Source organism: Lutra lutra, chromosome 8 (assembly GCF_902655055.1).
Source record: "Lutra lutra chromosome 8, mLutLut1.2, whole genome shotgun sequence".
Taxonomy (NCBI): Eukaryota; Metazoa; Chordata; class Mammalia; order Carnivora; family Mustelidae; genus Lutra; species Lutra lutra.
In genome coordinates, this window is record NC_062285.1 from 5,223,606 (window position 1) to 5,293,160 (window position 69,555).

At 45.2% G+C, this 69,555-nt stretch overlaps 1 protein-coding gene, 1 long non-coding RNA gene and 1 pseudogene across 2 annotated transcripts; 2 read left to right on the top strand and 1 right to left on the bottom strand.

Moving 5' to 3' along the window:
- The first annotated feature begins 16,115 nt into the window (after window positions 1-16,115).
- On the top strand, window positions 16,116-21,053 carry LOC125106636 (uncharacterized). Its single transcript, XR_007129382.1, has 3 exons — window positions 16,116-17,333; window positions 17,573-17,623; window positions 18,923-21,053. It is a non-coding gene; the product is annotated as an uncharacterized LOC125106636 (long non-coding RNA).
- A 1,140-nt stretch (window positions 21,054-22,193) lies between these two features.
- On the bottom strand, window positions 22,194-23,594 carry LOC125106371 (serine/arginine repetitive matrix protein 1-like; annotated as a pseudogene).
- On the top strand, window positions 22,331-49,701 carry RBM17 (RNA binding motif protein 17). The gene is made up of 12 exons (XM_047741261.1): window positions 22,331-22,487; window positions 28,812-28,949; window positions 33,130-33,246; window positions 36,164-36,330; window positions 38,249-38,346; window positions 41,196-41,252; window positions 42,638-42,779; window positions 44,828-44,979; window positions 46,045-46,118; window positions 46,922-47,020; window positions 48,096-48,168; window positions 48,294-49,701. The coding sequence occupies exons 2-12, from the start codon at window positions 28,827-28,829 to the stop codon at window positions 48,395-48,397; spliced, it is 1,206 nt and encodes a 401-aa protein (XP_047597217.1). The 5' UTR covers window positions 22,331-22,487; window positions 28,812-28,826; the 3' UTR covers window positions 48,398-49,701.
- The last annotated feature ends 19,854 nt before the right edge of the window (window positions 49,702-69,555 follow it).

Genomic DNA, 69,555 nt, shown 5'->3' on the forward strand with positions numbered 1-69,555 from the left:
AGAAACAGTTAAGAAAACGGTAAAAAAAAAATACCATATTGGAAAGAGAAATAAATCTCATTTTAAAGAGAAGAATTACTTGTTAATTTATCTGTTGTTTTTTTTAAGTAATGTTTCTAGATCTGATTTTCTTAGAGTAGACATCACTGGCAGATCAAGTTCATGGTGAGCATGAACTTCACTAGCTCCATTATCCGAATGGGTGGTTATTGGCATATTCTAGTGGTCTGCAGTCTTGGCTGGTTCTTAGAATTTTCTGAGGGAACCTTAATATTATTTTTAACATCAAGGGCCTGCACCTGGACTTTCAGACTCAATCAGTGTGGGATGTGGGCTGGGGCACTAATAGGTTTTATGGAATTTCCAAGTCATTTTCAACTGTAGCCTGTATTGAGAAGTATGGTTTACATGGTTACTAAAATTTGAGATTACAAGTTTATGAGTTGGCGGGGGCTAGGGGGAGTCGGGGCTGGGAGGAGCGGCGGTGAGCACCTGGGTGATTCAATCAGTTAAGTAGCTGACTCCTGGTTTCTGCTTAGGTGATGAGCTCAGGCTCCACGTCCAGTGGGGAGACTGCTTGTGAATCCTCTTTCCCTCTTCCTCTCCTACTGCCCCTCCCCTACTCATGCATGCTCTCTCTTTCTCCCTCTCTCTCTAAAATAAATAAATCTAAAATAAGAGAGTTTAGGAGTAGAGAAGGCATATGGTTTCATGTTTCAGAGTAACAGTAGGAGCTAATAAATAAACTTTGTCAAAGATAGAGTGTCTTAAGGAATAATTAGTTGCATTTAACAGAAAGCCACTTGAAGTAAGCAGAAAGAGGAGAGAGAGAGAACAGACAGTGGATATTTATGGAAGAATATGGGATATATCACAGAATCCAAGGAAAGCTGAACTAGGTCTCAAGAATTCATTGGTGGCTTTGTAGGAAAGTATGGACTGTCAGTCTAATGGGCCAGCATTAGAGGACTACCCATGAGCACTCAATCTTCCTCATGTTTTTTTTTTTTTAATCTCTGTAGACATAGATACAGAAAGAGCACAAGCAGGAGAGGCAGAGGGAGAGGAAGAAGCAGACTCCCCACTGAGTTGGGAACCTGAAATGGGGCTTGATCCCAGGACCTGGAGATCATGACCTGCGCCGAAGGCAGATGCTTAACCCTCTGAGCCACATAGGCACCCTGAACCCTCAGTCTTCTTGTCCATCAATTCACATCCTCAAAGAACATCTGACTGGCCATACACAACCAATTAATTGAATTTCCTTAAGGCAGAGGTCCATTCCTGGTCCAAACAACTGTGCCCAAATGGCCATGGCCACATAATATGGTTATGGCTATAGGAACCCATTCGTGTGTGTGTGTGTGTGTGTGTGTTGAGGGGCACAGTTCTTAAAGACAGTGAGTCTGGGCTGAGTAGGCATGCAAAAGAGAATAAGGATAACCCAGAAATATAAAAGGAAGAATATGGATGAAAAGAATGAAATAATTAGAATATGTGGTGTCATCAACAACTCTTGAGTCTCTGTTTGGTGAATTTTTATCACAATTTTACAATTTCAATTTGGCTTCTTTCTGTCTTAAAGCATACTTCTCTAAGACTATGTTTCTTGCAGTCAATTATTTTGAGCAAAGAAAACTTAAAACTAACTGAATAAGCATGAAAAAGCATACAGGAGAATTCAAACTGCTGCAAAATAGTATATTTATGCATACATCAAAAACCCACTGTGATGATTTGTTTCCTGTTTTGTATTACTTGTTCCCCTGTTCGTCTATGCACACGTCTTCCTCACTCCAGCCCAACAGTATGAAATGTAAGACCTTCTACTTCTGTTGCATAAAAGAGGCATTCAGACATGTAGCCTGCTTCTAGGCTCTGACACTGTTGCGCTGGGAAGTTTGAAGAAGAGAATGGACACGGTGTGCATCATGTGCATGGAGAGAAAAGCAAAGTCTGGAGCCCTTTTCTCAAGTTGCAGGGAATGGGATTAACTTGAGAGCAGTGGTCACTGTTCAACAAATGCTTATTGATGTAAATACATTTTGGAATAAATGTTTATCAGAATAATTAACTCCTCCGGCTGATGGAGTGGGATTAGAGGACCAAGAATGAGTGTAATAACAGCCATTTTGCTCTGCAGTTCTCCGTATGTGGCTATAGGTCAAGAATGGTGATGAGATTGCCTTCTGATTGATAATGATGATAATGACGAGACAGGTGTTGCTTCACACATTAGGCATCTGCCCCATCTCTGGACTCCACCTACACGTTTCTAGGTAGACACGTATTCTACTTACTTAACCCAGTCACTATCAAATATTTTTTTGAAAACATGAAAACTTTTCTTTCTTTTTAGAACAAATTTATTAAATGTGTAAATCCCATGTTAGAAGTGACCAAAGCAGAGGCACTCCGGTTGAAGTGGGGGTGGGAGACCCCAAAGCTCCCACTAATTCTTTCCTTAGTACCCCTTCCCCACCCTGGTGGGCCAAGGGCCCAAGATGCTGTCACAGAACACTGGACGCTGCAGGACCATTTGGAAACCGAGCATGGCTGGTTCGCTCAGTGGAGAATGCAGAAGCAGCTGCAGAAGATCAACTGATAGGTACTTAGATTAGAAAATAACATTGAAAGAGCACACGTGATTCAAAGGAGCAGGCTTCTGGCGATGAGATGAGAATGACTACTGTGGCATGTCAAGAGGATAGAGATCTGCATGAACATTTATCACTCTGAAAACCGAAGCAGCCCAGATATACTCAAAAGAAGTCTTAAGAAAACCCCATTCCCTCACATAAATTGCAGAACACAGAGGTTAGACACATTCTCATAAGGGAATATCTTTTAGAGTTTTCACAACTCAAAAATATGTTCGGGGCGCCTGGGTGGCTCAGTGGGTTAAGCCTCTGCCTTCAGCTCAGGTCATGGTCCCAGGGTCCTGGGATCGAGCCCCGCATCGGGCTCTCTGCTCAGCGGGGAGCCTGCTTCTCCATCTCTCTCTGCCTGCCTCTCTGCCTATTTGTGATCTCTCTCTCTATCAAATAATAAATAAAATCTTTAAAAAAATGTTCAAGGAGATAAATGACATAATTATTGTCTTTTATGTCAGCAATTTGCAAACTTTAGAATGCATCAGAATCCCGTGGAGGGCTTGTTACCACACAGACTGATGGACCCCATCTCTAGAACTTCTAGTTCCCTAGGTGTGGACTAGAAGAACCTGAAGACCTTGGACTGGAGAATTTGCACTGGCTTCGGAACTACACTTAGAGAATCTTAGCTCTACAGTATTCTAAAAGAGAAGGAAAAAAGTGGGTAATGGTAAAAGTAGCAGGAATTTAGGGTGGGAAGGATAGCGATATTTCTATTTATTTTCTTAGAATTTGTGATAACCGTAAAAGGACACCCATTTACCTTTAGGAAGGAATGTTGCAGAAGTTCATAAAAAGACAGGCAGGTTTAGGTAGCACAAGACTTGGAGAGGAAAGATGGACTGAGAAAGTTGGAAAGCTGGAACATCTAGTTTCTGATGGTATCATTGCAAATAATGACGCCAGTGAGAGAGGAAGTTAAATAATTTAAATGGGATTCTCAAAAGCTAGGATTTCAAAAGTGCATGATAGAAAGGTAAAACCATGGTGATTGTAAGATGAGCCACAGGTCTGTTTGCTAGTGTAATAGAGCTAAAATCCAAATTGAGCTGAAGTTTGAAAGAAAAGAGAAAGTACAGCCCAAACAGCTTTGCAATGAACAGTTAATAGTACAGAAAAAGCAGCAAGCCAAATTATTCTTGTTTTCATTGTTGTCGTTTTTGCCTTGAACATAGCTTTTTGTATTTTTGAGAGGAAGCGATTATTAGATAGCACCTAACATCTCTTAATGCCGTAACATTTCCTGGCTTCCAGCAAGAGCTAATAAAGAAAATTTCAAAACAGTATCACAGATCTTTAAGAAGCCATGGCCGTTTTGCTAGCAATATGATGATGTCGTGAGTAGATTAAAACTATTGTGTCTTATTTCCAAGATTCATACCCTTTATTTCATTTTCCCCTCTTACTGCTGAGTCAGTGCTTTCCAAAACAGCACTTAACCACAGTGATAAGAGTGGGCATACCTGGCCAATTCCTAGATTTTGATGAGAGATTTTTATTATCTCATCATTCATTGTAATAGTTTATTATTTTTAATAAGGTTTCTTTACGTATTTAGCTATTTTTCCCCATTTGGTCTATTTTTGTCCATTGTCAATGAATGTGACTTTTTAAATCTTGCTACCATAAAGTTATCTAATATACAGACTTAGATGGTGAGTGAGCCGACCAAAGGTTTTTCATTTGAACACATCCAGATGCTTAACTGAGAGAAGATGAGCTATGATACCGTCTAAACATATGTCTCAAAGCTTTTTAAGGGCTGTTACGTGGAAGAGGAATCAGTCTTATTCTAAAAAGCCCCCGAATGGAATGGGAGCTGTAGAGCAGAAGCTTCAACAATATGGATTTTAGTTGCACATAGGAATTTTTCTAGAAGTCACTACTGTCCAGGATGGACAGTTTCTGGAGACTGACTTTCTGGCTATCAGAAGTATTGGGTAGAAATTGCTATCTTTCTCCCCACATCACTGTCCTCCCCAAGAGAGGGGCGTAATTCCCCGATTGGAGAAAAGTCAGGAGTCTAGTAGGCATTTATGTTCTATATTTCTGTGTGCAACAGGTAACATGTCCAGGGTTGCCTTCAACGGTACAAGGCAGGCCTCTCCCTCAGAGGGCTGGGCAAGTGTCCGTTTTACACACCCAATCCTCCCCATGTATATCACAAGGCCTATGCCTGGGTCTATCCCCCACTACCACCTAGCTTTGCCTCTGTAAAGCTAATATTTTGATCCCTGTATTCCTTCTTATGTGTGTTCTGATCATTAATTCCAATGTAGAGGGGGTGGGGACAGGTGGTTCTCCCCATCAACATGCAATTCTCAGACACCTGATGGGTGTCCTACAACTCAATTCTGATACTGCCTATCCAGAGAGAGTGTCAGATCCTGCAGGCTAAGTGCTCAGTCCTACAAGAATGCCCCCTCCCTTAGACCCCGGCTGTAGGCCCAGGCTTCTCCCTGTTCTTCTGACCAACCGGCTACGGATTGGAGGTTCTAGCAACCACCTCCAACTCAGGATGCCAACTGCAAGTCTAGGCTGTTACCTACACTTACTGGCTATCGATCACAGGTTCCAAAGACCCCTTTCTTGGGTTTGTTTAATTTGCTAGAGTGGCTCACAGAACGCAGAGAAATATTTTACTATGGATCACTGATTTGTTCTAAAAGGATATACATTTAGAAACAGGCAGATGGAAGAGATGCACAGAGACAGGTATGGGGAATGCTCTCGGAGCGCGCCACTGTCCCTGAATCTCCACCTGTTCACAGCCTGGGAGCTCTCTTGACCTGGTCCTTCCCGGTTTTAATGAAAGTTTCATTACATAAGCATAGTTACTAAATCATTGGTCATTGGTGATTGAATTCAACCTGCAGCCCCTCTCCAGTCTTCAGAGGTCACGGGGAGAGGTAGGACTGAAAGTTCCAACCCTTAAATGGATGGTTGGTTCCCCAGTTGCCAGTCTCCATCAATAGGGGTTTTCCAAAAATCACCTCATTACCATAACAAAACATACAGATCGCTCTCATCACTTAGAAGAGTCCAAGGGTTTTAGGAGCTCTATGCCAGGAACAGGGATGAAGGCCAAATATCTATTTCTTATCCTAAGTCACCCAGTCACACTCCTTTTATTTCCCAACAGGTTCAGAACTCAGAGGGAAGAGAGAGTAAATTAATTAGCACCGTGAAGTCCCAACGTTGTGAGTACAATAGAAAAGAGTTAAGCCTTGAATATGGTGATGTAACCTACAGTTAATTTCAGCCCTACAGTTGTATGACTCAGTAACGACTGTTCAATCTCATCCCCTTCTCTCAAGCAAGAAAGCCCAGAGGTGTGCAGGAGTCACTGTATGGCCTTTCCCAGAAGGATGACCCAAATCAGCTTTAAAAAACACGTTTCAGATTTGCTTTTTTTCCCTCTAAGATGATATTCAGGTCCAGCAAACAAAAGGTCTCTTCTTAGAGCAGGAAAGACCAACCATCGCAGAAGAGAGAAACCTGTGGATGGACTGAATTAAATTCTGTTTTTCAAGTTTTCTTTGTAATAGAATCTATGTTTTTACTACAGGAAGAAGTCTTAGATATAAAAGAAATGAAAGGAAGGGAGGAAAGATACCCATGAAAAAAAAAACACAAAAAATTCACTAGTACTTCTTGTTCTGTTTCTCTGAAGGTCACAATTACAGATACTTTGATAAAGACATCCTCTTTAATGCTTGTGGTCTTTTCACATTATGGGGAAGAGACAGTTGGCACTGTTGAGTCAGAGTTGTCACCTTACCTTGAAATGTAGCAGAAGGTAGGATGTTGGGGAAACAGAAGAAAAGGGTTTTCATTTTCCCCAAGGCCAACGTCACCGTTTTTTTTTTCTTTTTCTTTTTTTTTTTTTTTATCACTTTTCCAACCACACCTGTGTGTGTCCTCCATACTTTGCATCTTGATTTTCATGCTTGCTGTTAGGAAGCAATCCTCTGGTTTAAAAATGTGTGTTTTAAAATGTGAGAGTATGGGGCACCTGGGTGGCTCAGTGGGTTAAAGCCTCTGCCTTCAGCTCAGGTCATGATCCCAGGGTCCTGGGATCGAGCCCTGTATCGGGCTTTCTGCTCAGCGGGGAGCCTGCTTTCCTCCTCTCTCTCTCTGCCTGCCTTTCTGCCTACTTGTGATCTCTGTCTGTCAAATAAATAAATAAAATCTTTAAAATATAAAATAAAATAAGCAAATAAAATAAAATGTGAAAGTATACTGTGGGGAAATCATTATTGGAGTTATTAGACTAGAAAAAGAACTTGATATGCATCCGGCACTCAAGTAGGATCATAAATAAACCACTGAAAATAATAATCTGTCATTGGGTTTGTAGTTAAATATATAAGATATGACAAGAGATAATTTCTTGAAATCTTTATTGCAAGAGACATGTTTATATAAGATACTAAATAGTATGTGTATGGCTAGTACACAAATCCCTAGAGCTTAGAAATAAATTACCTTTGGAAATGAAAATTACCAAGGGACTTCAAGCCCGCATAGAGGTCAAACCGACAATGATTGCCATAAACCTTTGGGAGAATCTGGCAATACATGTCTAGCGAGGATAATGTGTGTAAGAAGTGAGCAGAGCTCCCTTGAATGTAATTTTAAAAAATTAAGTCTGATAAATTTTTGGTTGCCTGTTGAAAGAATGTGCTAACAGGAGGAAGATTGTCTCCAGGATTTCCTAAAGGGAGCCCACAGAACAAGACTTGCTTATCCAAGGAGAGGGTCCTTCATCTGCCCCACCTGCGTGCTTCCTTTGTGGGTGAGGATGGTTACAGATGATACTGTAGGAACCATCTCCAGGTAACTTGGCCACTGGTTGGCCTTGCCTTTCTCCTCCTGGGTTCCAAATGTCTCTCTTCTAGATGCTTCTCTCATTATCTGTCCCTTAAAAGGGAATGAGAAGTAGGTCCTCAGAAGTAGAAGAGGTCATAAGGGCATCTAGGTCGTGATCTGAAACGGTGGTGTCCCGACACATTGGTAGGTCTTTACCCATGTTAAGGAAAGTACCAAATAATGAGTACAAAGATCCCAGCACTCACCAGTTCCCTAAATTAGACCAAAGCTATCCTTAGAACTTCCCTTTGATGGACCTGTATGTGGCTATTCTTCTGACAGAAAAGTAAGTGAAAGCTCAGCTAGTTCCCATTTCTGGAAGTCTGTCTGGGGTGTATTTCGGTGGATTGCGTGTGTGTCATGATAGATGCATCTGTAACCATGAGCTGCACCTGGGCTTCCTTCTTCCCATTGTCCCCTTTGTGTACCTCATACCCACTTGCAAGTCCCCTCTCTATATTCAGCCCAGAGCTGAATCATATACACAGTGCAAGTAAGTTACTACTCATGATGATGAAATCCCGGATAGTTGGAATGTGTGCACATTGTCTTAAAATAGCAATAGCAGTAGGGGCCATTTTAATAACGTCAGAAGCAATTCAAAGACTCACAGCCTGCCCACCTGGAGCACTGAAAAGTAGAGTACTCAGCTCTCTTCTCTTACTTCCTAAATGTTTCCACCACTTCTGTCTTTGAAGTTTTAAACATTAGATCAAAAGGCTTCCAACTCTATATTGTCTATAAGAAGCCCACTTTAAATGCAAGGACACGTACAGACGAGCAGTACATGGGTGGAGAAGAGTATACCATGCCGACATTAACTGAAAGAAACCAGGAGTAGCTGTCTTAATTTCAGACGGAGTGGACTCCAAAGCAAGGAAAGTTATCAGGACAAAGAAGGAATGATGAAGAGGTCAGTTCTCCAAGATGTAACAATTCTTTTTTTTTAATATTTTATTTATTTATTTGACAGACAGAGATCACAAGTAGGCAGAGAGGCAGGCAGAGAGAGAGGAGGAAGCAGGCTCCCCGCTGAGCAGAGAGCCCGATACAGGGCTCGATCCCAGGACCCTGGGATCATGACCTGAGCCGAAGGCAGAGGCTTTAACCCACTGAGCCACCCAGGCACCCCAAGATGTAACAATTCTTAATGTGCATGCCCCAATAGTAGCATCAAAACTATGTGAGCCACAGTGGGTTAAGGCCTCTGCCCTTTCTCAGAAGTGGACAGAAGGGAAGTGCAGGCAGAAAACCAGCAAGGACCTGGCTGAACTTAATGACACCTTCGGTCAGTTGGGTGTACTGGATGTGTAGACCACTTCATTCGACGAGAGCAGAATACACATTTTTCTCAAGCTCACATGAAGTATTTACCAAGATAGATCCTGTTATAGGCCATAAAACACATCTTTACACATTAAAAAGAATAGAAATCATACAATGCTGATCTTACACCATAATGGAATCAAGCTAGAAATCAGTAACAGAAAGATAACTGGAAATCCCCCCAAAATATGTGAAGATTAAGCCACACACTTCTAAATGGCACAGAGTTGAAAGGAGAAATTTCAAAATATTCTGAACCAAGTAAAAATGGAAACACAACCTATCAAAATTTGTGGGATGCAAAGAACACAGTGTTTTGAGAGAAGTTTACAATACTGAGTGAATATATTAGAAAAGAAGAAAGATCTAAAATCAGCCATGTAAGTTTCTGCCTTAGGGATGTCAATAAAGGAGAGCAACTTAAAGCTAACATAAGCAGAAGGGGGAAAAATGGTAAGAATTAGAGCAGATGCCGATGAAGTTTGAACCAGGAAATCAGTGAACACAAAAGCTCGTTCTTTGAAAAGATCAATAAAATCAATAAGCTTCTAGCCAGGCTAAGAAAAAAAAGAGAGCAGACAAAAATTCAATATCAGAAATGGAAGGGGACATCACTACCAACATGAACAGTAAGAGGATAATAAAGGAATGCTAAGAACAACTCAATGTCCACAAATTTTATGCCCACTTCCTTGAAAGACATAACCCGTCAAGACTCACACTTAAGGGACGCCTGGGTGGCTCAGTTGGTTAAGCGGCTGCCTTCGGCTCAGGTCATGATCCCAGTGTCCTGGGATTGAGTCCCACATCGGGCTCCTTGCTCGGCAGGGAGCCTGCTTCTCCCTCTGACTCTGCCTGCCTCTCTGTCTGCCTGTGCTCGCTCACTCTCTCTCCCTCTGTCTCTGACAAATAAATAAATAAATAAATAAATCTTAAAAAAAAAAAAAGACTCACACTTAAAAAAGTATATTTACTTTACATACAAACCAGCAATCACACTTGTTGGTATTGACACAAAAGTGTTTATGTGCACACAAAAACACGCACAAAAAATATTTTGTAGCAGCTTGATTTATAATCGCCAAAACTTAGAAGCAACCAAAATGTCCACCAGTAGGTGGTCCATCCAGATAATGGAATATTATTCAGTACTAAAAAGAAATGAGCTAACAAGCCATGAAAAGATGTGGAAGAACCTTCAAAGGAATATTACTAAATGAAAGAGGCCAATCTGAGAAGGCTCATACTGTATGATTCCAGCTATATGACATTCTGGAAAAGGCAAAACTATGGAGACAGTAGAAACATCAGTGGTTTCCCGGGGTTGGGGTAGGAACAGGATGAAATGGGCAGAGCACAGAAGACCCCTAGGACAGTGAAACTACTCTGTATGGTACTATAGTGGTAGCTACATGTCTTTATTCATTTGTCCGAATCTATTGAATGCTCCAGTATATTTTTAGGGTTTATCTCCCGCTCTCTGTGGCTCACGTGTCTTATGAGGTCTTCCCGCAGACCTGCCATTTCTTGCTTATCTGGCCTGATCAGCAAAATATGTTGGCTAACTGACAATCACCATCACCATCACTGTCATCTAACTGACCATCATCACCATCACCATCACCATCATTGTCATAAGCATGGGAGGTTCTGCAGAATGTCTCAGCCACTCAGATCTCTTCATGAATTATAACAGGTAGCAGGAGAGTTAACACGGCCCTGGGGCAAAACAGTAAATGTGGATCGTTGTCTCATAACTAGTCCTGATTGAATTGGAAACAACTCACTGGCCACTTGCTAAGCCCCCGAGGCCGCCTTAATCTGCTCAGGCAAAAATACCGTATTTATTATGGCAGCTGCAACTGGGGCTTCTATGTGGTTGACTTAACGGAAGTCTCCTATCATTTCTCAGGATCTGCATGATGTTTTCCAAGGTCAGACTAGTGAATTTAAAAGAAATACGATGTGCACACCCACCCTGCATCATTTACATCAGTGGTCCACAAATTTTGGCCCGTGGGCCAGATCTGACCTACTGCCCTTTTCATATAGCCAGCGAGCTAAAGATGGTTTTTACATTTTTAAATGGCTGGGACAAAATCAAAAGAATATTTTAGGACACATGGAAATTATATGAAACTCACATTTCAGTGTCTATAAGTAAAGTTTTATTCGAACTCAGAAATGTTATTTCATTGACATATTTTCCATAGCTGCTTTTTGCTGTTATAGCAAAGACAAGCGTTGTGCTAGATAGAGACCGAATGGCCTACAAAACCTAAAATATTTACCAACTCCTGCTTTAGATCCTTAAGCAGGACATTTTTCTTTGCTGTCCTTCCCATTCCCTGGGCCGTGGTATTGTTTTCTACCTTAATCCGGGAAGAGAGAGCTTCACAAACTTTTTTCCACCTTTCCCACAATAATAGCCCTCATGTATATAGGCCAAGGAACCAAGGTGGGGACTATGCCAGTTCCCAAGTACATCAATTTCAAGTGCACATTCAGCTGGGAAAATGGGTCGCTGGGTGGGTCCATGAAGGTGGACTTTGGTCAGGACTCCATTTATTATCTGTTCTCTTATACCCCAACTTGCACAAGGGGGCATGGTCACTCTTCAGGGCTCCAGGTGTCCATGTCAACAAGAATCCTCAAATTTTTTTGGTATTTCTCTTTCCCTAGTGCAGTTGCCTAAGTAAAGGGCCATAGGTCCCTTGGGTAAAGGACTGGGGAATTATTATTATGTGTACTTGCGGAGGTGTTGCCTTTTTCCTGGGGAATAAGCCTCCTCATCTGTTGATGGGTCCTGGGTGTGATAACTGGCTCATGTCTGGAAATTGGGCAAAGAATGATGAATTTTTATGAGGATGACCTCCCTCAGCCACCCGGTCAATCATCCTTCAGTTCTTCCAATGTTTACAAACTGAGTAGTACCCTTGCTGGCTGCCCAGCTGGGCTTTTTCATAGCAATGGGGGGCTCTGTAATAGAAGCCAGGTGCCAGCCCTTACTCACCAGAAGGCAAGGGGAAAGGGTTTGGGATGAGGAGGCACAATGGTCACAATAAGGAGCAGGGTGGACGGACAGGCAGCCATGCAAGTGAAGGCTGCGAGTGAAGGCTGACCTGAAGACTCATAGAGAGGGTTCCTGGAATATGACATCCCTAGGGGGAAAAGCCCTGGCAGGATTATGCTGCTTCTCAACCCTAGGTAGAGAGTAATGGCTGGGGGGTAAGGGGGGGACATAGGGAAATGATTCTGTGCTGTGGAGAAAAGGTGTTTGTATTGTCTTAAAACAAGGGGAGATGCTAGCTGGGCAGAGTTTTCAGTGTTCTCCTCCCTTTTATTGACTCAGGAGAGCCCTTTTGTAAGTTACTAGGGAATTTCTCTGGCTTTCAGTTCCCTATTAAATGCCCACAGGCTTTTATTTGTTCTTTGTAAAAAAATCAGTGGAACCTAAGAATAGCCATTTGTTATGGTCTGGGTGTTTATCTGCCATACCCCCAAATTCATATGTTGGAATCCTCACCCCAAAGGGGATGATATTAGGAGGTGGAGCCTTTGGGAGGTGACTGGGTCATGAGGGAGTGCTCATGAATGGGGTTAGTGTCTGTATAAAGACCCCAGAGAGCTCCCCTGCCCTTCTGTCATGTGAGAACCCAGCGAGAAGATGGCTGTTGAGGAGCCAGGAAGTGGGTTCTCATCAGAACCCAATCCTTCCAGCACCTTGATCTTGGACTTACCAACCTCCAGAACTGTGAGAAAGCAATTCCTATTCTTTATAAGGCACGCAGCCAGTGGCATTTTGTGCTAGTAGCTCGAATGGACTTAGACACCATCTCATTGTCCTTACAGCTCTTACTTCCTTGAACTTCTCAAACACTGGCCGCCTCATGGCCAGTGAGGCCATTCACCCGGACAGCACTCTAAAGTTACAGCTCTCCTCAAGTCCGTTTAGGTTTGCTGACTTTTCTCAGCCTTGCCGTGTTTTCAGCTGGCTGTGTTATCAGATGTCCCATTTCCACTGAAACCCCTGCACTAATTTCCTGAGCACAAGCAGCCTAGGTTTTACCTCTTGTTCCCGCATCCTATCTTCCCTGGTATCTCTGCTTTGAGTTTCTATTTACAGAGGCCAAAGCTTCATTACATTTTAAAAATTCATGGCAATATGTTTGGTCCCAGGACTTATTCGTGACGGTGCAATATTTTTCTTGGATAATTTTATTTTCTTCCCTTTTTTCTTGGTATGACTTGGTATGGATCTGTGTTGGAAACATTTTTCATTTTTTGTCAAAATTTCAGTGAGTCAAGTCCTTTTTAAACAAGACCTTTGCAGGAGGCTTGGGTAGGGAATATCCTGGGGTCGTGGTCCGAAGTAGCACGGGGAGTGTGTGTTGGCGTCTGTTCTTTTCTTTTAACCTGTATTTCTCTCCGTCAGCAGCTGTAAGGTGCTCACAGTTGCAGTTTCTTCCCTCCATCCTTCTTCAGTTACAGACAGCTTCCTGCAAAAGTGCTTCTCCTCCGCCACCCCACTTCCTCTGCTGCTCCTGTGTTTCATTTCAACCGGTTCGAAAAAGGAATATTGGTGTTGCTCGTAGGTGTAAGCTGCTTACTCTGGAGAGCTGTGTTCTTTTGGCATCTGGGGTGGTGGGCTGCCAGGAGCTGTTTATCCTTGACTGCATTTAGCAACCCTTCCCCAGAGTCCAGAGTCAGAAATGCGTTCTTCGTAAAGATGGAATCTGCAGTTCTATTTCTGACCCATCTGAGGCTTTAGGTAGACATCTGAGAAGATAAAAGAGCAGCATCAACTGTGCCTTTCCCTTTTAAAACTGGAGGGCTTGTTCAGCCTTGGCTTTGATATTCAGTGTTAGATAAAGTTCCTAGTTTCTGAACCATGATACTGATCTTGGATGAATTTCTAAGAAACTGGGCTCAGAAATTCCAAGATGGAACTCAATAAAATCTAAGGAGGCATCCAAGAATTATAAGTCCTCCTTCAGGTTTAGAAATGAAACATGACCTCAGACTTAAAAAACTTTTTTGCTATAGAGACACAGTATGTTGTAGTGAGCTTGGTCTCTGTGTGTCTTTGATGAGTGATGTAAGGCATAGAGTTAAAGAGAACAGGTTTGGGAGTCAGGGAGCTCTGGGTTCCTATATTTAGAACCTGGGGCAAATAATTTCTCTTGGCCACCATTTCTTCAGCCCCATAAGTGGGGCTGATGATAGCTACCTTCCAGGGCTCTTATGATGAATAAATTAAGATAATATATGCAAATCACTCTGCTCAGAGCCAGCTACATAGGAAGTGCCAGATAAATGGCATCCCTTATCCCTGCCAGAGCGGGAAGAACGTGAGCATTCCAATGGAATGTGGAGATGAAACTGTAAAGTAACATAAACTGTAGAGCACAGGAGGCATATCTGTCCTGCTCTTTGATAAATTGCCTTCCGGTCAGGAGGCAGCTTAATCCAATAAAAAGTGTGCTAACCTTCAACAGAGTCCTACAGACCTGGGCTCTCACCACAGTCCAGCCAGTTACTAACTGTAACTTCAGCACATGACTTGGCCTCTTGGAGAGGTTCATAGCAACACCTGTCTTCTTGGGGTATTTCAAGATCAAAAAGAGATGATTTACGTTAAAATTCCCAGGATAGGTGAGCACTGGCTCTCTATGGTTCTATGGATGTCTTACCTCCATGCTGGGCCATCATCACTCCTCTCTGCAGTGCTTTTCTCCACAAAGGAAGAGCATAACTTAAAAGGGTTACTAATCCCTCGAAACCCTCTGATCATAGATAAACTCATTTCCCGATCCTGCCACGTAAGCCATTGATCTGGTTTTGATGACCCGATCACACACTGAGGACCACATTAAGGTTGTCACTCAAAGCTGTACTCATGATCAAAGTTCTGGAGCAAGGCTTGCTTCTGCCCACGCACTGTGGGGATGGCACCAAACAACATGATGGAGAAGATAACAGACCCCCACCGAGTCACTGGCTCACAGATTAAGCTCTTGATCTGGCTGCTTGAAGAATGGGAACCTCAGTGTTGGAAAGTGATAAAGACAGTTCATTCTTGTTGTTGTTGTTGTTTTGAAGATTTTATTTATTTATTTTGGAGATAGTGAAGGGGTTGGGGAAAGTGAGGAGGAGAGGGACAAGCAGACTCCATGCTGAGCACAGAGCTCGAAATGGGGCTTGATCCCACCACCCTGAGATCATGACCTGAGTCACAATTGAGAGTGGAAAAAGTAACTGACTGAGCCACCCTGGCCCCCTGACAATTCATAGTTTTATTGACTGTTTTAGGTGAATGCATATGGAAACTCAGCATCTAAAAAATACCCACATGAAAGTCATAAAATGTGCACAAAAATTGTTATGTTTTTTTAAAAAGTAAATTTCTTATTAAAAGAGTGAGTTTTCAACAAATAAACACAATTAAAAACTTGTGAAAAATCTAGTTGAACAAACAGAACATCAGTTGGTAGAAAATAAATTTAATATTGCTTTTTAAACGGTGCCTGCGTGGCTCAGTTGCGTTAAGTGTCTAACTCTTAGTTTCAGATCAGATCATGATCTCAGGGTCCTGAGATCGAGCCCTGCATTGGGCTCCACGCTCAGCACGGAGTCTGCTTGTCCCTCTGCCTCTGCTCCTCCCCCAGCACTTGCTCTCTCCCTCTCTCAGATAAATTAAAATCTTTTTCTAAAATTTGTTTTTTAATTCAGAAAATTCTACAAACCTGTAAAATCTCTTACTGGGAGAACATACAAACAAGCAAAAAATATAAATAAAGAGCTACTGTGATCCCACCTATCTGGAGAAACTCAGATTGGCAAATAACCCTTAGATGCTTTCTCTGTATTCTATATTTACCTATTTTTAAAACAAAAATGGGATCCTTCCTTATAAATTGTCACCCAACATATTTGAATTTTACTGAGTCTTTTTTACTGACTACGTACTTTGTTTCTAGATTGTCACTGTTACAAACTCTGCGGAGCAGAAATAGCTGTAGAGAATGACTTGAGGAAAAAGGCAGGGGAAAAAAAGTTTCTACAAAATGGACAAAACTGCTTAGAGATACATAGACATCCGCAGAAGTCATCCTCTGTGGTAGACCAAAGGTATCACTACACATCCAGTCCCTGGGGACTGTTATTATTTTAATTTTTTTTAGAGAGGGAAAGAGAGAGCGTGTGCACCTGCGCTCGAGTCGGGGGAGGGGCAGACAGAGAGACTCCTCAAGCTGATTCCGTGCTGATGGTGGAGCCCTATACAGGGGTCGGTCAGCCTCACAACCCTCAGATCATGATCTGAGCAGAAACCAAGAGTGGGGCACTTAACCGACCGTACCACCCAGGTGCCCCTGGGAGTTATTATTTTTGGTCAAATTATAATTTTGATCAAACTGTCAGTTTACCAACTGTTTCCTTCCGGTGCACCCAGGCCCTTGTTTCCTCACCTGCTGGCCTCCCCCATCGCTGGTGTCCTGTGTGCTGTGTTGCCAGCCAGCCCAAGCATCTCCCTCGTCTCCCGTGTTTCTAGAACATCTGCCCTGCTGATCTCTAGTTTTCGATGAACTCTACCATCCGCTTTCTGCCCTCCTGCCCTGCGGCCTGCTGAACGCTGCTCTCCATCCTGGACTATCCTCCCTGCCCCTATCTTCCACCCCAAGACAAGCCTCTTATCTTGTCCCTCTTCCGAGTCCCCACAATTTAATTATCCTGCCTGCTCGTTGCATAGCCCAGGCTATACTCCTCGATCCCATGAAGACGCAGATTCTCAGTTTGTAAAATAAAGGTCATATCAGTTAATTTTGACAGGAGTGGAAGAAAGAATGAAGTTTCTAATACACTCGGCAATGGGAAAGAGGGAAAGAAGATTTCTTTGACCTCCTCAACAACGGAGGTGATCACGTCTGTGGTCTATAAGCCAAAAAGCTGTCTGTAAATGTGTGTTGTCATGATTGGGACATGCACAGAACTCTGGTCAGAAGTAAACCAGGCATGTCTGGCCAATTAGGGAGGCTTGGGAGACAGCACATCCACTCGGAGGGTCCTGAGAACTCCATATCTCGGACTCAGGGTTCCTGTGCACCCTCCCATGCCTCGATCGGGATGGAGAGACCCAGCCCAGACTCTGTGTTTGTTTTCAGGGCCCTTCCCCTGCTCAGAGCTTGGTAGAGAGCCAGAGACTATCAGAGGCCCTCTGTAGGGTCATTTTCTTTCTGAAATGTTCAATGAACATCCTGTGTCATCAATGACTTCCACTCTCCTTGTCTAGGAACTACATTTTACATCGGCCTGAGAGCTTAGCCCAAGACTCCTTTTCCTCTTGGTGCCGCTGAGAGAGAACAGTCTCCAATAAGGGGTGGCCGGCTGTGCCGCTGGCCAACTGTGCCCATGACAAAGTCATTTCACCTCATGAAGGGTCATCTGGAAAAGGGATAACGCCCCTGACCTTGAACAACACAGGTTTGAACTGCGTGGGTTCACTTACACGTGGATTTTTTTTTCCCGATAAATACAGTACAGTACTGTAAATGTATTTTCTATTCCTTGTGATTTTTATTTATTTATTCATTAAAAGTGATCTCTGCACCCAACATGGAGCTCGAACTCACGGCCCCGAGATTAAGAGTCGCTTGCTCTACTGACTGAGTCAGCCAGGCGTTCCTTTTATGATTTTCTTAATAATGTTTTGTTTTCTCTAGCTTGCTTCACTGGAAGAACGAACACAGCCTCTAATACATACAACCCACAAGGTGGGTGTTAATCGACTGGTTATGTGATCCGTAAGGCTTCTAGTCACTAGGAGGCTATATGAAGTTAAGTTTTCTGGGAGTCAGAAGTGACATGCGGATTTCCGACTTGTGCGGGGTGAGGGTGGGGTTGGCGCCCCTCCCCCCTACGCTGTTCAGGGCCTACTGTATACAACCTCACAGAATTGTCAAAGTGTTACCCAAGTAAAAGCCAGTCCCCCCCTTCCCCTCCCTGGTTTACATAAACAAAATGAATTTTTAAAGCCTTACATAACATTTGTATCAAAAAGAAAAACAAGAACAAAATAGAAAATACCTGTGAGAGTCTGAAAGTGAAAATGACAAATCCAAACCCATGGGATTTAGCCACATATTCCTAAGATCATGATTTTAAGTGATCATATTAATTAAAGAGTTAGAATAAACAAAGTGGATCAAGCACCCATACAAGAAGGTAGAAATACAACAAAATATAGCTTAGAAAAGCAGAAGGATGTAATGAATAAAGATAAAAGCCTAAAATGATGGTGTTTTACAACAGAAAAATATAGAATTATATTTGTTTGAAAGCAAATAGGTAAGCTGTTGGTTCAACAAGATAACAAGAAGAAAATAAAAATATACCAAGTATGGAATCAAGGCAAATAGCTCCAGACACAGAGGAAAGGAAAGTTATATTAGAAGAAAACTTTGTTGAGTTTTATCAAGTATGTCAGAAAATCTGGACCAAGGAGTTAATTTGGAAGACAGTATAATTTCTTAAAATGGGCTTTAGACAAGTTATGAAATTTAAATAGACCAACTATCAGAGGAGAAATCAGAAAGAAGACCGAAGTCCTACTGTCCAAAACAGCAAGTCCACAGGGGAACCCTTAGGGCCATCGAGTCCTGATGTGCTGTTCCAGGGCATAGAAAATGAAGGGAGGCTTGCTTCAAATTTCTTGTATGAGCCAGCACAGTAGTGATACCTATTAAATATATCCCAAATAAAACTATGTCATTCTCACTTAAGATTGTCAAAGTCAAAAATCCTAAATAAAATATAGTATGGCATTAGCATCCTCATTAGTATGAGGAGAGATCCTTAGTCCTAGGGTAAGTCCATTCCCAGAGGTGCGGCGATCAGCCCCAGCAAGAAAGGAAACACTCTGGCAGTAAGACAAACATGCTGAGGGCTGGAATGCTCACTCCGTTATTTTGAAGGAACCAATCCTGGTTTGGGAGGGTTCATTTCCAGGGTTGGCTTGGAGACCCAAGTTTGTGGGGGTCAGCTTCATCTTATGATTTTTTTTAATTTGACAGAGAGTCAACTGTGGCATCCGAAGACTTGTCCAAAGACATTGCTGCTTCTAGGAGCCTATGGTCAACCAGGTAGCATTTCAGCCTAGCAGAAGGAAAAGCAGGTAGGAAACATGAACCAGACATACTGAAGACTGCTAGAGGTAGGTAACATAACTAGGAAGAAATGCTCAGGGCTCGAACAAGGATTTGTACAACTCTAGGGAACACACCCTTCCCAGAGGCAGGAGGATGTGCAAGGACTGGGAGGCAGTCACACTGAATTCTCAGTAGAAGGAACTTTGGTCTAGACACACAGGCAATGACTCAGCCCTGCAGGAGATTAGGATCTCATTGGAGAGAGACAAGGTAGATGTGGGGCTCTCTGCACCCCCAGTCTGTGGCAGGAGGTGGGTAGACCAGATTGTAGGAGACAGCCCTCTTCCCTGGGAGGGTGGGACATCAGAGATCTGGTGAACAGATGAAATAGATGTGAACAGATTTATTTGTCCAGGGCCTGGGTGAATTTTGAGAAGAAAACCCAAGCTGGGCCCGTGATGGTCTGTGTACCCGTCAGGGCAGCCCACCAGCCGGCCAGCCAGCTGTTCTCTCCAGTCTCCTTCTTCTTACTCTCTCCTTTTCTTATTTGCCAGTCTGTTATCTATTTGAATGCAACTATAGGACCATGAAGCTACCATATGAATAAGCAAGCCTGTGTGATGTCTTAGTCTGTCCTCCTGTCAGAAGAGGAAGGGAGCCCTCCAGGATCTCTTTCATAAGGACATCAAGCCTGTTCATGGGGGCTCGCACTCTCATGACCTCCTCACATCCCGGGGGGCCCACCTCCTAATAATGTCACTGAGAATGGGATTCAACATGTGAATCTCGGGAGGACACAAGCATTCCATCTATAGCACCTGGTATTTTCCAGGCTATGTTAGAAGGAGCAAACCCTGTAGAAATCATTTGGATATCACTGAAATCCCATTGAGTGCCCAGAGTGAAAACTGAGACAGACCGTGAGCACAGAATGAGAGTGACCTGCCACTGGAGATGAGGGCCTGGAAATGAGGAAGCACATCTTCCCATCCCACGTCCTACAAAACCGGCACCAACAAGGAAGCCAAGAGAGGCAGATTTCTACAAGGAAATAGATTGTTAACCGACTATGGTTAACCAACTCTTCCTGTTGTTTGACGAGTACTAAATCCATGATCCGGAATCCGGCTCACTATTTGCTTCTACAACGGGCATTCTACTTACTCCCCTTCCCCTTAATCCTCATGTAACATGGTGGAAAATTACATTTATCAGGTAATCCCCATAAAGATGGTTTGAGAAAGAAGCAGTGAGAGTGTCTTAGCCCAAGCTGCTGTAACAAAATATCACAGACATTGATTTTTTTTTTGGTCACAATTCCAGAGCTGTAAGTCTGAGTTCAAAGTGTTAGCAGATCTGGTTGCTGGTGAAAGGGCTCGCTTGGTGGTCGGTAGGCGGCTGCCATCTTGCTGTATGACGGAGAGAGAGCTCTGACCCCTTTCTCTTCATATAAGCATATTACTCCCATCTGGGTGCCCCTGCCTCCTGACCTGATCTAAACCTAACTGCCTCCCAAAGATCCTACTTCCTAACAGCAACACACTGGCAGATAAGTCTTCAACACCTGCCTCTGGGGACACACCAACATGTAGTCTCTAACATAGTGAGCAAAGAACCACACTTCTCAGGGGCTCAGAAAACTTCTGGAAGCTGCCTTTTCGGGAGTGAGGGAGAAGGAGGAAGCCTGGGCTGGCTCAGCTGCTGTCTGTGTCCTCGAGTGTGGTGTGGGGCAGGTGTGGGGGCTGAAGTCCCATGGAGGTTTCCAGTAGGGAGACAGAGCCAAGAGTAACCCGGTGGTGAGAGAGGACAAGATTGTAGCCTGCTCTCTCACAGGAACCACAGAGGGGATGGGGAGTGACGTCCATACTAGAGTCTGAGAAACTGAGAATCACCGTGTAGAATATGGCAGCCGTCTGCCCTTCAAAGAAAGATACACTAACGATCTACTTTTTTTTTTCCCCGTTGAAGTTTCTAGAGGCAGGTGCACTAGCCTTCTTTCCAAGGACACTTGAAAAGATGTAATTTCTGTTTCAGGATACAAAGCTTACTATATTAGATCCACCGTAATAAATTTATAATATATTAGTAATATATTACTAATTATATTACTATTACTATATACTATTACTATTTTATTAGTAATATATCATTAATATATTATTAATTTAATATTAATATATTATCAACATATATTATCTAATATACTGAATATTAACTATATTACTATATTAATAACCTATCTAATATTAAATTTATATATATAATTAATATGATAGACTATATTTTTAGGTCTTGTCTATCCTCTTTTACCTCCTGTGGCCTTAGTCTGGCAAAGACCACCAATTATTTCTAACTATTTATTCTTTTTATATCTCCTACAGTGTTTGCTATGAATAATGAAGTTATGATATTTGGTGCATAGATGCTCCTATTTTTTTCCTCTTGTGAATTGCAACTCTCAGGATTATAAAAAAAATCTTTTGAGCAATGCTTTTTGCCCTGAAATCAGTAAATTCGTGATCCCTGACTTCTTTATGTTTGTGTGTTCCTGGCCCTCGCTCGACTCTGCGGTCGTGTGTCTGTGTTTGATCACTGGAAAGGTTTGGTTCTTGTCCTGGGGTCTGTGATCATAAGGACGATGTTACCTGATGTCCTCAATCGTCCGTTTCTTTAGTGTCAGTTATCCAACTCCCTCTCATATTTCTTTCTTTTCTCCCTTTCCCTAATCCCCAGACTTTAGCTGATTATATGTCTTCTTATATGATCCTTTATGGGAAGATGTGTATTTTGAGCCCTGTTATCTGATTTGTTAGCTCGAAATATTTTTACGCCTCCTTATGGAGGTGAAAAATCATATTTACAGGAAATCCCATTTCCCGTTTGCTCCCACTTTTTTGTTGCATCGTTTTTAAGTCGTGGGGCTTCATCCCACGCACGTTCTCTCCGCGGGGTTCTCCGAGCCCCCATCCGCTGGCGACTGGCAGCAGGTGTCCCGCACCTGCCGCCCTCGGTGACCTACTCTCCGCTCTGTGCTTAGACATGCACGGCTCTGAGTGAACGCGAACGGAGGCTCGGAGGGGTTCTGGGCCCTCTCCTATCAGAAAGCAGAGGACTCCCCAGGACGCTGTGTGCAGCCTGTGGACCTTTTCTCCTCTCCGCAGGCAGAAATTTCACAAACTCGGACCGCTGCGACCCCTTACGGCGGGAGAGAAGGAAGCCGGCGGAGGGGAGGTGCACTTCGGTCCTCCCGCCGGCAGGGGGCGCACGGCGGAGCGGCCCGCAGCGCAGGCGCAGGCGTGCCTCTCTCCCGGCCGCACGCGCTCCCTGACCCCGCGCCGCTGCGCGCCCTGCGGACTCGGCGTAGGGGTTGCCGCCGGTTCGGGTCTTGCGGTCGCGGGCTTACGCCGAGTGCGCCCAGCTCGCCCTGTCCGCGGCGCCTCGCCCCGGTGCGCCGCCGCGGCCCATGGGGAGAGTCGGCCGGGCGGGCCGGGTAAGTGGCTCTCCCCGCGGCGTCCGGACGGGCGGCCTGGCGGGGAGCCGGGGCGGGAGCGCCTCCCCGGGCGGCGCTGGACGCGAGGCCGCGGCTTTAGGCCGCGCAGTGAGGGGGCCGAGAGGTCCCGGGCCGGACGCCCCGGAACCGCCGAGCCCTTGGCCTCCGGAAGGCGGGCCCGCGGCCCCGGCGGCGGGCGACCCGCCGTGTTTCCCCTCGCGCTCGCCGCCGCCGCCTCCCTTTATGTGCCTCGGGTCACCGGGCCCTGGAGCTCTCCCGGTCCTCCTGTTCTTCCCTTTCCCGTCCGGGTGTTTCCTCGCTCCGACCCGAGCACGCTGCTTTGCTGCTTTCTTCTTTTCCCCTCTCCGTCGGTCCTGTTTTGAGAAAGTTGCCCGGGGCCTCGACCCTGGGCGCGGGGCTTGTATCACCTGTGGCCCAGCACGCTTGTGCCCACCCCCAGCGCCCGGGGAGCGGAGAGCAGGGAAGCGGCGGGACGGGGGACTCCGGCTGCTGACGTCTCTCTGAGACGCGGGTTCCCCTGGGCGGGCGATGGGAGGCGGAGCTCCGGCGGCCTCGGCCCCTGACCTTGTGAAGGCGGTGTCGCAGCCTCGACGCTCCGGCCGCAGGCTTGGTCCTGGGGCGTTTGCCCTGGCCCGGACCTTGTGCGCTGAGCAGCAGACGCGGGATGAGGAAGACTGGGTTCCTACTCTCCGGGGGTTTGGGCTCTGGGGAAACAGGCGTTGAGTAAGAACCCGTGCCCGGCTTGATCCGAGGCTTCCCGGAGGGGGTGATGCTTACCGCGGAGTCTGGGAGGTGTTTGGTTAGGTGCGCACGAGCGGGGAAAGGCTCGCTGCGGAGGACAGAAGTGTAAAGGTAGCCGGGGAGGAGCACCGTAGTGCATTCTGGAAACTGCAGGTGGGGTGCTTTCGAGGAGCGGCTAGTCGGGTGGGCTCGAGAGAAGGCCGTCAAGGGCAGACGCTGAAGGCCCTTATTGCTGGAGCCAGGCCTCCGGGTGGAAAGTCGCGTGTCCTGGAGAAGGGCCGGTGAGCACTGTGTCTCCTGGCGACACGTGGAGTTTTTAAAGGATGCACCTCAGTTTCCGCACATTTAGGGGATACAGGTCACTGCCATTTTCACCGTAATAGAGATATTTGAGGAATGGGGGGTAGTGCATTAGGAACTTAAGCAGAAGGTGCGTTTTAGAATTTTCTTAAGAGACGTGCGGCCTGCGGTACAGCTTAGAGCGAGTGGTTGTGAGACAGGAGTATGACAGGGTGGGATGGACTGTTATCAGCGGAAAGCTGTGCGACGGCGGAGTTCTGTGATGACTAAAGATCGCCTTTATGGAAAACAAGAACTGGGGCGGGGGGGGGGGGGGGGATTGTTGGTGTATTCCCAGCTGTGAATGTGCAGAATGCATTTCTTTTTTCCCGGTTTGTTTTAAGTTATCTTCAGGGAACATCCAGGGCTAGTAATCCCCTAAGGCCGACATAACAGTGGATGGTGGAGGATGGACTGTTACACACCCACATTCCAGGCGACTCTCTTGGACTTTGTTGCCAGACTCTCCAGCCTAAGAAGGGATGTAACCAGGGTGTCAGAGGTGGACGTACAGGGGGAAAATGTTTTTATTCTTTAAAAAGCCGTTGGAAGTTTTACACCTGGGCAGATTTCTTTCATTGCTTATTACCTATATTTTTTGTGAACATCAACATGCACTGCCCCGTAGTCCCCTTCCTTTTCCTTTCTGTCTGTACATACTTTCCCATGTTTTTTAGGCTTCATTTTTGCTGTATGTTACATGAGTATCTATTTAATGGTTTTTTAAAAAGGTCTCTTACCATGCTGCTGCTTTAGGTGCTCAGAACTCGGACTTCGACTCCGTGGTATGGTGGTGGTGGTTTTTCTCCCATTACGACGGTGTGCAACTTAAAATTTAGCACACTTATGTCAAATACCACTTGAAATAAGTTGTGTCCTTAAAAGGTCGATCTGAAGCTCTTATTGTTTGATAATGCCAATTAAGTAGGTGCACTTCTAACATTTAGAAAATATTTACAAAGTGCTTACAGTGTTCAAAGCATGGTGTTCAGCTGGAGATATAAAGATGAAGACAAAAACAGCCCTTTTAAGGGGCTTGAAACAGGGGAAGAGACAGGCATGTCACCCAGCAGGCAGCGTAACCTATGGGAGTTGCTCCGAGTGTGTTCAGGGGAAACACGCTGAGGACGAAGAGTTTATGTGGGGGTGGCAGTCACCGAAGGCTTCAGAGATCACGTGAGAGATGAGCTAGGTGGGCTGCTTCTGAGAGGACTCGATCCATGTTTTTTCTACTAGTTGCACGTTTAAAAAAATACTTTGCCAGCTTAGGTAGAATTTTATCAAGTCATCGTTCTTCGGTGTTTCTTCTTGGCAGAACCGTGTTTACTGTGTTTCTTCTTAAGGGAAAAAAAACCGGCGCGTCAAGAAAGATGCTTTGATCAAAGCCTGGTGTTACCATACAAAAGTAACAGGTATTTTAAAGTTCTAAAAGTCTTGGGTCCCTGTTTGTATCTGACCCTGGCTCGAAGTGTATCCAAACGTTAGCGCTGGTTTTTATTGCCTGGCACTAGGGTTCATGAAGTAAATGTGTTCCGCCGTCCAGCGTCTCAGCAGTCATTAGGTTAAGTTCATGCACGGGCAGTCTGTGAGTGCTTGGTACGTTTCCCTGACTGCAGTGGGAAGTGAACGAATCAACTCTGCGTATTAGAAGTGCTTCAAGCAGCTGAAATCAAAATGTGCCGCCTTTTAAGGAAATGACATTATGTGAAAGAATTAGCCCAGAATCAGCGGGGATGGGGGGGGGGGGGCATCAGGAAGCAGATGTTGACTCTTCTGGCAGATTCAGCGGTGCTGTAGCGTTACGGTACTGAAAAGCAGGCCGTCCGTGTGTGGATGGATAGAGTGTGTCATTGCTCAGATTAGTCCAGTTCCGTGGATCTGAAGTTCTGCTCCAGCGAGAAAAGCGAAGAAAGCTCTTCCTCATTTACTGTGATTAACAGATCTGATCTGTAAGCTCCGTGTTAGCAGAAAAGTGGCCGATGCTGGGAGATGACATCAGTTTCTAATATTTGAAGTGTGTTTTTTGAAAGTTTTGAGGACAGAAATGGAGGTTTAGATGAACATAAGATTCTGCTGCATAGTGATTTTCGAAGCCTGGGGAGGGAGGCGGATCAGATGGGATTGTCAGCAGAAGTGGAGTCGCGGGAAGTGTGGCCCCGTGGGACCTCATTAATTCAGCCGTGAAATCTTGGCTAAATACTGGATTCCTGGGTGGAAGAACTCTGGTGGAGGAACAGATCCTCTGTACTGTTTGACTTTCTTTTCGCCCCCAAATGTGCGGAAATAATTCCATGAAAGTTTACGCTTCCTGGTAGGGAGATGTGCTAGTGTCAGTTAGTCAGCAGCCTGTCCCCTCATGCCCTCTCCCCCGCTGCAGCTTCTCCCTCCTGTTTACCTAGTCTTTCGTTTGTGTGTGGTAAGTGTATGTCACACACCACTTGGGATTTGAACCATTTTAAGTGCGCGGGACTGTGGCAGTAGGTACGTACACACTGTACAGCCATTAGCACCGTCTGTCTCCGGACCTTTTGCCTGTCTCTACCTTTCTAGTGGGACCTCGGGCCTTGTGTCGTTTCACTGCTGATTCCCGTGGCTGCACAGACTTTACTTAATTACTAGTATCTCAGCAAATGTTTGTTTACTGAATTCCTACCCTGTGCCGGAAATCGGAGATGCAAAAATGGATAAGCTAATCTTTTCCCTTCATAGTTCAGTGGGTATTTGGTTAACCTATTTCCGTTGGCACAAACATATTTGTAAATAGCGTTTGTGATGAGGTTCTCAAGTTTTTTATGAAGAAGTATGGGGAGAAGTAGAGTTTGGGTTGCAAACAAAGTTTGGAATTTATCTTTGTTTGTAATTTCCCTGAAAGCTTCGTCGTTTATATTTGTTTCCCAGGATGTGTTTGTCTTCCCTCGCCTTTATGAAAATAAAGAAAGAGAAAACAAATGAACCCACAGTTTAACTAGGCTTTGGTTTAGTGACTAGTTGAATGAAGAGAGCCCAGACAGGTAGACTAGGTTGGATGAAAGGTGCATGTCGTTTTTGAAGTAGTTGGAGAACCACAGGAGCAAGCTGGACATTCAGCATTGTTTTTCTTTGCTTTGCTCAGAGTTCTTCAGATGAAATTTAAAGTGTAAGGATATGTATTTAGATAAGAACGATTCGTTTTGAATACCGTGTGGGCTCTGCAGAAGGTGCATGAAAGCCTCTGAAGTTCTCTGGTGCATTGCTCTTCTGCGCACTCGTGTTGGCCAGAGGTTCCTGGAAAGATGGCTTGGAAGGGGTTTGCAAATAGAGCATTACCTGTGCAGTGGCCTGCCTTCCTTTTCAGCTCTGTCTGGGTCAGACGTGGTCGTGGTCTGGGGAGAGAGCAGCGGACTCAGCAGACTGGATCCGGGTGTTCGTGGGGTTTACCAGAGTGTGGATTAAAACGGGTTCTGAAGTGGCTGCCAGGGGCTTTCCTTGCTGTTTCTTTATTGCCTCAGTGACTTCAGCTTACCGTGACAATGGGCTGCCAAGTTCCTGAGTAAAACGCTCACTCTGTCTGGCACTGCAGGCAGTGGGCATTTATTTCCCTGTTAGAGACGCTGTCTAGGAAATTCTTTGTTCGTGCCATCAGCCGAGCGGGTGAGTTGTCACGGAAGCCTACTGAGGAGAACATGCAAGCTCGCGGCGATTTGTAGGTGATTCATTAGAGCAGCCGGCCACCAGTACCCTGGGCTCTCCTTTATTCCCCTGTTTCTGTACTGCCTTGGGGGCCTTTCATTAGACATCAAACCTGAGAGCTTGTAGGTAGTCTGAGGTTGGAATATTAAGGAATAGAAGAAACCGAAAAGCAGCAGCCGTTGCCTGGGCCCTGACTTCCAGGTCAAGAGCTGCTCTGCTCAGACCCAGACCAGCCCCTCTGGGGGGTGGCGGGGGCTCATGTTGGTCGCCGCCCCACACAGAGTGGGACCAAGGTCGGCCGGGGTGTTGCGGTGGCCGGGTCTTAGAGGACGGAGAAGTAGTAAACGTGCCAGAGAGAAGTTTTTGCCCTGAGTCAGACACAACCGGGGAAGATTAAATACTTTCCCTCTCGTCTGTATCACCCTCTCTTTCTGAGAGACAGACACAGGCGAAACAGGATTTGTTTAACGCAGTTTCTATGGCAAAATGCTGTCTGGACCTGGGAACTGACAAGAGTTTTTGGAATGTGTCCATAAATCAGAAAGTACCTATGCTGAAAATTTTGCAATTTCGGGATTTCCGTGAAATTTTTTTTCTCTTTCCATCTGTGAGAAAGAGATTGATTTTTTTTTCTTTTTTTTTTTAATTTTGGGAAGTGGTCTCTGTTGTGGTTTCACCCAGAACATTGAGTTTTTTAAAAAGGTGACAGTAGGGATTTAGGTTGTGCTGTTCCCATGACTAGGTTTGAAATGGGTCTTCCCACCGTGACCTTGGGCACATTTATCGCGCAGAGTCCCAGTTCTGTAGGAGGCTCGGCTTTGATGCTGGCATCTAGTAGGCTTCTCCAGTAAGGCTGCCTGAGTGGGAACTCTGGCTTTTTCTGTTGTTGTCTTGCGTTCCTCTGATCAGCAAGGATATTATGTATGGATCACTTACTGTAGATTATTGATTATCTTAGTAATCAGTGTTCTCAGAGATTATAAACTTCAACTTGGTGGAATACGAGGAAGTCAGGGTGTTCATGATCTCTCTGCTCTCCTCAGTAATCATTCGGGATTTATGAAAGTACAGCATCCGTGATATCACATCATGTCATTTCTGTTTTTCTTTAAATTTCTAGGCATATGTTTAGGTTTCTTCTTTATAAAACACAGCTAATAGTGCTAAGTCAACCTGGTAGTGCACTGTTGTACATTTTCTACTTTTTGTTGAGACAAAAAAGAACTTTTAAAAATTGGATACATATAATTGACAATATGTAATTATTAATAATCGCTATATGCAGTAGTGCAGCATGATTTCACTCGTGAATTACTTGATCCTGCAAGTTTATTTGTAAACTAACACGCGGATCGGGCATTAGAAGGGGCAGTGGTTGGCAGCATCGGCGTCTTGGCTCCTGTTGCTGAAGTGCCGAAGCTTCCTGGACGAGCTGTTCTCACCCGGTACCCTTCACCTTTAAAATTCCATGATACTGAGTTATTTTAACATGGAAAGATGTGAAATCCTTCCTGTATTTTGCATTCTTTAAACCTCCTCTCCCTTGCCTTTCAGCATTAAACTGGAAAGATGTCCCTGTATGATGACCTGGGAGTGGAGACCAGTGATTCAAAAACGGAAGGCTGGTCCAAAAACTTCAAACTTCTACAGTCCCAGCTTCAGGTCAAGAAGGCGGCTCTGACGCAGGCCAAGGTAAGATGCCCCCACAGTGTGGGAGCAGAGATCTACAAAGCACGCTCCTCCTCAGGAGCACGGGCACTTCGGTTTCTCCTCTGCCTGTGTTTCAAATGCGGAGGGCAAACGAGTCTGCGGGGAGAGGCCCTGGGCACGGGGAAGTACGGAGTTTAAGGTGATTGTGCTTCTCCAGTCCTGGGAATAGAACTGTTTCAGGGAATCAGAATGAAGGAAAAGCAGGACTCTTTCCAGCAATGACACTGGTTTTCAGGCTTCAGTCAGTATGTCTGAGGTTGGCCGAAAATGTGGTTGAGATGTTGCTTCGTTAGCTGTGTTCCTGGGTCCGGGCCTAGGAGTCTGCTGTTGGTTGTAGACGGCGTGAAGGTGGCACGTGGAGGAGTGAGGCTGTGCAGGAATTCATGATCTGTTTGCATTAGTGACGGCTCAGACTGGTCTGAATGTGTCGGCATATGTATTCTGGGAGGAGTTGGTTTGTTCCTCTTGTATACATGTTGGGCACTGGTGACAGCTTTGAAACTGAATTTCCGACTGACATTGAAACTGACATTCCGAACACAGTTATCCCCTGAGTATTACACTTGTGGAACGAGAATGGTATCTGATTGCTTGTTTTTTAAGGCCCTTGTTTTAGGGCGTATAACCCCAGTGGAGGCTGTATCCCCCTGAAGGGGGTGAATATTGTCCTAATGGGGTGAAAACTGCTCTTTCTATGTGTGGAGCACAGACACACATTAGGTACGTGAGCAGATACATAGTACATCTGTGGTGAACTTTTATGGGCAGGGAAGAATGTATTACAAAGTTTCTTGAGGGGAAAGCAATAATGAAACAAGAAGTTAAGAAAACCTGCCTTAGAGATCTATTGAAATATTTACTGATAAAATGTTTGAATTTGGGGCTTCTGGGTGGCTCAGTTGGTTTAGCGACTGCCTTTGTCTCAGGAGGATTGAGTCCCGCCTCCGGCTCCCTGCTCAGCAGGCAGTCTGCTTCTCCTGCTGACCCTCTCCCCTCTCATTCTCTCACTCTCTCAAGTAAAGAAATAAAATCTTAAAAAAAAAAAAAAAAAAAAAAAGTTTGAATTTAGGGGACTTGCTTTAAATTAATCCACTATGGGGCAGGGAAGGTGAGGAGTCACCCAGAACGCAGTAGCTGGTGTCGCTAGGTCAGAGAGATGTAAGGATTCATGAACCTGTTCTCTTTACATTTTGTGTTTGGAATTTTACATCATAAACATTTTCTTAAGGTTCTGGAATTATTTTTCTTTTCCTTTACCACTTCCTCAGTCGGTGCTCGTATTGAAGTATTCTCGTGAGTGCTTAGCGCTATGGAAGGTTTTTAGGATCAGGATACCCACAGGTAAAGCAACAGTGTCTGAAAATTTTAGTTTGTTTGGTCAGCTCTCGTGATGAGGGTTTTTGTCTTTTTCATCTTCATCATGACGAGATGTACTTTTTTTTATGCCAGTATTTTTTTTTTTTTTAAGATTTTATTTATTTATCTGACAGAGAGAGATCACAAGCAGGCAGAGAGGCAGGCAGAGAGAGAGAGAGGGAAGCAGGCTCCCCGCTGAGCAGAGAGCCTGATGCGGGACTCGATCCCAGGACCCTGAGATCATGACCTGAGCCGAAGGCAGCGGCTTAACCCACTGAGCCACCCAGGCGCCCCTTTATGCCAGTATTTTTAAAGAGACAGAATTTTGTTGTTTTAAACTTTCACCCTATGTGAAGGGAAGATTAGCAAAGGAAGTCTTATTTTTCCCTTTAATTTTTTTAAATTGGTAAGTTTTTTAAATCTTTCTGAATTTCATGTAATTTTTACTCTGCCCACGAGATCTAGGAATAAGGTTTTATACCGTTTCATGTATCATTCTTCAAGGCCTGATACTCCCTTTTGTGAGATGGCACTGGCCGTAAGGAGCAATGTCACGCTTAAGGACGTAAATTCAGTTAGACTGAGTGGATGTAACTAGTGAACAGTCTTAGGTCAATGGGGAATAACAAAGCAGAAGAGAAGTCAGACTATACTGGGTGTACACAGATTAAAAACCGGGCTAATTCTTTAACTACCAGTGTAAATACTGTCAGCTTCAGAGATCACTTGCAGCCAAATTTTAAAAATCTAACCAATTTGTTTTCTCCTGCCCAGTGTAACTTCAGGACCACTTCTTTCTCCAGTCAGAGCGTGTTTACACCCTGCAGGTTAAAAACTAGCTTATATAGGGGCGTTCTGGGATCGAGTCCCGTATTGGGCTCCTTGCTCGGCGGGGAGCCTGCTTCTCCCCCTGCCTCTGCCTGCCACTCTGTCTGCTTGTGCTCTCTTTCTCTCTCTCTGACAAATAAATAAATAAAATCTTTAAAAAAAGAAAAAAAAAACTAGGTTATATAAAATACAGTTCAGAAAATAGATCCTTTCAAGAAATGTACTAAAAAATTTAATGAAATTTATTCATCACGTACCGATTACTTCCCTCACGTGAAAAAGTGTGAGATGCTGAGAAGCAGGAGTCTAGACTCGGACATCCTATGTAGCATCTGCCTCAGTTTAATTTGCGCCTGCCAGGTTTTCCCTTCTCCAGTAGAGTGACGTTAGCTACGAGGTTGTCTCTTGAGCTTTCAGATGGGTTTTGAAAAGATAGGTCAGAATAAAAACCAGCCTGTGAAATCATTTCTGCTAACTTTCTTACATCTTTTTGAGATTGCTGTGTGAATTCAGCATTTTGTTCTTCTCGAAGGGAAGTTAAGGTACGTTGCATTGATTCTCATAGCTTTAATTGACTAATAAATTACTCAGTACTAGGTTGGCTTAACCAAACCTGTAAAGATATTTGGTGGAGAAAATTTTACATAAAACCGGAAGATGGAGTTGTGCTCTCATCTGTGGGATGATAGAAGAGTACATGGTTCTGATCATCTCCCTCATTGTCCTCTCAACTATGGTATTTCGTTGGTGGATTTTGTGTTTAGTGATTGGATTAAGCTTGTTTCCTTAACATTATAAGCACTGGTAAATTCAAGAGGGATGGTGGTTTAGTTTGAGCCTTTTGTAGTAATAACAGTGAAAACCTATAACCCTTTAAATTGCACAGGGGGGTCAAAGCTTCGTAAGCACAAGACCAGATGGTCACTGCCCTGCCAGTCTGAGGTTCGAGATGCTGCCGGACAGCCCGACCCCACGGGCTGCAGCGCTGGGGCCAAACGGAGCCCAGCACCGCACCTGGGAGGCACTCGGTTTTCCAGAATTACAAGGCGTAGAGGAGTAAGTGAAACTAGACCGCCAGGAAGTTATCAGACTGGTCTAGAATGTGTGGCATTTTACAGGTGTCGGGAAAAAGAGGAGACAGAGGCTCTGCGCTGGGAAAGAATCTTTTCTAAATTGAGAGATTTAACAATCAAATGAGTTGTGGAACTTTGGTGTGATTTTGGTTCAAAATAAAATCAGCTATTTAAGTGTCATTTTAGGGGACAGTTTAGAAAACCTGAGTGTAAATTGGATGGGAAATGGTACAGGGGATTATTGATTTTACTAGGTGTGGTGGTAGTACTGTGCTTACATAAAAGAAAGTCTGTAGTTTGGGGAGGTTAAGGGAAAGTGTTGTGAGTCTCCAACTTCCTTTCAGATGGTTTAGTGCAAAATACCGTGTACGGTGAAGAAAATATGGAAACGTGGGAACAGTGGCTGCTGGGACATGAAGGAGGATTGTTCTCTTTTTAAAGTTTTTTCTGTGGGTTCGTAATAAAAGAGGTAGGAGTTTAGATTCAACTGGGAAGGGAAAACTCCTAATCCGCAAGTATCTTTTGCTGAGGATGTACAGACACACCTGTTCCTGGTGAAAGACTCCCACCACTCCGAGTGTGTTGTGCTGTTACAGACTTGCCCTCCTGTGCTCAGAGGGAAAATCAGTGTTAGAGCTTTCTTGTATATTATACATATGCAAATTTAAATAAAAGAAACCAAGCTTACTGTAAACCTTTTATAAAAATAGAGGAAATTTGTGTTAAAAAAAGGCTACAGTAATTGGTATGTGGCAATGGTAATAACTGAATTAAAAGGCTCTTGTTTTAAGATTGCTTTTCTCATATCTGGAGAAGGCTTGTTACAGAGACCACGAAGCTTTATTACAAACAGTATGAGTTTTAGTTTGAAGGTTCAGTGTCCTTTTGTTTTTCCGTGATTTTAGAGCCAGAGAACGAAACAGAGTACAGTACTCGCCCCAGTTATCGACCTAAAGCGAGGTGGCTCTTCAGACGACCGGCAGATCGTGGACACCCCCCCGCACGTCGCAGCTGGCCTGAAGGTGAGCCCTAACCCCCCCCACCCCCCAGTGGGCTCTGCTGTTTCACCTGCGTGTCCTCAGAGTACGGTCCCCCTCAGTGGGTCTTTGTAGGTTAGCCAGTGTCCTTTCCAACTGAATTTTAAAAATTAGTATTGAATGTAAAATAGTGCATCATAGAAAAATCAGAAACTGGAGAGATGCAGAAAGGAAAACAGTAGGACTTCACTCCTACCCTCTAGAAGTTAAAAACTTTATGTTTTGGAATAGCTTTCCATTCTCTGCCTCCTCTATCTACTGTTCTCTGACTTGCTTTTCTCACTCTATTTATGGTGACTGTCTGTGTTAAAAAGTACAGGACTGTATGATCATTTTAATGGATTCAGTGTACTTCCTCAGATGGGTATACTATAATTTATTTAGTTCATTTAAAGCTGGATATATGGGTTGTTTCTAATTTCTGCTATCAAAAAGGAATGTTAGTGCTTATCATCTTACGTGGATGAAAATAGAGAAAGGTTGAAATTCTGTCAACCGAACCTTGATTACCTTCAGCGATTGTACATCATCTTAAAAACAAAGAAACAGACATCGTCAGCTCTGTAAACAGGTTAGTGAGGATGGGGAGGATCTGGACAAAGATAACAGAGAACAAAGTTCAGATGACACAGAACGAGGGGTAAGTGAATTCAGCGTAGACTGTGGTTAAAATCACACCCACCGTCAGGGAACTTCCGTCCTTCCGCAGGTGGCAGTCAAGCAGTGTGACTGCAGGAGTGTGATGTGACTGCGCACACAAATGACTTGATGAAAAATGACCAAAAGGTTAATAAATAGAATATGCTATTATTGCTCTTTCTAGCAAGATCCTCTTCCCACCCTGCACCCCCACACCCATTAGAAACAATGCAAATGAATCTGAGACACAGTCCCAACTGCATGACCCCTCCTTCCTGTATTTAGTTTTAGTCCAGACTGTTCTGGGTTGGAATCTGCTCCCCTCATTTGCCTTTATCCTGAGCCTTCTGGGCCAGAAGAATGGGTGTTGGTCCTGCAGGCTGATCGTCTGTCGAGGAGGAAAGGGATCCCTCAGTGGAGATGTCAGCATTTTTACCCCACAGATTATCTACTTAATTTTCCCTGACTGCATCTCATCAAAAACTGGTTCACTGTCTTCTGTTAACTGTGTCTTGATTCTGTGATATCCCCACAGCATACAAGTGTTTTAGTTTCTCCAGCGTTGGGGTGTTAACGTTTAAATTTTTAAAAATTGGACAGATTTCGGGGCACCTGGGTGGCTCAGTGGGTTAAAGGCTCTGCCTTCAGCTCAGGTCATGATCCCAGGGTCCTGGGATCAAACCCCACGTCAGGCTCTCCGCTCAATGGGGACCTTGCTTCCTTCTCTCTCTCTGCCTGCTTTCTCTGCCTACTTGTGATCTCTGTCTGTCAAATAAATAAATAAAATCTTAAAAAAAAAAAATTGGACAGATCACTTTACTCTTGATAGCATTTCGAGATGATGGCTCATTGTTCCACTCAGCAGGATTTATGCAGTAAAAGTTGTTTACTTTCAGATTTTGAAATGACAAAGAATTAACCTTGATATTGACAATTAGTTTTGTCTGAAACTTTGTGGTGATAGTGTTATATAAATTGAATAGTTAATTGTTAGTTTCTGTCCTGTCTGAATAATAACTGAAAGGAAATCTTGTTCATGTGCCTCTGTGTTTTTTAAAATGTCTTTTATATGAATACATATTCGTAACTACGCCTTGGGAACCTTTCCTTAAATAGATTTGTGTAAACTTTCCACTGTTCAGGCCTGAAGCTGATTATAGCTGTTTTTCTCATATACTCATAGGACATCATGGTTCCTGATTTTTAGTTCTAAGGAAGCATTGAAATGCGTGTTTTACAATACACAACATCAGATGGAACCGTGTAATGCAGGAATGATGGGATTTAGATTTATTGATGGTGGACATAAGCTCTTTGTATCACATCAGTCTTGTGTTCAAATACAAAATACATTTTACGAACAACTGTCCTGCTTTGTGAGTGTGGGCAGTGTCCTTCCTGCAGGCGGTACAGGGTGAGCCCTCAGAGACCTTAGTCCCAGCCTGTGCTTGCGCAGGGTGTCTGTGGAGACCAGTTAAGGCATCTCATTCCCACAGATAACTGAGGAGGAGTTATGCTAAGAAAACTAAAATGAAAGTGTGGAGGTTTAGTCCCCGTTTTCAGGTCAGCTGTGCTTTCTCTACCTTTTGTTTTTCTGATTTCTTTAAGGCTACCTTTTTTCTCTCAAAGAGTAGCCTCAGTTTCTAAATATACAGAAAAATGCAAAATGATCTTAGTGGACCCTAAGAGAATGAATGATGAAGGGAATTCTGTCTACCTGTGCCAGACTCAGTTCCTGAAATGCAGCGCTCGGGGAAAGGGATGTGTATTCCAAAGGGCTTCAGAAAGCCTTTCTGCCTTTTATTGCGAATTCTGAATATATCATGTTTCCCTGTAAGCAGAATCTAAAATTAGTCTGTTAAATGACCACAAGGATGATTGTTATTCATGGATTATTTATTTAAGTTTTCAGAGAGACATATTAAAATAAAAATATTCATTGTTTATTATAAAGAGTCAAATGTATTGCTTGAAATTTTAGATGGTGGCAGCTTGTTTAGGAATTGCAACAAGATGCCCTAAGGTATTTATGGAATTAACACTAAACTGAGCTGGGAACTCTTGGTTCAGCTGCTACGTAGCTACCTACTGTGTGGCCGTGTCAGGTCACTAACCCTCCTTGGGCTTCTGTTTCCTTGTCTGTAAAACAAAGGAGGCAGATGGGTGGTCTGCAAAGCCCCTCCTAATGCTCGTATTCTTTGACTGTGAATAAAATTCTAAAACATGAGGATGATACATGGTCTGGCATCTTTACCTTCCTCAGGATCCTGTTCCCAGTGGATTTTCTGCAGGAGAAGTTTTGATTCCTTTAGCTGATGAATATGATCCCATGTTTCCTAATGATTATGAGAAAGTAGTGAAACGCCAAAGAGAGGAACGACAGAGACAGCGGGAGCTGGAAAGACAAAAAGAAATAGAAGAGAGAGAAAAGTAAGGCTCTGTTTGGATTCGAGGATTTTTTACATTGAAATATCATTGTGCTATTAATGAGTGAACCTTTGTGCTGCCTGTAAGGCTGAAGTTAGTTTTCCCGGTTGTTCTAAGCAGTCATCAGAAGGAATCAGTCTGTTTTTAAGATTTTGTACAAGCATACCTCATTTTATTGTGCTTTGCAGATGCAGTATTTTTTACAAATTAAAAGTTTGTGGTGGGGCACCTGGGTGGCTCATTTGGTTGAACATCCGACTCTTGCTTTTGGCGCAGGTCCCGATCTCAGGGTCCTGAGCGGGCGCCCTGCCTCCTGCTGCACGCTCAGCACGGAGCCTGCTTGAGGTTCTCCCACTCCCCCTCCCCCGCCAATAAATCGATCTTTAAAATGGCAGCTCTGTAGGAGCCAATCCATCAGCACCATTTTCTCTCTCTTTCTTTTTTAAAGATGACGTATTTGAGAGGGAGACTGCGTGTGGAAGTGGGAGGAGGGGCAGAGGGAGAGGAGGCTCAAGCAGTCTGTGCCGAGCGTGGAGCCTGACACCGGGCTCCGTCTCCTGACGCTGAGAGCGGGAGCCGGATGCTCCCCTGACTCAGCCTCCCAGGTGTCCCTCAGGGCCATTTTTCTAAGAGCATTTGCTCTCCTCATGTCTCTATTACTTGGTAATTCTCACAGTATTTCAGACTTTTCCACTATTAGATTGGTTATGGTGATATGATCAGTGATTATGACTTGCTGAAAGCTCAGAGGGTGGTTGGCCTTTTTTAGCAATATTTTTAATTAAGGTATATACTTTTTTTAAGGCTTAGTGCTATTACACACTTAACAGACTCCAGGATAGTGGAAACATAACTTTTCTATGCACTGGGAAACGAAACTCTGTTTGATTCCCTTTGTTACAATATTGGCCTTACTGTGGTGGTCTGGAGCCAAACCAGCCAAAGCGTGCCTGCCCTTACGTTCCAGTGTGAAAGCAAACACTAGAGCAGACTTCATGTTCAGATGCAGAAAACTTGGAAGTAGGGGCGCCTGGGTGGCTCAGTGGGTTAAGCCGCTGCCTTCGGCTCAGGTCATGATCCCAGGTCCTGGGTTCGAGCCCCACATCGGGCTTTCTGCTCAGCAGGGAGCCTGCTTCCTCCTCTCTCTCTGCCTGCCTCTCTGCTTACTTGTGATTTCTCTCTGTCAAATAAATAAATAAAATCTTTAAAAAAAAAAAAAAGAAAACTTGGAAGTAAACATTCTGGGTGAATTGTTAAATAAGTAACTTAGAAATCTGGAGTTGAATAATTGGACATTTTTCCTGTTCTTCTAGAATCATAACTATTTAAAATACTTGAAACATTATGGGCACCTGGCTGGCTGAGTTAGTAGAGCGTGCGATTCTTGGTCTCAGGGTCATGAGTTCAAGTCCCACGTTTGGCAGTAGAGCTTACTTTAAAAGATAAAATAAAATACTTAAAATGTTTCTTAAGTTTAACTAATTTTGAGCCAGATGGAATTTTGAAAAACGTATATATATCTTTTATTTATATTTTTTAAAGGTATGGGTAAAAAGGCTTTATTTGTAGTTCTTATTTTATAAATATTGAATGTTAATTATATTACATTTGTTGATATGCTTTAAATCCAAAGAGGTAAACATCAAGGAAACTTTTTTCTTGCTACTTACATCCATGTGTGTGTTAAATTTGTTCAGTTTAATCTTTTGGATTTTTCTCACTTTGCTCACTTCTACTAAATTTAGTCTTCAGCCAGTTATTTGCACATGTGCCTCCTTCCCAGCCCCCCAAATTAATAGTTTAGCGGGAGAGAGAGGGCTGGAGTATTTTCTAGCCAAGAGCAAGTCAAGGTGACATCCTTGGGTTCACATCTCTGAATTGGTTCCTCTGTAATGAATATTTGGTGCCTTTGTTATCGCAGGAGGCGTAAGGACAGACATGAAGCTAGTGGGTTTTCGAGGCGACCAGATCCAGATTCTGATGAAGATGAAGATTATGAGCGAGAGAGGCGGAAAAGAAGTAAGGCGTGAAACGTACATGTCACGTTTCAAACATGGTGACATTCTGCTGTTTGCTTTTCATGTTCAGCTTGGTAAATAGTTCAGCTGACATCGATTTGGGTAATTTCCTCTCTGGAATCCCAGCAGTCCGTGTTTGCCTAACAGTTTTAACCTACACCCTGTTTTCACTTTGTGCTTTGAGATCACTTTCTCACGTGTGTTGCTTGGAGATCTCGGTGTTACCTTAAGTACGTGCCAGTTTCCTTACCCACAGCAGCATCACACAGACCTCTTCTCTGTCGTCAGCTGTGTATCTCTTTAGCATGAACAGAGAGTCAAGGCACTCGTTTCCACAGTTTTTGCCACTAACATGCATGAATCGAAGGAAATCCCTTCCCTTCCCTGGACATTTGTTTCTTTCAGGGTCTGTGGAGAGCAGGGCGACAAGAATTTGAGCCAGGCGCTTCATACGGCCCCTTCCATCTCTAAAACTTCACAGGCAGAATTGTCCTTGTGTTAGAGCTGAGTTCTTCATGATCTCTCGATAGCTAAGTAGTGCTCATTCTTGAGAGAATGGATCGCTTCTAACATTAACTTCATTGTGTTTTAATTTCTGGGATTTCCTTGGTTTAGTTGATCAGTTTGGTGGACAGGTTGAGATTTATTTAAGTGAGGAATGTAAGTCTTCTGCTTGTCTACGGGATACCAGGTACTGGTCGAATAAGCACCTTCATAGATGACCTGCTTCATCACACAGCTCCTGGAGCTGTGATTATCCCCGTTTTGAAGGTGAGGAATCCAGAGCACAGAGGGAATTACTGCTGTTTAAATACAGGTCCGCTGTTCAGCTTATCCAAGGTCTTCATGTGCCTGCAAACCCACGTGGTCATCTTCAACATGGGACCTAAGAGTCGTGTTACCGTAAAAGTTGCGGCATATGTCCGTGTACATGAACGCGCTCGTATGACTAGCGGTTTGGCAAGCCTGGTCTTCCACAGGGTGCAGCCAATGCTGCGTTAGGGTTTAATGTAAAATTTAAGATACTGATTGAGTTGGAAAGGAACAAGTCTGTAGTAATTTAGAATTCTTAATCTCTCAGTGCAGATATGAATTTAATGTATTTATAGGAGGCTTACTATATGCAACCACAAAAATACAAGTTCAGAGATACAGAGAGAACAGATGGGCAGTTGCTAGAGATGGAGGTGGGAGGTAGGAAAAATGGGTAAAGGAGATGAACAGGTACAAGCTTCCAATTATAAAATAAATCATGAGAATGTAACGTACAACATGGTTGTAGTTAATAAAACTATATTGCGTGTTTCAGAGTTGTTAAGAGAGTAGATCTTAAAAGCCCTCATTATAAGAAAAAACATTTGTGACCGCGTATGATCAGTGTTAACTACACTTACTGTGGTCGCAGTGTACACAAACAGTAAGTCATTATGTTGTACGCCTGAAACAGGCCATATGTCAGTTATACCTCAATTTAAAAAAAACACATGCTGAGCACAGTCAGTCAGGTGCTATGTTGTCTTTCTAATGGAGAGGAGAGTTAACACTTGAGTGCGCTCTGTATGTCAGGCATTGTGTTAAACATTCCATATCCATTATCTTACCAACTAACAAATGTTAATTGACTTGTTTTAGAAGCCAGTGTATAGGTTGAATGTTTGTCTTAACCTTGCCAGCGTACAGATTGGCTGCCCTTTGGATAAGGAGCTGTGTTTTCTATATTAAGGACATTGTTTTTTTAATGTTAACAGGAGCCATACAGTCTAGTATTAGGAAAATAATGGCATTATAGCTGTTCTGCATGCTGCTGCTAACAGAGCGATATTCACATTTTAACCAGATTCATGGCAGATTTCCAGTAATCACCTGCATTTTTTTTTCACCTGCATTTTTTATACTGAACTCAGAGCTGATTTTTTTTCAGTATTAGTCAACCATCACCTGGGTCTTAGTGACAAGGTGAAAAAGAAATGATACGAGGTATTTCAGAAAGAACATGTTTTATTCAGGTTCCTGTTTTTTCATAAGTGTGTTGTCTAGTCCGGCCGCATTCTCCGCGACGCACGTATGCCGGCTTTAGAGGAGCTGCTTTTGTGAAACCGTACATAACGCTGGTGCCGCATGGTTTGTAATCAGTTCTTTTTAATTGACATTTTATTGTTTTGATCATTTCACTGGCTACTAAGTTGTAATACGCATGTTAGGGTTTGTATTGAATGAAAAATTCTTGGGTCTTCCATGCGTGTTCTCCAGTTGCTGGGTGGCAAGTGGGGTCTGTTTTGGTGGCTGTGTCGTCATTGTCCAGGAAACAGGAGCAGGAATGGCGACAGCCCAGGAGCCAGAAGCACCCACCTTTCCAAACAGGTGTTCAGCTGCAGTGGTTGACGCCCTGGAAGGAAGTGGGCGGGCTCGAGAGCATTGGTGCCATGGGCAACTGGGTTTTATTCTGGCTTTGCCCGTTATTCCTCGGAAGGAGTAAGGTCTATTAAACCTAAAGGAGATAACACCTGCGAAAACACTTCACAGGCAGCAGACTCTCAGGAGGGTTATGTTACTGGTTCCTAAGTAACTGCTCATTCTCTGGGCTGTGTCCTTTCACCTTGCTTTGACTCATTAACTGCATTCTGGGGCTCTTGAATGCCTGCTGTGAAAAATATAATTTTGTCTGCCTCTGTTTTGCCCATTTTCTGTGTTTTTAATCCCAGACTCAGAGATGAACTCGTAAATGTTAGCAGGAGGGACAAGGTGGCTGGTGTCCACTCCCCCGCCCCCCAGAAGGGATGTGGTACAGCACGGGGTGTGAGGCACCCGAGGGTCTCCTCCTCTAAAGGCGGCTTCATTCGTGTCTTGCAGGTATGGGCGGAGCTGCCATTGCGCCACCCACTTCTCTGGTAGAGAAGGACAAAGAGTGTACGTATCTGTTTCTTGTCCTTTGTTATTCGGACCCACATCTGGGGCCTGGTCAGGGGAAGTCTTAGCTGGAAGCAGCCGGATGTTCTGCACGTAAAGGGTGATGGCCTGAAAACCCATCCTCTGGCCCCACCATGGAGGCCAAGGGGGCGACCGCCCTTCACTCCTGTGCTTTAGAAGTTTTCACGCTAGGCTGAGGCTTGTGTTTTATGCAGTGAAATGCTTTGCTTTTCAGTAATTTATTTTATTTTCTCTAACACTTCATAGTTGGAGTCGGCTTAGAACAAATGTAGCTCAGTTTACGGTTTTCATACTCTTGGGGTTTGGAGGCTGCTAAATTCATGGCCTTCCACAAGGTGGCAGTGCCTTCCTCGGTTAGATTTTTTTGTAGTTCGGTTTCCTTACATGTGTTGTATGTATTTACTTAGATTGCCAAAACATGCTCACCTGCTGTTTCTTCTCCCAGTGATCCATTCTAGAATATTTGGGTTGGAATTGAACTTTGATACAGCATCTAGATCATTTTTGTATCTTTTGGATTGGACCACACCTAAACTATCCCAAGAAAATACAGTCATCCTAGTGCTTTTTTTTTTTTTAAGATATTATATATTTATTTGACAGAGATCACAGGTAGGCAGAGAGGCAGGCAGAGAGGGGCGAGGGGGAGCAGGCTCCCCGCTGAGCAGAGAGCCCGATGCAGGGCTCCATCCCAGGACCTTGAGATCATGACCTGAGCTGAAGGCAGAGGCTTTAACCCACTGAGCCACCCAGGCGCCCAGTCCTAGTGCTTTTTAATACCTGTTGCCCAATTTATGTTATCTTTTTAAAGAAAATAATTCAAAAGATGTTGTTAAATACCTTTTATGTGAAAACACCTGACAAACCATAAGCCCCAATAGAATCCCAGTCTGTGGGAGTAGAACCCAAGCATCTAGGTCTTTTTAAAGCCTCCCTGTTTAGTGCTCTGGCATTATGGTCCCTAATCACAAAGACCCTCGTTTACTAGGCTAACGAGGTAGGAAGAGTAGAATCTTAAGACCGGTACACAAAATGCTGTGAGCAGCAGAAGAGAGTTAGTTGGTTCTGCCTGGAACATAGAGAACATCTTAAAGTTTTAAGCCAGATTGTCATTTTAGAGCACTTTAAAAGGTGAATAACATTTCAGTAGGACGTTAAACTTTTTTTTGAGGAGATCAAAGCAGGTGGAGCAAAGCAGGAATCAGGAAGACCGTGTTCTGCCTCTGGCTTTTAAAAATGTCATGTAGTGGCTGTAAGATTGATTTGTTTTTTTCTTAACTCCTTGTAAGTAACTGACCTACATAAATTTAGTTCTGAACTCTTTTGTAGTATTTTGGTAAACCTGATTTATTTTTATTCAATAGTACCCCGAGATTTCCCTTATGAAGAGGATTCAAGACCTCGCTCCCAGTCTTCCAAAGCTGCTATCCCTCCTCCCGTATATGAGGAACAAGACAGACCCAGATCTCCGACCGGACCTGGCAACTCCTTCCTTGCCAACATGGGGTAATGGTTCTGAGTGCGCTCATCTCAGTAGCGTGAGGAGGAGACTCGGTGTGGAGTGTTACCAGCCTTGTCAGTAGACGCAGCTTTTGTTGGGGAATGAGGGCACTCCCCAGCTTATGGGGAGACACTGGTGTATTCGGTCGCACAGCGTCCTTCTTAAGAATCAGCACTCGAGTCCTGTGGAGGGTGTTCCGGCCTGACACTGGTAGGTTTGGGATCCAACAGTAAGCCTTCTGATGTAAGTTTTGAATGACTTCGATACAGTGTTAGAGTCTATAGGCAGAAACAGTTTCTGTGATAATTACTTATATTGATTTTTTTTTTTTAAAGATTTTATTTATTTATTTGACAGAGAGAAATCACAAGTAGGCAGAGAGGCAGGGTTAGGGTTAGCCCGATGTGGGGCTTGAACCCAGGACCTGGGATCATGACCTGAGCCGAAGGCAGTGGCTTAACCCACTGAGCCACCCAGGCGCCCCACTTACATTGATTTTTATAACATTTGCGAAGAAAGTAGCTCTTACAAATTAGAGCTGACATATGCTACATCCAAAGGGCGAATGGCATTTTTTTCTTGATAAAATGAGCCATTTGCTTTAAGATCATGATTCTGCAGTTTGGGTTTAAAACACTTAGTCATTCTGACTGTAATTAAAATTTGTTTGCCGGCATATAAAATTCAGTTTTAAGGTTGACTTTCTGGTGGGGCTTGAGGATTTGTTTTTTGTTTTTTGGGTTTTTTTGACCCCCACTGGATTTGGCCTGCGTTTTGGTTTAAAGAATGTTTTACAGTGTTGCCTCTGTGTGTCTCATGCTATGAGCTGTCAGTGAGGCGACATGACACTAAGGCCTCCACTCTGCCTCTGACAGGGCTGCTGTGACTGCAGCAGTGACCCTGAGTGCCTGTGCTCTGACTCGGAGAGCCCCTGGAGAGAGGGCCAGGCCGTGGGAGTAGGCGGCTGGGCCTCACGCCCTGCAAGAGAGTTTTCAGTATTTGGTCTTGCTGGGATCCATCTCCTCGACCCATGCTGCTTTCTGTGGGTAATTGGTGCTTATTAAATTACTTGAAGATGAATGCACTTCCTCGGTCACAGTAGTCTCCTCTACAAGCAGCGTAGATGGAGAATATGTCCACTCTGGCCCTAGGATGTGTGTTGAATGGGGGACAGATATGAAGCTGGTTTTTGTTCTGCTGAATTCCTTTTGAACAGGGATTAAGTATACCTTATACCCCAGGAAGGTAGAGGGTGGCGTAGCTCAGCTGTCCTCAGGCTTCTCTGCTCTAGGTTGGCTTGTTCAAGTGGAATTTGTAAGGGAAACAATGAGGTGATGCTGTTACTTGAAGCAGGGTTTTATGATTCAAGCCTTAAATAGCAGTGGTCACTGGGGGCCCCCACAGAAACCCGTGAAGCACCTCCAAGTGCAGTTTGGATGCTGAGTACTAAAGAAAGAGCTGTGGCCTGGGAATTGAGTTGTAGGTTCCAGTTTTGCTTGACCGTTAGCACCTCTGAAAGAATTTCTAAGTTAGGTGTCTTGCTTTGCTCCTAGTCAGCCTTAAGCTGGTCAGCTAATCTGGGCCTCAATATATTTTTCCATCTGTTAAATGGATGATCTCTAAGAGTTCTTTTGGAGCTGTCATTGGAAACTCTTTTGTACTATCTAGAAAAATGCGGTGCTCTACATAATGTGAAAGCACACTTGTAAGTAAACCATGGTCGGAAACTGTAGAGCAGGACTGACTCTGGGGCATGCAGGACATGCAGTGTTTTCTCACAGGGTGTGAGAGAACCTCGTAGGAAATGGGCATTTCCCTTAGCTCCGAGACGGTCTTGGGATATCCAGGATTTCAGCATTGTTTTTTCCATTTTTTTCATCCTGAACATCCCTGCAGCTCCTAGCGAATGACCTGTTGGTAATTCTGTGTGACCACATTGAAGCCCATGTGGGGTTTATGCTTTCTTTTTAGAAGGCAGTTGCTGTGATGTGAAACTGGTTTATGCTGTAACTGGTGACTTCAAGTCCAAGAGCTCCTCCTCTTTCCCTTCCAGTGGCACAGTAGCACATAAAATCATGCAGAAGTATGGCTTCCGGGAAGGCCAGGGTCTTGGAAAGCACGAGCAGGGACTGAGCACGGCACTGTCAGTGGAGAAGACAAGCAAGCGAGGAGGCAAGATCATTGTGGGTGATGCCACAGAGAAAGGTGGGTCTCCTCCACAGGCCGCCTTCCATGTGTGGGAGCAGGGGGCGGGGCGGGCCAGCTCCAGAGGACGGCCCTCTCTGGAGTCCACAAGAATTCGGGATTATGGTGCATACCAGTTCTGTGTTGTGGACACAGACCCTCCAGAGGCTCATCTGTTTGTTTAGAACAGACCTAGAGATAGGAAGGTTCAGGGGAGAAAAGATGAGAGACTGGCAGAAAATAAACAGCACTCAGAGAAGTGATTTCATGCTGATTTGTACTAGGCAGAGACCTTGTTAAACTGGTGAAGTCCTAGTTAGTTTTTAGGTCATGAAAGAGCCACATATAGTTCGTCCATCCTGTTAGAGTTCTTTACTTTTTTCCCCTGCCCTTTCATTTTAAGTGTGATTTCTCATTTTCTTACAGATCCATCACTCTGTGAGATGTAATGTTATTTCACAGTCTGTTGCTAGATGATGCCTTCCCCAAGTAGCACTTGGTGTCTTATTTTCATTTGATTATTCTGTTCTGTGCTGAGGGCATATTGGAATGAGACAAACATAACTTCACATTTTGAGCAGAATTGAGTTTATTTTGGCGGTGTTAGTTTAGCTCCCTTTCCCTAAAGAAAGAAGAAAACTGTACTGGCAGCCCTGTCAACACGCAGTCTGAGGAAGACGTCAGCAATCGCCCTGATTTTGGGCGCGGTGAGTTAGCCAGTGGCTGGCCAGTCCGCTGCTTGTTAGGTTGGACTAGTGACCTGTGGCCACACTGCATGTGCCACTGTTCTGATCCGTAAGGTTTGTGGTCTGTGCTGTCAGCTACATGAACTGAGGAGGTGAACGAAGCAAAAATCACAGATTAGAGATACTAAAACTTGTAGAAATACGGCAAAAACCTGTACCAAAGCGGAGCAGATATTTTCATCACACAGAAGGCTACATTTTTGCTCAGAGACTGATTGCATAAAAGCTTATAGATGACTCTGAGGACATAAATAGTGGGAAGTACTCTTGAAATTAAATTAGTCATCGTAACTTGGACTCGATGTTCTAACACGCCTACATCTTAAATGTTTTGCTACAGATGCGTCCAAGAAGTCAGATTCAAATCCATTAACTGAAATACTTAAGTGTCCTACCAAAGTGGTCCTCCTAAGGGTAAGAAGCAGAATGGAAACCAGTTTTTCCACCTTGATTTTAGCGTGTCTCTCCACCCCGGGCTATCTGTGGGCTATCTGTGCGTGCTTTCCACCCTACTGATAACGGTGACAGTTAAAGAAAGCCGAAAATGATTTGTTGTGCAAATGATCCTTCTGGATAGACTCCATTAATTAAGATTGATGTTTCAGATTCCTTTTTCACTAATGTTGTTTTTTTGCTAAATACAGTATTTAAGACCACAGTGAGTAATTGCTTTAAAATATTTGAAATTGTTACAAGTTCACTTGGTGACTCTTTGAAGCCTAATGTATGTGTGTGTCTTTATGTTGTGTTTCTCAAAAGATTTACTTATTTCACTTGTTATTTTACAACATAAATGTATTCATGCACTTATGCTCCTTATTCACACCTGAAACACACTTACTTTTGCCTCGAGCAGTAGGTAAGCCGTGTTCAAGTTGGGCATCTGTCCGTGTAGGACACTCTTTCTCAACTTATACTGAAAGTAGCACATAAGCTTAGAAAAATTTTTTTCAGTTAAATGAGTAAATGGAGTAAGAGTGTACATCTCTGTACTCTGTTACGTGCCATGAGGTCATAATTTGCTTTAATTCAGCATGTTAAAAAACGTAAATACATATTTTCATTTTGTTAAGCAATACCAATTTTTGCATACTACAAGTATGAAAATTTTCATCGTGTCGTTTGGGATTGAGAACATTTGCCATCGTGAAAGAAAGTTATTCATCTCATTTATGTATTTGTAAATTATACTTGAACTAACTCATTTTTGTTCATAGAACATGGTTGGTGCAGGAGAGGTAGATGAAGACTTGGAAGCGGAAACCAAGGAAGAGTGTGAAAAATATGGCAAAGTTGGAAAATGTGTGATATTTGAAGTAAGAGGGTTTTCTTTTGATGTTTGTAACCCAAGTTGTAACTGACAGATTACCACACATTTTCAGCAAGTAGAGACAAGGTGTGCTGTGAGTGTGTTGTTAGGACCTGAAGGTGACAGATGTTCCTTAGTTACCCTTCTCTTACAGGGTTATAACAATTTTAAACATAACGACAAGAAGGACTTCAAATTTTTTTGGTGAAGAAATAAAATGTTTCATTTTATGATTGAGGTTTAATTTGGTGATTCAGGATTGTCATGTGCACAATAGTTCAGTTAGTTGGACCTGCCTTGGGTTTCTTTCACTGGGCAAGTGTATATTTAGTGCCTCCCACATGCATTTGGGAGGCAGGAAACGTGGGCTGTGCTCTCAGTGGTGTGTTCAGTTGAAGAAACAACGAAACACGCACATGTAAAAATAGGGTATGTGCGGTTGCTAGACTCTGTAGTAGTCACTATAAATACAGGAGTCGAGGAAAGGACTTGGTCACAAAAAATAGAGCAGTCAGATGTGGGCTGAGCTTGAAACCCATGGGTAGGATTTGGATAGGAGGAAGAGGTGTCCCGGTGGGGTCACAGCTTCTGGGAGCCTAAGGAGGGCTCCTGAGTGGCATGGTTGGGGGTGCTGGGAACGAACGGGGGGCCGGGGGGGTGCTGCTTGGAGAGCCCGGCAGGGGAATTTGAGTGAATGCGGGAGGCCGTTTGGACACAGATCTTTTCATTACGTTTCGGATCCTGCTCCGGCCACTCTCTCGTTTCACATTCTGTCCGATGACCGCATCATCTGTTGAGGTGTCGCTGGTGTAGGACCGCATCAGGGTCAGAGAGCGCCCCGCTTACTGAGCTCTGCATTGCTTGCACCTAAGACAGTGCCTCTCCTAGACAGATACTCAGAAAAACAACAGACGGTAACGGAGTTTTTGATGAAAAACAAATCGTACTTACAAATCCTTGGTGTTAGACTTGTGTGATGGTAAATGCAGTACTTCCCAGACAAGGACCGGCTAAGGAAGGAAGCACGTTCAGCTACGTGTCCGTTGGTAACTTCACCTGTTACACTGTCATTTCTTTCTCAGATTCCTGGTGCCCCTGATGATGAAGCAGTACGGATATTTTTAGAATTTGAGAGGGTTGAATCAGCAATTAAAGGTAAGTGGCGCACTGAGTGTCAAGAATAAGAGAATGCAATTTGTGGTCTTGAGCCTAAGAACACACTCTTGCGATGCCTCACAGGACGCCTGTACTAACGGACGCTCTCTCTGTTTGTCTTTTAGCTGTTGTTGATCTGAATGGGAGGTATTTTGGTGGACGGGTGGTAAAAGCATGTTTCTACAATTTGGATAAGTTCAGGGTCTTGGATTTGGCGGAGCAAGTCTGATTTTAAGAACTAGAGCGCGAGTCATCTCCAACGATCCTTAAATGACCTGCAGGCTGAGCAGAGAAAGAAAAGGCGTTAGCCGGCCTGGGTGGCTGCTGCATACAGAGACTCTTGGAAGGACTTCTAAGATACATGTCGATTGAACCCTTTTTTATTTTGTGGTTTTTTAAATATAGTATAAAAATCCTTAAAAAAAAAAAAACAGTCTGTGTGCCTCTCTGGTTGTTTTCTCTTTTTTTATTACCACTTCTGAGGTGACTACGGTTTTTTGCTAGGATTTCACGAGAACTCTCAAATGCTTCAGTGGTACAGCATTTCTTGCACTAAAAAATCTAGAAAGTTTTGGGATATGGGGTTGTATTGTCATCCTTTGCTTTTCTTTCATTTTTGATGCATTTTAATAAAACCTGCAAGTTATTAAACTGTAGCTTCATAAATTCTATAATAAAGCATCATCTTGGCAGTCTGCCAAAGGTGAAAATGTTTGCTTTCTCTAACAGAGAAGTTCTCATTGACTCCAGTCATAGAAAACTCTTTGTGACGTGAGCTAAGGTTGAAGAATTGCAAACCTGCCATGACTGTTTGGATAAATCCTCTTTGGTGAGGTTAGACTGTGGAGTATGTGGTGGGTGTAGGGGTAGATGGGTGTAAAAACCATGATCTAGCACTTGTTTTCAGAGACTCTCCTATCGTCTCAGTGGATGTCGGAAATGATGTGTTGATTCTAGAATTCACAGGTACGTTGTAAACGTGTGTCCAGTTGTATTTTGTGGCTCCTTGAGGCTCCTTGAGGGTCACGTGTCTACTGGCAAAATTCGCAACGACGTTAGTTCTCATATGTAATTTTGAATTTATAAAATGTTGCCACATAGGCTACTTAACCTGTACTGCCAGTTGATAGAATTCTGGAATTGTGAAAAATTGTACCTTTGAAGTGTGGTGGTATATATGGCTTAAAAATGCAGCAGAACCACAAAAAACAAAACCAAACCAAACCGATGACTATACTTGGTACTGAGGTTCACTGCCAGCACAGGACGTGTGTCCAGAATATGTTGTGCCTGTGTTCTGTTCCTTGCTTGCCCATGTACCGCGTGCGACTTTCCCGGAGCAGCGGCTGGAAAGTACGCGTCTGTGTTGTCTCTAGGCGATTACCACAGGGAAGTGTGTTGTGACCCTGTGGAGGGAAAAGCACTCAACAATTCTTTGCATCCATGGTTTGGAGACATAAGGACTATTCTGACCCTTTTTAAAAAAGGATTTGCTCATGTTTTTATTTAACATAAATAAAAAAATAACATTTTCTCTTTTGTGCTATTATTTTACTGAGTAAAACTGAAAATTAAGACTTGGTTTTTCTGATAAAGGTGCACATATTCTATTAAATAAGTTTGGGATAAAGAATATAAGGTCTAAGAATTACATACTTGAGTATTTTGCAGGAATAAAACCAGCAGCAGCCCTGAGACTCGAGCAGGTCTTCCTGTGGACCTGACCACCCGGACCAAATCCTGAGTGTGGAGGCTGCCTGGGGGCTCACAAGTACCTAACCGTGCTTATGCTAAGTACAGACCTTCCTCGGCTTACTCGGGTTTGCTCCAGCAAATCCACTACAAGCTGTACATCCATTTACCTAACCTGCCCAACGGCCTGGCCTGGCCTGGCCCACCTTGAATGTGCCCCAACATTCCCAGTACCTCCAGGTGGGCAGAGTCTCCTCACATGAAGCCTGTGTGATGATCAGGTGTTTCGTGTCTCTCGTCACATACTGAGGATGGCCTCGTGAGTGAAGAACGCCGCGGAGGGCTCAGCCTTCTGCTCTCCTGATCGCTGGCTGCCTGGGAGGGGTCCCTCACCGCCCAGCTACCGGAAATCCGATGTGACCACAGGTCGCTAGCCTGGGACAAGATCCACGTTCACAGTCAAAATTCCAAGTACAGCTTCTACTGAATGTGCATCGCTTTCACTCTGTCATGAAGTTGACAAACTGTTGAGACCATCTGTGTTTATGACGACAGCTTAATGTTCTTTAAGTGTTAAGTTCACAGCGTCTCTAATGCCTATATAATCGTTCTGCTTTACAGTAACATCATTGTTTATTTGCAGCCAGGTGGCTTTTGCCAGTGTTTTCATAATGGACTGGGAGGAATGCAGGTGCCTTCTTACACTACTTCAGTTGTTAGCATGAGCCCAACTTAGTGTCTCTCCCCCCAACCTCTCTGATGATTTCTTCTGAAATTTTCCATGACCGCATTAGTCACCTAGTGTGTTACTGGAAGTGAATTTTTGTGTTTCTAAGTCACCTGCAAGATGGTGCTTGAGAACTTTGAAGTTAATTCCAATACTAGCCACAAGGTCAAAATTTCCATATAAATTTTAAAAATCAGTGAAGCTGTGTTATAATTATGTTCAGCATAATAGACCTTTGTCACTCCTGGTCCACCTGTGATCAGCGAGCCCCTCCTGTGTTCAGGGAGTCGCCTGCATCCACCTCCCTCCCTAAGGTCACGACCAGAAACTTGCTTTCCCAGCCTGTCTTGCAGCTGGGGCACCGTCCTCGCCCTGGCGGGGGCAGGCCCAGCGTTGTGTGGCCTTGGGGGCAGCTGTGGCAGAGAGCTTGTCGTGTTGGAGTAGCCCGTGCTGTGTGGGGCCACTTGTGTGGCAGGGCAGGGTCTGGAGCAGTTTCGAGGTGTGGTTTGGCAGTGTTCTTGCTCTATTTAAACCTCTGAGCGTGACTGGGGCCAGTCATGCTAGTTTCCTATCTAGGTGGGTTTTTGCTTTTGTTTTGTAAATTCCTTTTCTTCCTAAGGCAGAGTGTGTTCTCTCAGTGGCAGCTCAGAGCAACGGACCGGTAAACCAGTTGCTCTCTGGAATCGCAAATGACCTTAAATGATGGGGGAGCTGGGACAGGACTAGGGAGGATTCCCTAGGCTAGGTTAGTTGGCGGTAAAATATCTTGCCAAGCGGCTACTGTGCTCTAGCGTACGGACGGACTGCTGTAAGGGGCGATGGCAGGAAACCACAGAGCATGGGCACGGGTTGGTCACTTCTTAGGCAGCTGTGATGCTGGTACCAGGCTGCGTGGGTTCAAACCCCGGTTCTGCTTGCTTGGTGTGTGACCAGGTGTCTCACCGGAAATGGAAATGATAATCACACCTACTTAGGATCGGTAGGAAGATTAAGTCAGTCCTCCGAGGAAAGCAGTATCCCAGAAGTGTGGCGTCATTGCAAGCTGCCAGGTCCTGCAGAAGAACGAGGACGCCGGCCTCCCGAGAGTCTGGTTCAAAAGCAAGAGTGAAGAAGAGAACCCGGCCTCGTGGAAGGCTCCCGTGCTCCCGGCCTGCGTCTCAGTCCACTGAGTTCTGAGGTAGAGCCCGGCTGGTGCAGGGAAACCTCCCGTCCCTGAAGCTCCACCAGTGGCCCCAGCAGCAGCCTTCACCAGAGTTGGGACTGGAGAGTGTAGTGCTGCGGAAGCGGAACTAAATTGTAGTCCTGCAAAAATGCTACTGGCCCACTAGAAAGGATGTTTCTGATTGCTTGAGGCAACAGCCTTAATGACTAGGTAAGGGAGAGGGCGGGACACACCCCCACCCCCTCCCCCATCCCCCAGACCAGCTGCTGTAAGACAGTGCTCCCGTGAGACCCTCTAGGTGAGCTCGTGGTCAGGTTTGCTCAGGCGTGGGACAGGCAGCCACCCACGTCCTGTCCTGCTTTGTATGTCAGGTCCTCTGTCCAGGGCAAGTGCCCTGGTTTGTAGCTGCAGGTGTATACCAAGTCGGGCCCCATTTGGATATGATGGAAAAAACTGCCTTTCAGTCCCAAGATTTGGGCTGGAATCAGTTACTGGAAGAGACTTGGTGTCGTCTCTGGGTCAGGGGTGAATGAATGCCTTTATGTGTTTTTGTGGAGAGAACAATGAGTATTTGGGGGGAGCCAAAGACGTCGACTGGTAGCACTCCATATCCCAGCACCTATCCCCAAACTTCTATCTTAGGCCTCTTTCAAAGGCTGGAAAAGTTAAATTCTTACCTGGAGCCAGGGGCAGCCGGGCGGCGGTCCTGGCCTGTGAGCTCTAAGTGGGCATGGACGGTGCATTTCGGTAGTTTCAGAAATGCCTTTATTTGCCCGGTGGGGCCATGGCAGCCGGCTAGTCCAGGAGATCACCAGTGTGCCAGGGAGGGTGCAGAGGAGAGGCCTGGTCACCTCCATGACGTGTCACTTTTCAGAGTTTCTGTACAGCTGTTTCTGTATTGCCTGAAGGTGCATTCACATCTTGCTGGTACAATCTGTTCCCAAAATGTGTGTGATATTTTTGAAAATGAGAAATTTTTTTGCAGATTTTTAATCTGCAAATAATTAAAAATCACGTCTTAGTATAAAACCTTGTAGACTCTTCTCAGTTCACTCTTCCTAGAAGCAGTCCCTACCTAAACTGAAAGAGAATTTAGTTCTTCATTTTGTTTCAACAAGCATTTCTTTGTCCGTTACTGGGTACAGATACAGATTTTAGCTCTGGGGTGAAGAAATGAACACAGTGGTTATCCTTGCTTTCAGAGAGTTCATAGTTTGTTTCAGAGACAGGCACACAAAGACAAAACAGTGCAAGGTGAACGGTGCTGAGATACGATAATGTTATTCGACTTGAGTACTTTGAGGTTAATGACGTTGTCCTCTCTGGTCCCAACATCTAGCACGTATCTGGTAAACAATAAAGTGGCAGTAAATTTGCTGACTGTGAGGCTACAGATCACAGATGACTGAGCAGATCTCTTAGGAGTGGCAGAGTCTGACACTACAGTTAAAGAAGAGGGGACTTAAGCCATAGATCTTGAAGGATGAGGCATGATCCTCAGGCAAGAGGACAGCTTCCCAGACAACTGCAGGGGAAGGACAGAAGTGATGGTGCATTGTGGCCTTCTGACCTTGAGCTAGGAATCATCTGATCCCAGCTGGATCACTTACTGCTCTCCCAGTTTTCTTCAACTTTTTATTTTAGACGTACAGAATTACTGTGACAGCAGTACAGAGTTCCCTTGTGCACTCCCGTATACATTCATATCTAACATGGTACATTTGTCACAATTAGCAATATTGATGGGTTCTTATATTCTTTAGAGAATATATTATTATGAATTATTAATATATAATTCAGATTTTTTTAAGTTTTTACCTAAAATCCTTTCTCTGTTTTAGGATCCCATTCAGATACTACTTTCCATTTAGCCCTTCTTCGGCTCCTCCTGGTTGTGACAGTTTCTTAGACTTTCCTTGGTTTTTTTGTTTTTATTTTTTTAAGATTTTATTTATTTATTTGACAGACAGAGATCACAAGTAGGCAGAGAGGCAGGCAGAGAGAGAGGAAGGGAAGCAGGCTTCCCGCTGAGCAGAGAGCCCAATGTGGGACTCAATCCCAGGACACTGAGATCATGACCTGAGCCGAAGGCAGCGGCTTAACCCACTGAGCCACCCAGGCGCCCCTTTCCTTGTTTTTGATGACTGTGACAGTTGACTACCGGTCAAGTATTTTGTAAACAGTCATCAGTTGGCATTTATCTGATGTTTTTCACATGGTTAGACTTGGGTGATTTGGGGAGTAGGTGGGGGAAGAAGACCACAGAGCTGTAATGCCATTTTCATCTCCTGTCAAGGGTATATACTATGAACATGACCTGTCACTATTGTTTATCTCAGTCACTGGACTGAATTAGTGTGTGTCAGGCTTCCCCACTCTCAAGTTGCTCTTCTCACTCCCGTACTGTACTGTACTCTGGAAGGAAGGCTCTGTGCACAGCCCACACTTGAGAAAAGGGAGGTGGGTTCCACCTTCTCAGGGTAGAGTGGCTCATAAATACTTGAAATTTTGCATGGAAGATTTGTCCCCTTTCCCCCCATTTGTTTGTTTATTCAGTCTTCTGTCAGTAGGAGTTTATTGATAATATATCTTATACTTTGGATTATAAACCAGTATTCATTTTTTGACCTAAATTGTTCCAGCTTTGGCTGTTGGAAGCTTTTTTGTTGGCACTTATGTCCCTTTGGCTTTCAACATCCCCATCATGGTAGGGTGTTTGCTTATAGTGTTTTCTTACTTTCTGGCACTACCAGGTGCTTCAGGTTCAGCTTGCTGATTTCCTGCCAGAGTCCTAAAATCAGCCACTTCTCCAAGGAGCAATTGTTCTTTTTACCGGGGAATGGTATTAGGAACCAAGATCTGGGTGTTGGGTGTGCTCACTGTTGTTGGAGTGTCATTGCTTCCAGGCCCTCTCAGCTGATAGCATGAGGAGAAATAGGCATGTATAGAATAACCAGTGTCTGTGTGGCCATCTGTATGTATATTGTCCACCTCTGATCCCTTGTCCCCTGGGCTCCCACCTTCTGCCGCCCATCAGCTGGGCTGCTTCAGTGCCACTTCCACAATGTTTAATCCGTGCCCTCTGGGAAACAACTTTATCAGCTAAAATATAGTGCATATGTGCGGTTTATCATGTTCAGTTGTACAGACTTCACTCATTTCTGGTTACTTGGTCAACACTTTATTCCCCACCCTGACCTAATTTAGTAAGGTGGCTTTTGATGTTTCTAACACATTTGGATTTACCTGTCACATTCTGCATTTCACCCTGGGATCCCCCAATCTCCTAAATGAGTTGTTTAAATTTTTATATATACATTAAGGTTTACTCTTCGGGCTCTGAAGTCTTAACAGGTTTGGACAACAGCTTAATGTTCTGGGTTCACCAATACCGTATCACACAGAATGGTTTCACTATCCTAAAAAACATCCCTGTGCTGCACCTGTTCAGATCTCTCCCCTCTCCCTTGCCTGGCAACCTCTCTCCTCATTGTCTCTGTAGTTTTGCCTTTTCCAGATTGTCCTCTATTTGGAGTCATACATTATGTATGTGGCTTTTTCACACTTTCCTTCCTTTAATTGTGCATTTGAGATTCATCTATTCGTGCATATATTTTTGTGCCTTGATAGCTTGGCTTTCATCAGTGACCAATATGCCAGGAATATGTTTATTCCTTCCCTTATTGCGGGATATCTTGGTCATTTCCCGGCCTCGGCAATTGCGAATCAGGTGCATTAAATGTTTGTGTGCAGGTTTTTTGTGGACACAGTGTGGACATTAGTTGGGTAAATCTCTAAGCGTGTGATTGCTGGGTTGTGTGGTAAGACTGTACAGCAAGACTCTCCCATCTTTTCAGGTTCTCCCCAGACTGGCTTCTCTTCTGAAGCATATAAACATTCTTAAATCTGAGAATCCCTTCTGTAGGGAAAAGAAATCAAACCCTTTATTTTTTAGCTCACTTTCCTCCTCCCCAGTGCCCAGCCTCTTCTTTCACAGTTGGGCTTCTCAAAGAATCACGTGCCCTCCATGGCCACCTGCTGACTTTTGATCCCCCCACCCCCTCTCAGTTCAGCCTTAAGGAATGGGGTTTGTAATTGACTACAAATCAGACCTCTGCTGCCGCCAGACCTTCTCTATTGCTCTGTTAATGATCACTGTGAGCCACTTCTTTTTTTTTTTTTTTTTAAGATTTTATTTATTTATTTGACAGAGAGAAATCACAAGTAGGCAGAGAGGCAGGCAGAGAGAGAGGAGGAAGCAGGCTCCCTGCCGAGCAGAAAGCCCGATTCGGGGCTCGAACCCAGGACCTGGGATCATGACCTGAGCCGAGAACCCAGGACCTGGGATCATGACCTGAGCCGAAGGCAGTGGCTTAACCCACTGAGCCACCCAGGCGCCCCAACTGTGAGCCACTTCTAAAAGGGGTCTGTTCAGTTCTCCTTCCTGACCTTTTATGGCATTTGACATCTAACCACTCCCTTCTTGAGGCCTGTGACCACTCTTCCTGTTAGTGTTTGCCTTTATCGCTCACCCTCTCTCCCTAGGTGATTTTATCTGCTCTCCCAGCCTTTAGTTTCTGCTGTGACTAACATCTTTATCTCAGCCAGTCATTACAAAACTTCTGATCTGTATCCAACTGCCTATTAGATGTCTCCCTCCCATCTGAAACGTGTTCAAACTTCACTCACTTTTCCCCTTTCAAACCTCCTGCTAAGTGCTCTAATTTGGAAAAAACATTGCCTAAGTCACAAGCCCAGGCATCATCTTCGATTCTTCCTTTTCCCTTCTATCCCAACGCCATCTGTAATTGAGACCTGTTGATTTTATTTCTTTTCTTTCATATTGACCCAGGGGAGTGCCTTGATTTTAGGAACCTCATTCTCCTGCCTGGAATGGATGGTGGTCTCCAGCCACTCTCCCTGTTCTGATCTTGCAGTCTTCCGATCTGCCAAAGTAATGCCTTAGCTGTTTGGGTTATGCCCAAAGAGAAGAGACTTTGTTCTAGTCATGTCTCCGCTCTGGAAGCCCACAAGCTGAGGAGCTCTCCCTGATGGACGCCTGTGCCTACTCAAACCACCACACTTGCACCTCACATTCCAGCAGGTAGAAACATCGGCAAATTGATTGGCCTAGAGAATGGACGCTTTCCCTGTATTCTTCCAAGAATTATCCTGCACCTGATAAATTACTACTCACGCAAGGCATATTGGTACCACAAGCCTTACGATGGAAAACAACAGCCCTCCGCTCCGTACCCCTCCTGCGAGAGCTACCTTTAAATGTGTTAACTGGTTGCTTCTGGTCTCTGGCTCCTTATTCCTAAATACATCCTCACGAGGCTACTTTCCACCCCCCAACCCCTGCCACTGCTCCCATTCTTCGCCTTGCTCTTCCTAAGCTCATGTCTAAGAATAGTCTGAACTCGGTCTCCACCTTCGTAATTTCCATTCGCTTTCTGGGCCACTGCATCTCAAGGAGTAAATCCAGAAAAGGACATTGACCCAGCACAGAGAGGGGAAAGCAATCCCTGAGACGATGGCGAAAGACAGCCTGGAGAAGATGGTCCCTGTGGGAGCCCAGAAGATGGGGGCTCTCAGAAGGACGTCTCCACGGGGGAAACGGAGTACTCTGACTCACTTCCAGGAAAAACTTGACTCAAGTAATTCCAGGAAAAGTTGTACAATACTGAAAATGGACCATGGCTTAGCTGAGAGTAACATACAAAATGTGGCAACAATACAAATACTTATTTCTGTTTCTATTTTTTAATGCTACTCTATGACTAACTTGAAAGGATGAGTAGAGGGAGTAGAAAGGCTAACTCTGTTTTTCCCAGGAACTCATGGAATTGTTAAAATTCTCTTTGACTCCCCCACATTGGATATCTGTGCTGGATTCTCTATTTTCATTTCTGAATTTCCTCCCTATTTTTGGTGGGGCTTAGTAGTTTCCTGAGAAATGACTCTTGGGAAATAACATTTTTTTTTTAGGCTTTTGCATCTGAAAATAAATTTTGTCATCATACTTGATAATTTGACTAAATCAGAATTCTTGGTTAAAACCCATTTTCCCTCAAAAATGTGAAGGTATTGCTATCCTATCCTCTTTCTTTAGTGCTGTTGAGAAAATGATGATCATCCTTTAGATATGTTTCTCTTCGCTCAGGAAGGTTTTGTGATTATGTGCCATGGTTTATATCTCTTCATTTGTTAGGCATTTGGGATGGACTCGTTCAGTCTGGAAATTCATGTTTGAATTCCTGTCCTGGAAATTTTTCATGTCATATGTGATATTTGATAACTTCCTCTCTTTCCATCATCACATCTTCCTTCATTGTATCTCTTCTGGAGCTTTTATTAGTCAGTTTGTTCCTGAATTGGTCTTTCTGTCTTTTCTCTCTTAGTTGCTGACCTCTCATCCGAGGCCATAAAATGAAGTTTAAGTCCAAGAACCAGAACCTTACGGGTTTAGAGGTAGCAGAATTTGGGAGCTGCGCGCGTTGTTTTATTTTTAGAAGCAGTGCATGATAAAGATTTTCTCGTCTCTTGAAGGACAGTGAATTTAATAATGACATTTTATATAAATGCACATATACCGACACTGTGGGAAAACTAGCAGTTTCCTTCTAGAAGAATTCCTCTTAGTATTTAGTTATTAAGATACAGATATTATTTGCTAAATATAAAGACATAGACCTTGTTCTATGAAATGCAGTTTAGTAAGTTTCCTTTTTCAGTCATTGGCTAGACATTCATAAAATAGATTCTCCTTTTTAAAGGTGACCTAAAACTTCTGTTAAAAGTGTGAGAAAGGGAAAGATTAGGAAACTAGCTTACATGGAGAATGTCTTGGGGTTTACAACTATGATAGCAAAGAAAGTGTTACTACCTTATCGTCCCTTTTGAAGGTACATCGCTTGCAGGCTATTTTTAAATGTTTCAGGATACCAGTGACTTCCAAATTTGGAAACAGCTGGGTCCTTCTCTTTAGCAACCGCCTTTTCCCCCTCCTCTGTACTATCAAATGATATTAAAAATACCTCTTAATTAAATCTCTTCTATTATCTTCTTCCTGCTATGTCCCATGTAAGCAGTGAACACCTGATGTTTTCAAGTTTCTCATAAGCTAGGGCACTGTAGCCTGTGGATGTGCTTGTGGCAGAGCCTGTGGGTGGGTCCGTGGCTTGCTGAAACCTGAGCCGATGCCAGGGGAGGGAATGGGTCCACAAGAATGGAGTTGCTAAGGGAATTTTATTACTGAACTATCTTCAAAAAACAGAAGGAACAAATAGAATCAGTGTCTGATAATTTAGCAGACAATCTTAAACTAGCAAAGATACACGTTCCAGTTACTTGCAATACTGTTCTTCGGGCTGTAGTCACGAACTAAGAAACAAAATCAGGCTCGCTGTATCATTTGGAAGTAAACAGATGGCAAGTCAGCGAACCTTTGTAGGCGAGTACAGATAGGGGTACTTCATGCGGGGCCAGCTGTATTGAGTCATTCTGACCTGAATTTTGCAGAATTCTTACCAAAATTCTGGTTGAAAAGTAAGTTCAGGGCTGCTATTCCTACTTTGTTTTTATTTTAATTTTTCAAAACAATACATGCACATAATTATAAAATCCACGAAGTGCTCAGAGCCTCCTAGCGAATTAGAACAGCCGTCTTCCAACCAGCCTTGTTGCCCAAAGGCAAACACATTCAGCTCTTGTAACTGACATTTTTATGGCATTTATTTCTATTTTGAATTCGTTGGCTCATAAGCTATTTCTTGATTTATTATTTGTAGACATGTTCCCAGTGATTTTCTGGGGAAGGAGGATTTAGCGCTCTCATCCCAGCTCCTGTCTCATCTCTCCCTCCAACTCTTGTGAACTGTTCACATCAAAATTCTGAGTTAAAGCAGTCACGACAAACTTATTAGGACATAAATATGACTCACGCACAATGCAGGTAGTATATTAATGGTTATTTTTTTTATATAAACTTTGGGTTTTTTAGAGTTAATAATAATTGCCCAGTTTGAAAAAATTGTTTAGTGTATGTACCTATTGTAAGATTTTTCTAATTTCTCCATTGGTGTTTATCTGCCATTTAGTAGTTTTCCCCAGGTCAGACATATCAGTGAATCTGTGGGTTTTGTATTTTTCCTGGCATCCTCTTCCCCAGTCCGGACCTGTCACTTCCTAGGCCTGCCGCACGTCACCATGTCACACTTCCTTGGCGGTGTTTTCTGTTGGGCCCTCGAGTCTCCTACCTTCTACCTTCTCGTTTTAACAAGATAATCCGCCAGGCATTGATGTAATTGAAAATCGAGGGAGGAGTGGAGCCACATACAGTGCCGGCAAAGGAGAAGCTTGACGCGTCCGTTCATGCCCGTTCACTGTTGCCGCGGCAGGGAGGCGCCGACGGACACGGCTGTCCTCGGAGGCTGTGTGTCCTTCAGGCTGATGCCTGCCCTTTACATCACGACGAGAAGGAAGGGGCGAGGGCCTCCTGCCTAGTTAGCTTGACACGGCGACCGTCTGCTCCCTTGCTTCTCTGAGCGGGGCGGTTACACGTCGGAATTTGGGGAGTGAAGAAGGCCTCCTCGGGTCTAAAATACACTCCCCGGGTAGCACTCTGAGGTTTGTTCCTGGGGTGGCTGGCACAGAACGGATGGGTCGGGGTGGGTGGAGAGGGGAGAGGGTCCCAGGGGGAGGATGGAACGAGGGTGAAGGGGAAGCCCTGTCTCAGGAAGTGAGCTCTGAGTGAACTTGTTGATCCGTCCGTTCTCCTCTGCCTCCTACCTCGTCTGGCATTCTTTTTTTTTTTTTTTTTTTTTTAATCCAATCCAATTTTGAGGAAAAGTGGTCACAGAGAACACGGCTGGGACTCAGTGGGCAGTCGTAATAAAACCGCCGTAATCTCCTCTACATCAGTGGGAGTCATCAGCCGTTTGCCAGCAACATTTCCAGTCCCTTAGTGGACAATGACAACAGAGCCGAATGGGAAAGCAGCGCATCCTGTACAGTTAGGCCTCCCGTGGCAAAGATGACAAAAGGGAAGAGCAGCTCCGTCTGTTTCCTGGGGCTGCCCAGAGCAAATAACCACAACCGGTGGCCTCCGACGAATTGTTTCCTTTCACAGTTTTGGAGGCTACAATGCTGAAATCAAGGCACCAGTGGGGTTGTGCTCTCTCGGGAGGTGCTAAGGGAGGACCCTTCCCTGCCTCTTCCTGGCTTCTGGCAGCTGCTGCCCATCCTTGGCATTTCCTGACTTAGAGACTTAATTCCAGTAGTCATCACGTGGCATTCTGTCTCCATGTCTCTCTCCTTCTAAGGACACCAGTCATGTTGCCTTCAGGCCTCCCCCTGCTCCAGCATGACCCCATCGTGACTCCTTATATCTGCAAAGCACTGCTTCCAAATGAGATCACATTCTGAGGTGTCTGAAAGGACATAAATTGTGTGGATGTAGGGGGGGAGGTTGGGGGGAGACACTAGTCAACCCAGCACAGTAACTTCAATAAGAGAAGGCTTTTGTCGCTTACAGAAAAGTTCCAAGATACGCATCCAGAGGTGGCCAGGTGAAGATATCGGGTACCCAGGGGCAGCCTGTCTGATGGCTCCTCTCTCGTCAGCATGTGCCTTGCACTTCATGATGTGTGAAGGCTGCTTAAGTTCCATCCATCACGTCTGCCTTCCACCTTCGAGAGGGAGAACGGGAGAAGAAGGGTTCACGTGGCATGTGCCAACCGTCCTTCACACCACAATGCAGTATTTCTGCTTATATCATATTGGGCAGAACTTTGTGGATGAAGCTGGGGTTGTAGCCTTTTTTTCGGACAGCTTCGTGTCCCATTCAAACTTGGAAGTTCCGTTTCTGAGGAAGAGAGAGTGGGCGGAGATGAGATTAGGTGGACAGCCAGGAGTCTCCCATGGTTGGAGTGGCCTTGTCCCTCTTCCCCACATCATGTGTGGAGTAAGTGGATTCTTAAATGAATCTCCAGAAGTTTCTGTGTTTATTAAGTGATTCTCTAAATGTCTGGATAGTGTTTTCTCTCAAAAACTGATGTATGTTTGTAGGACTCAGAGATGGTTGAAGAACTCCTCAAGTGACTTTTTTCTTTTTTTTTAATGAAATCCAGAGCTACCGCGTTACTCTAGAAACTCAGGGGGAGTCGTGATGCTTCGTGTCTACCCTTGTGCGAGCCTGACTATGAAACAGTCCCAGCCTCCCTTATCCTGCCCACGACTCCCCGGTCTGGAGAAACGAGTCCCCCTTACCTTCCTGCGTCCGGGCCACCGCGTCTCCATGCTGCTCTGCTTCCATGCCCGTCCTGTGTGGGCTCACGAGCACCCAAAGGTGTGGACACAGTTACGGCTTCTGCAAGAGTCTGAGTCTGGACCTTCTCAGAGAAAACAAAGGGGAGAGATACTACCTTTGCTAAAAAAAACTTTGGCTCCGTAGGAAGTCTTCAGGGACAGGAATGGAGGAGGACACTTCACACCTCCCGCCACCACACGTCTCCCTGGTCCGGTGAGTCATCGTCTTCGCTTTGACACGCGGTCTCTGAGTCACCTCGCTTCTGCGCCCGCCTGTTCCAAGTGCTCCGGCTGAGGGGAGCCTCCCCGTGACAAAGGGGGGTGGCGGTCTCCAGTTTCTCTTCACGTTTCGGGCTTCTCGTGACCTCAGTAGCACACACAGGTGTCAGCGCCTCCCCCCAGCTTGAACTAGGTCAGCGGGCCCTGTGGAGGAGACGTCCCAGGAGGAAGGTCACAGTCATGTCCCGGCGCACGGCAAGAACTTGGGGGTTGGGTCAAGTGCGTGAGGGGGTCAAGAGGCGAGGAGGACACCTGCAGTGGTCCGCTCCTTCGCCCGAGCTCACCCGTGCGTTCCCCTGTCGTACCTCCTCGTCTCGGAGTGATGCCTTCTGGATGCCGCGGCAGGGAGGAGGCTGGGCCCCGCCGGAGAATCCCTCCTTTTTCTTGAGGAAATAAAAACGGCTCATTTTCTCAGACTCTCTGTAGACCTCGTGATAGCCGGTGGCTGGGGAAACTCATGAGTGCTCACCCCTCAGCAGCGAGACTGGTGTGTAATTTGCACACTTGGTGATGTCTCGCCGCCTGTATTATTTTCATAACAGTAACGATGCAGGAACGAAGGCCACGTTATTAGATTAGACGGATTAGACAGATGCGTGTTTTCTGACACAAGCCTTTCTCCGACCGGTCCTTTTATGGTCCCCACCCCCCCCACACACCAGCCACCCACACAACCCCACATTCTGAGTAGCAGGTCCCTTCCTGCTAACGACGGACCTTTGGGGCAGACCCAGAAGTAGTTTGCAAAGACTGGAGACATCGCCCCCTGGGAGGTACCGGCGGACCCACCGCACTCTTTCGTGGCCCGCGCAAGCCTGTCTGTGCTGAAATGTTTCCTCTTCCTGGGGCGTAAAGGGGAAGAGGAGGCTGGAGGAAGATGCTGACTTCTTATGAGGCAAGTCGATTTGGAAATATTAGGTGAGGAGGGAGTAGGGCTCCAACTTGCTTTCTTCAGTGTTAAAAGATGCCATCTCCCTGCTGATTGGCGTAGAGGAAGGATTTCAGCTAAATTAGAGGAAAGGTTTTTTCCTGACTTCTAGAGCCATATTAAAACAAACCATTCCATAGCATGAACACTGCCATCCACACAGAACTCCCGGTGTTTGATCCCTGGCTCCTCTGCTGTCTCCAGTTCTCCCTCCAGCCGGCCCGAGAGGGGCCACTGAGCAGCCCCCATCGGGGCGCAGAGCTGTGACATTGAATTTCAGGTGAATCTTGGGACTCTGAAACAGGTCATTTTAGTAAAATGTTCTTAAATCCGTAGTCCAAGGTTGGTGCTGGTCTAGAACATTTGCTCTAAGTTGTAAGCACTGGGATATAAAGAGCTTTAATCCCACAGAGAACACTGCTCCCAGCCATCCCTGGGTCATTCTGTGAACAGGATTGAGAGGCCTTCAGATCCCCTCCTCTCCGTGCAGGAGCTCCGTGGTACAGGCATCCCTTCCCCCTTCTCTTCACACACATCCTCTGCTTTCCAGCACCCAAGTTATAATTCTGTTTGATGAGAGGAATGTAGAAACATTTGGGGTCAGGTGCCTGGGTGGCACGTCTGCCTTCAGCTCAGGTCATGGTCCGGGGGTCCTGGGGTTCGGGCCCCACTTTTTTCCCTCCCTTCCCCTATGATTCTCTGTTTTATTTCTTAAATTCTACATGTGAGTAAGATCATATAATTGTCTTTCTCTGATTGACTTATTTTGCTTAGCATAACACCCTTTAGCTCCATCCACATCGTTGCAAATGGCAAGATTTCATTTTTTTGGTGGCTGCGTAACCGTCCGTTTAAACAGGAGGATTACTGGGGAAGGGGACTCTCTCTGAGCCAGGTCAGACTGATTTGGTGGGCACTGGAGAGCCCATGTCCTCCGGGCATTAGGCCAAGCCCCCCACCCCCCATAAACCTGTTGTCAGTTTGTACCCATTTATTTGGTTTAAGGAGTTACTCTCTGTGGTGGGCAGGATCCCACACGGTCCCCAAGATTCCTGGCCCGGCACACACAAAGCTTCCCATTATTCAGTCTAACACTAATCCAGGTACTGCCATGAAGAGAATTTGCAGATAAAATGAAGATCCCCGCTCAGCTGAGCTTAAGGGAGGGCGATGATCTGCACAGGCCTGAACCCTTTAAGGCAGGGAATTTCCCCCCTGAGGATCCCAGAAGAAGGGGTCAGAGGTCGAAGCGTGAGAAGCGATGGGCCTGCTTGGATGGCTGACTTGCGGAAGGGAGGGGACCACGTGGCAAGAAGGCAGGCAGCGCCTGGGAACTGAGAGGGGCCCTGGCTGGCAGCTGGCAGGAGAAAAGGACTTTATTCCTGCAACCACGGGAGCTGAATTCTGCTCAGGGGAGTGAGATTGGAAGCAGGGTTTTTCTTTTTTTTTCTTAAAAAACACAAAATATATTTGTATAAAATATAAAAGTTCTGGAACGAAGCCAGAGAATTGATCGAATTCCATCCCATTATTCTCTCAACTAAGAATCCAAACCCAGTCAGTATAGTTCTCGCCTGTGACCATGATTCCAGCCTCGTGAGACCCTGAAAGGAGACCCCAGTATTGCTGCGAGACTTCTGACCTACAGAATCGAGAGTCAGTAAGTGGTGTTTTAAGTCACTACGTAGCGGTAATGCTCCTCCTTGTGCTGCTGGAAATAAGGCAGTTCCCATCTTTAATAGTAATTAGTAGCTGATGACACAGCCAAATCAGTTTGGGAGTTCTCTCATTTAGTGAGTTCTGCAGCCTCTATAATTACTTTTTTAAGGTTTTTTTTAAAATTTTTTATTTTGAATTTCAAAACACAAAAATATTGCAAAGAGGACAAAGAATTCCGCCCCCCCAATTCCCCAGATGTTACAGCAGCAGAGTACAGTCATCTGAATGCGGAGATTAATATTGGCACAATACTATTTCTGTGTCACCCTCTGTCCTGCTAACGTCCCCGCGGGGGCGGGCGCCATCCAGGTCACCTCTTCCATTTAGCCTTCACGCGCCTTCAGCTACCTTTCAGCAAGAACACTTCCTCGGGCTCCTTGTCTTCCACGATTTTGACATTTTTGAAGAACTATTTGCCAGTTATTTTTGTAATGTCCTATATCTTCGGTGCCTCATGTTTCCTCAAGGTCCAGTTCAGGTGATGCATTTGTGGCGAGAACGCTACACGTGTGATGTGTCCTCCCCAGTGCGTTATATCCAGAGGCACCCGAGGCCGATTGGGTCCATCACCGGAGACCTCAATGTTGATGATGTGCTCCAGGTGGCTTCCAGGTTCCAATGCCGTAAAGTCACCATCTTCCCCTTGGTCATCCGTGATTACCCTGTAGGAGATACTATGAGACCGTGAATCCCCTGTCCCTCGTCGCACTACTGCTCACTAATTTCAGCGCCCGCTCACGGTCCTGCTCCTCCCGGAGACGATGTGGTCTGTGATCTTCGCCCAAGGGTGACTTTTCTCGCTCCATGATTCCTACTACATCTAGGATTCTAATCATTTCCATAAATTCTAGAATTTGTGAGGAAGAGCTTTCCCTCCTTCCCTAGGTATTTAGTGAGTGTTTTCTTTATTTATGTCGGTATGGACTCACGGATTCTCACTTTATTCTACGGGGCACGATCCGTTTCCACCACAGTTTCTTTTCTTGCTCAGACTGGCTCAGATGCACCCTTTCAGCTCCGCTTCTGTGGCTTTTGCACACGTCCTCGTCACCTGTTGGTACCTCAGCGAAATAATTCCTTGGTTTCTGGCATCACGAGGTGTTCTGGGCTCATCTTGTACTTCGCTGTCCCAGCCCTCCAAGGTCTCTTGTTTCTTTCAGTCGGAGACTGGTATTTAGAAACCAACAGCTGCGAGTTAGATGTGTCCGTATAACTACTTGTAATGTTTATAGTTTTCCCAATACTGTGGGTCACTGATTCGTTCATAGTTACACAGTGAGACATGTGTGCACCTGCACACGTGCACGCACACACACTCATGTGTTGGTAATGGGCAGTTGAAGAGCTCATCCCCAGGTGGCAGGATTTCCTTTGTCCCACGTGACCCCATGGAAGCTCAGCCCCAGCATTCCTGGGCCGGCCCACAGGCTCCACACTGCTTCTCCCAGATGCTCCCCGTTGCTTCTCTCCTCTTCTGGGACCCTTCCCTCTCACTACCCCAGGGACCCTGCTTCCAGCTGTAATACTACTACTAATAATAATAATAGTAGCAGCTACCTGTCATTGAGCACTTGTGCCCCAGGCAAATGCAGTTTCACTGAACCCTTACAGCAGTCCATGAAGATTGCATTATACCCATTTGACAGATAAGACAGTGAGGCTCGAAGAGGGCATGTCACAGAGCCTAGGAAGCTGTGCAGGGATTCTTAGCCCATCCCTTCTCCCCACCCCTGCTCTTTGTATGCACCCATCCTAGGGCTGGCTGGCTGTAGGTCAGCTGTTGGCAGAACCCCAGGAGCAGGAAAGCTTAAGGCAGCAGGAGCTTTAAACTTCGAGGAGCATACATGCCAAGGGTCATAGAGTAGGGGGCAGGGGTTGCCCAGCGGTGGGGACAGTCCCCACTGGACTCTCCACACTGGGGAACCTAGTAGAGGGGGACAGGGCTCTCAAGTACTGTATGCGCCCTGGTGGTCCCTGTCCCCAGGCACGCCTCTTCCTTCCTCTTTCACATACTCCTTCCCACTGTTCCCTGGCCCCTCTTCCTATGGCCCGAATTCCTTCATTGGAGACAAAATCTCACATTCTATAACTAGAGAGGAAAGGCTTGAAAATGCAAATGCCTACTAAGGAAGGGCCGAGGGAGGGAGGGATTTCTGGGGTAGAAAGTGTGAGATCTTTTCGAGTGTCGCCCTCCCTATGGAGAGGTCATGAAAGCCTTCGGTTTGGCCTAGGAACTGGGAAAGTAATCTGGGAAGAGGGCCCTTTCCTTCCTGCAGTGAGACCACCAGAGGCTCTGGGCCTGGCCCTTCCTGCCTCAAGAGCCTGGGGTGGGGGGGTGGCACGCAGCGGGTCATCGATGCCAGAGGAGGGGGTGGCTCGCGCCCCACGTGAAAGGATCCCCAATTGTGATCCAGTTCTCAGAGGGCCCTCACCCCACAGCCCAGTTCCATGCCCCTCTCTGGGTCTCTTAGTGCAGGATGGCCCTGGGAGGACTGGGGACATCCTGATCAACCGAGAAGCTTGCTCCCGTGCACATTTTTGCACTGCGCTCTGGACTTACTAAATCAGAAACTGCCCCGGCGGCCCAGCCTCCTGTCACAATCCCCGCCCTCCAGCCTGCTCTCTGGGCCCCCACACTGGAGTGCGCCCCGGTCCTCAGGACCTCAGTGACCAGACGATGCTATTGACGGCGACCGTCCTACAGGGACAGTAACTGGGGCCTTGGAGGAACGGCAGCCCTTGCAGTTTCCCCCGCACTTCCAGCCACTAGGCGAGAGTCTCAGGCCACACTCTGCTGTGTGGAGAGCTCCTCGGAAGAGCGGGGTTAAGTCAACAGTCATTAGACTGACACAGTCGCAAGTTCGGAGAGTAGTGACAGAATGACTGCACCCCTTGGCTCATACTGCATCGTTGACAGCACCTGCAATATATTCCCCATTTTAAATCATTTCATCTCTTGCCTCCGTGTCCAACACCGAAAGCTGCGTCCCCCTACCCCAGGCCATTTTCCCAGCCCGTCCTGGGGCCTGGCTGCCATGAGCTTATTCTTGAGCAAATCCGATTTTTCACGCCGCTCGTTTCTCTGTTGTGCGAACTTGCCGAGGCCGTTCCCTCCTTGGTGCCCAGGACAAGCAGAAACACCCTCCCAGTTGTGAAACGTCAATGACAACCTCCGCTGGTGCGCTCTGCTTGGAGCGAAAGAGCAAGTGTCCCGGGATTATCCACAGCAGCCGGCGTCCGAGAGGGCGCTCTCCCGCACAACAGAAGCAGGACAGCGACTCCCATGCCCTTGTTCGTCCACAGGGCGACACTCCAAGTGGAGAGATCAGGCTCCGTGGGCGCAAACCGCTTTTCCTCACAAGGCTTCTGATACCACCGGTGTGCGGTTCCCACACCAACAGGCAGTTGTCTCGGTCCTGCCATTTGGTTCAGTTCTGACGTGACTCCCTGGAGTCAGCAGACCCCACAGGGTGGGGAAGGGCTCGGTCCCACAAGACTTCAGATGCCGATGCCGCGACTGCGTGCCCGGGTACCCACTCTTCTGTCCGACTTGGCTACGAAGTCAGGGGTCTCCACAACTTTCCCTCTTTCGGGTCTGAGAATTTGCTAGAACGGCTCCCAGAGCTCAGAAAAGTGCCTTATTTGTTATTATCAGTTTATTATAAAGGATACAACTCATGGAACAGAAGAGACGCCAAGGACAAGGTAAGGAGGGCACAGGTGTGTGGACCTCCCACGCCCCAAGCACGCCACCCTCCCAGCACCTCCCCGTGCTCACTGACCCGGAAGCTCTCTGAACCCTGTCATTTCAGGGTTTTTATGAGTTTTCATTACGTTGGCATGACCGACCAGTGGCGATCCGACTCCATTTCCAGCCCCTCTGCCCTCCCTGGAGGTAGACAGGTGGTATCAAAGTTCCAACCCTCCCGGCACGATGCAGTCTTTCTGGCCACCGCCTCACCCAAAGCTGCCTATGTGCCCTGCCCCAGCAGTCATTTCACGAGCAAACACTCCCTCATTCCTGCGCAGATTCCAAGGGTCTTGGGAGCCACGTGCCAGGAACTGGGGACAAAGGCCAAATGTACTTTTCTTACCGTATCACAATCAGGCACGTGAGTCCACAAGGCAATAAAGGTACCAAGTACAAGGAAGAAAGGCCCACCCGCCTCAAAGTGCGCGTCCTCTGGCTTCACTGAGACGAGAAGTCTTGCCCCCTTTACCTGGCCTGAGATAAAATGGGCTTTCCTTGCATGTGAGTCCAGGGAGTAAAGTGCAAGTTCACCGAGTGTTACAGTGGGTAGGGAACCGAGCTGACAATCTCTCAGCGCACTGAATCTGGCAACCCCTCCCCATCTCTCACTTCCTTTTCCTCTTGCACAGACCGACACCCACACTCATGAGGCCTGTGGCACAGGAGCTGAGGTCTGAGAGCTCCTGATCCCGGACTCCAGCCAACCCTGTGCAACAGTGTCTTTCCAGAAGGCTCCACCGGGGCCGTGTCTGTCAAGCCAACTGACAATACCTTGTCTGAATTAACAATTACTTCCCTCTCCCCAGACAGTGGCTCCC

What these genes read in the sequence shown, in the direction of transcription:
- RBM17 (XM_047741261.1), top strand. Translation starts at nt 28,827, where the DNA reads ATGTCCCTGTATGATGACCTGGGAGTGGAGACCAGTGATTCAAAAACG. An exon ending in CGGCTCTGACGCAGGCCAAG is followed by an intron (nt 28,950 to 33,129) that starts GTAAGATGCCCC and finishes CCGTGATTTTAG; the next exon opens with AGCCAGAGAACGAAACAGAG. An exon ending in CCAAAGTGGTCCTCCTAAGG is followed by an intron (nt 46,119 to 46,921) that starts GTAAGAAGCAGA and finishes TTTTGTTCATAG; the next exon opens with AACATGGTTGGTGCAGGAGA.